At 33.9% G+C, this 72089-nt stretch overlaps 3 protein-coding genes across 3 annotated transcripts; 1 reads left to right on the top strand and 2 right to left on the bottom strand.

The window, feature by feature from the left end:
* Positions 1-44334: 44334 nt before the first annotated feature.
* LOC145571241 (uncharacterized) lies at positions 44335-45698 on the bottom strand. The gene is made up of 2 exons (XM_081630307.1): positions 45246-45698; positions 44335-45126 (listed from the first exon to the last, which is right to left on the bottom strand). Exons 1-2 carry the CDS (start codon positions 45696-45698, stop codon positions 44335-44337), a joined length of 1245 nt encoding a protein of 414 aa, XP_081486433.1.
* An 843-nt stretch (positions 45699-46541) lies between these two features.
* LOC145571240 (uncharacterized) lies at positions 46542-49195 on the bottom strand. The gene is made up of 3 exons (XM_081630306.1): positions 48970-49195; positions 47898-48785; positions 46542-47263 (listed from the first exon to the last, which is right to left on the bottom strand). The coding sequence occupies exons 1-3, from the start codon at positions 49193-49195 to the stop codon at positions 46542-46544; spliced, it is 1836 nt and encodes a 611-aa protein (XP_081486432.1).
* Positions 49196-61761: 12566 nt separating this feature from the next.
* Positions 61762-70959, top strand: LOC145570559 (F-box protein PP2-A15-like). Its single transcript, XM_081629684.1, has 3 exons — positions 61762-62552; positions 62985-63103; positions 70180-70959. The coding sequence occupies exons 1-3, from the start codon at positions 62235-62237 to the stop codon at positions 70637-70639; spliced, it is 897 nt and encodes a 298-aa protein (XP_081485810.1). The 5' UTR covers positions 61762-62234; the 3' UTR covers positions 70640-70959.
* The last annotated feature ends 1130 nt before the right edge of the window (positions 70960-72089 follow it).

The raw sequence follows: 72089 nt of genomic DNA, 5'->3' as shown, positions 1-72089 counted from the left end.
ATCTTTGAAGGAGTTATGTCTTCGATAAGTGCAATTACTAGATATATCAAGGATCACTATTAAGGAGATAATAAGTTCGTTCTTTTGGGTCGTCATTATCTGTTGCTAGACTATGATCAATGATCTTTGGGCTAGTCAAATAGTCCAAAGCCCGCTAGAATGGATCCTATGAGGTCACACAACAAGGGTATTGGGTTAAGCAAGTAAGAGGCCCATTTATGGGCCTCATGAGCAAGTAACTAATCATGAATTGGATTGGGCTAGCATAGTAAGATTAGAGTTAGGATTTTGGGCTTAACATGGACTCTTATTTAGAGATGTGATCTATAAATAAGATCCATGCTTAGGGTTGAATTAAGTCATAATCAACTTAGAGTAGATTATGAAACAAGGCAACTGTAGGGAATATTTCAAGCCATTAGCCCCAAGCTTGAACCCCACTGTGATCATACACTTAAGCATGGTGGCGTCCAAAGGGAAGGAAGCTAGAGCAAAAGAGTCGCCAACAAGTTTTAGGAACTTGTAAACCTTTCATAAGGTGAAGGTTACACCCCTTAACGATCCATGAGATCGTCAACTCCAAAAGGTCTTGAACCAAATAGGGTCTGAGGCTGCTCCAACCGAGGACTCGGTTTCTTCTCCTGAGGATGTCTTTGCTGGGCCGGCGGGCCAAGGAGGCGTGACATCGGCTCCTTCGATGGGTGGTGGGACGTACGAGGTTGGCTCGTCATCGCAGCACCCCTTACAGCCTCAGCCGTTGTCGATTGGTGAGCCTGGGTGGACTGGCCCTAAGCTGAGGTTTCCGCCGACTGGCGGGTCAGGAGATGGTGAGGGGCATACACCCCGGACTATAGCGTTCTTTGATATGATGGGCGTGCCTTATCATCTACGGCCTCCGGCACCATAGTTTGTACCTGTGTTTATTTATTTGACTTCATAGGACTTTGTCTTTTGTAGATTAGACATATTGTATATACAAACTTTTTATATTAAGTCTATTTTATCTTTGCATTTTATTTTTCATGTGCATGTGAGTGTGTGCAGTTGTGACTTAATTTTTGCGCAAAAATTTCTGTCATTTTTATTATCAATGGAGGGTATCCGACTTTCTCCCCCAAAAGAAAAAAATGAAAAATAAAATGATTTCGACTAAAAATAAGCCTAAGCCCAATTTAATCAAAAGTAAAAAAAACAATATAGATTGGAATTGTATATAGGGGTATTGAATAACGGGGTGTAACGTGCAAAATCAAAGTCGAATCGAAGTCAGAAAAACGCGGTTTGTATGACGCGTAATTGTCGCTGGCTCAGACATGTTGTCACCACGCGTTTTCTTTGTCGCCACGCGACAAACTTTGTCGCCAGGCGAAAGACGTTGTCGCCACGAGACAAGCTTGTCATTTGGCAACAGACTTGTTTTTCCAAATCCTTTCAGAATTCGAAATCTGCCAAAAATTATTTATAAATAGCCCCCAAATCTGACGATTTATGTATAATTCGAACATATTAACTCAAAAATTAGTCATGGCTTTAATTAAGAAGAGTTTTTGTGATTTCACTCGTGAGTCGTGTCGTTCTTTAACTGCTAAGGAGAGAAAAGAATTTGACTTTTACCAAATGGGGGGTATTTATGGCATAAAGGGGGTAGATCTTGATATAGACTTCATTCATACCGCCTTAGAATATTGGGATCCTAATACTCATTGCTTTAGATTAGGCTATGATGAAATTTGCCCTTTACCGGAAGAGTTTGGTGCCATTCTAGGCTTTCCTTTATTGAATCTTGTGGTAATGCCTACGGTGAGTGAGTATTATTACAAAGATTATGAGAGTTTCCTTGACCTTAGGGGTAAAGATCTAAAAAACATAGTGCATGGTAATAATGTTGATTTAAAAGAATTTGCACGTTTTTATTTTGATAGACCACGCTTTGAATCTTTTCATGTTTATAGGAGAAGAGCTTTCCTCTTTTGCATGCTTAGCCAATATCTTCTTACTAGTGGAAAAAATAATGATGGTCAAGCAATTATAATATCTGTGCTAGAACAAATTGAATCTGGGAGAAATCTAATGCCATTAATCGTTGGAGAGACTATGCTTAGTCTTGATGAATTGAAAAAGAACCCAGAAGCACCTCTTCGAGGCTCTCCAATTTTATTACAGGTAGAAAAATAATAATCTTAATTACAGAAATTAAAAACATATTTTTGTATAGCAATACTGATTATGTGCATTGATTTTTACAGATGTGGCTCATGGAGAGACTAGAATTGATTAGTCCTCCTGATAATATTGACAAATATACCCCCAATTGCTTTGTTCGATGAAAGAAACGTTTCTCCTTGAAGATGGGTCGCCGTGAGTGGGGCAAAGTTTTTGCCTGTTGTGACTTCTCCATTAAATGGGTCGTTCCTTGGTGGAAGCTTGAAAAGATGATTGGTTGTAATACCCAACCCTTTTGCCGTCTTCCTAGTTTGTCAAAATTGACCTTTTATTATCCCTGTAGAGTAAAGAGGCAATATGGGATTGCGCAAACCATTCCTACGGGAGATCTTCGTCAGCCTTATGAATTCCCCGTTTCACAAGAAGTTAAACGATTTGACAAGTATTGGTGTGCTAGGCCTTTATGGGAAGTGATTACCCAAAAGGTTCCACCTTCTTTGTCCAATGATGTGAAGCAATGGCTGACTGGTAGTTCTCAAAAGGACCGAACCAAAGTAGAGAAGACCAATGTGAAGACTCGCCTTGGTGACAAGAAATTTCCTGCTAAGGAACGCCTAGGTGAAAGAGTTGAGTTTAAGACTCCTGTGATGCCTAAGAAGAAGAGTGCTAATAAAGACAAAGGGAAAAGAAAGGTGGACTCTACAGAAAAGAAGGTTTGGGTAGAGAAAAAGCATGGAGTTTTAGCTGTGGGAGAGACTATCCATACTAAAATCGAATGTAGATCCTCTAATGGATGTCTCTTAGCAAAAGTGATGGATGAAGAGGAAGGTTCTGACAAGAATTGGAAAAGGATTAAGAAAGAAAAGAAAGATTAGAGCATTGCTTTTCCTTTAATTTATTAGACAATTTAAGTTAATTTTAATTTTTTAAGCTTTATTTAAATTTCATCAATAATGTAATGCAATTTCAGCTTTTTAATTAAATTAACTTTACATTTGATTATTTAAATCAATGAAAACAACTTAAAATATTTTTTCCGAAAAAATTTCTCCAAGTACGGAAGTTGAAAAATTTTCAGAATGCACCAAAGTTGTCCAAATGTCTGCAGAAAATTGGCGCTATTCATACGAGTTTGTCGCCAGACTTTTCATCTTGCCGCCTGGCGACAAGGTCTTTTTTTTTTCTTTTTTTTTCTTTTTAGTTTATGCTTTTGTCGATGCTGGGACACGAAATTCTTAATAATTAAAGTGGTCGCACCCTTTGAAGGGTTGCCTACGTATCCTTTTCTCAAGGAATCAGGCCAAATGTAGCTCTCTTGAGTGTCCTACTCAAGTAATTATGGGTAGTACTTCTTAAGTTGGTCAAGATTGGTCATGTTTGAGAATTCATTGCCGTCCATGTCAGTTAATTGAGCTGTACCTCCTGACAAGATTTTCAGGCCAATCCATAGACTAGGTATTTCTATTTCTACAAGGTGTACGACATCCATTCCATAGACTAGGGCGAATGGCGTGTTTCATGTTGACGTTCGAATTGACGTGCGATAACCCCAAAGTGCAAAATGGAGTTTGTCAGGCCAATCCTTGTAATTTTCTGTCATTTTCTCGATGATAGTCTTTAAATTTTTATTAGCCGCCTCAATTGCTCCATTTTCTTGAGGTCTATAAGGTGAAGAATGGTGATGTTGAATACCATACTTCTGTAACAATTCTTCGCATTCGGCTTGAAAGTGAGTTCCATTGTCACTTATCATCTCATGTGGGACTCCGTATCAACAAATTATGTTTCTTTCGATAAAGAGTGCTACATGTTTTGCAGTGAGTTTAGCATACGATTGTGCTTCGACCCACTTTGTGAAGTATTCGATTGCTATCAAGATGTACTCGTGACCTCCTGTTCCAGGAGGCGTTATTATCCGATTATATCGATTCCCCATGTTGAGAATAGTCATGGTGAGGTGTAGGTGTAGAAAAGAGATGGAGGAATATTTTGCAAATTTGCATAAATTTGGCACTTAGGGCATCTTTTTACGTATTAATGACAAACCCTATTCATGGTAGTCCAATAATATCCTTCTCGCATTATCTTTTGGACTAGCATTTTGCCATTAACATGTGTTCCACATACTCCTTCGTGGACTATTCTCATAGTTCTTTGGGCGTCCTTCTTGCCTACACATAATAGGGCTCGACCTTTAGGTACCCTTTTGTGTAACTCATCATTTATGAGTACGTATTGGGAAGCCAAAAGTCTTAAAGCTCGTTTTGCTCTTTTGTCAACATGAGGAGGGTATTCTCCTTTGGTGACATAATTGAGTATATCAGTATACCATGGTTCTTCTTCTTCTTCTTCTTGGATTGTTTCATCATCCTCTATAGCTTGAATGTATGCTGGTTTGTGTCTTTTCTCTATAGTTAGAGGCATTTGCTCAATTTCCTTAGGGATCCTAACCATTAAGGCTAGTCTTGCCAAGGCATCGGCAAATTGGTTTTCTTCTCTAGGTAGATATGTGTATTCTACCTTTTCCAGTTGATCGGTGAGAGTTTCCAAATAGGTTTGGTAAGGGGCTAAGCTTTCACTCCTTACTTTCCATCTTTTGGAGATTTGGTTGACACTACTAAAATTCGGTTAAATTGCGACCGTATTTCTACGACCGTCTAAAATTTGCGACCGTTTTTTATGCGGTCGCAATATTACGACTGCTTTGACAACGGTCGCAAATTTACGACCGTTTTGCGACCATTATTAGCCTTTTAGACGGTCGCTAGGATGTTTGAACAATTAAAATAATTCTAAATTAAATTTGTGACCGTCAAAGACGGTCGTAAATGTCTTAATCTGCGACCGTCAAAGAGACGGTCGTAAATGTCATAACCTGCGACCGTCAAAGACGGTCGTAAATGTCTTAATCTGCGACCGTCAAAGAGACGGTCGTAAATGTCATAATCTGCGACCGTCAAAGAGACGGTCGTAAATGTCATAATCTGCGACCGTCAAAGAGACGGTCGTAAATGTCAGAATCTACGACCGCCTCTAAAACGGTCGCAGATTTCTAATTTTGCGACCGTTTTAGCGATCGTAATTGTTTTTTTTTTATTTTTTTTATTTTTTAAAAAAAGGGTATAAAAGAGATTGAAACTCACCCTAACCCTAATATTTTCACAGCCGCTACTCCTTCATTTTCGTATCTCCTCTCTTTCCTTCTCACGTTCTTCCTCTCTCTAATTCTCTTTCTCTTTCTCTAAATTTCCTCCCGTACTATTTCCTCTTCTCCTTCTCGTTCTCTTTCCTCACCTTCCTCCATCTTTGTTTCTTCTTCATTTTATCTTTTTCTTAGTATTTATGTCAACTAATGAATTGTAGTGTTGTATTTTCGTCAAAGTTTGGTATTAATGGTCAAATTCGACCATAAAAATTCCAGATCTGGAGTTTTTATGGTCGAATTTGACCATATAAACCTAAAGAGGAAGAAATTTTGTGAAAGGTATGTATTTCTTCTCTGAATTTTTATTATATTTTTGTTGTTTTATTTTATTCTCTAATTTCCATGATTGTTCAAATTTTTTTCGATTTTTGTTTGTGTTTTTGTTTGAGTTTTGGTTCGATTTTTGTGTGTTTTTGTTTGAGTTTTGGTTCGAATTTTTGTTGATTTTGTTCAAATAGTGGTTCGATTTTTGTCGAATTTGTGTGATTGTTCGAATTTTTGTGGGTTTTTTTGAGTTGAATTTTTGTTCAAATTTTGCTTAGTGTTTGTGGGTTTGATTTGTGTTCGTATTTTTTTGCTGATTTTTATTTAATTTTTGTGCATTTTATTTCGATTTTTTGTTTGATTTTTGTAAATTTGTTCGAAATTATATGGGTTGTTTTTGTTGGTTTAATTGGATGTTTTTGTTGGTTCAATTTCTGGGTTGATTTTTTTGATAAATTTATGTTTTTTTGGGTTAAGGGTGGGTGGGTGGTGGTGGGTATTCATGGTTGAAGGTGGGCGAAGGTGGTGGTGGGTAGAGGGCGCGGATAGTGGTTGTTTAAGGTGGGCAGTGGTGGTGGCTTGGGTAGGAGGGATCTAGTTTCGGTGGATCTGGGTCAAGGGTGAGTGGGTGGTGGGTCTGTTTTCCTTTTTTTTTTGTTTTTTTAAAAACTTTTAGCGACCGCTTATGACGGTCGCTAATTTCAAGATTTGCGACTGTTTCATAAAGCGGTCGCAATTATTAATATTTGCGACTGTTTTCTTAACGGTCGTTGAAAATAGTAAAAACGGTCGCAAAAAATCTGCGACCGTCAAACGGTCGTAATTTTGTTTTTTTGCGACCAAGAGAATAACGACCGCCATGTTACGACCGTTGACGGTCGTAATTATGTTTTGCGACCGTTTTTGCTATTTTCTGCGACCGTTTGAGGTGGTCGCAATTTGGCTGAATTTTAGTAGTGTGATGATCAAGGAAGACTCTCCGAATATTCGAATTCTTTACACCCAATGCTAAAGCTGTTTCGAGGCCTACCACGCATGCTTCATATTCTGCAGCGTTGTTGGTAACGTCGAAATCTAACTTTATCGAAATTGGAACATGCTCCTCTTTAGGTGATACTAATAGGACTCCTACACCACATCCCTTTTGGTTCGAGGCTCCATCGAAGTATAAAGCCCAAGTATCATCTTCCGTGACCATCAAGTCTTCATCTGGAAATTCATTGTCATGTATTGGTGTCGAATCTTCTATTGGAAAGTCCGCTAAGAATTCCGAGACTACAGATCCTTTAATAGCCTTTTGAGGCATGAATCTTACATCAAACTAGGATAGGTTGACTATCCACCTTGAGATGCGTCCGTTAAGCGTGGATTTCTCGAATAAGTACTTGAGAGGATCCATTCGTGACACTACAAAGACTGTGTGAACAAGTATGTAATGTCTTAACTTGGTTGTGGCCCATACCAATGCGAGGCACAATTTCTCAAGTGGTGTATAGCGTGCTTCATATTCGGGCATCTTTTTGTTTAGGTAGTAGATAGCATTTTCTTTTCCTTCTACCTCTTGTGCGAGCATAGCTCCCATTGTTTCTTTGGTGACTGTTAAGTACAACCTTAGAGGGATTCCTGGAAGCACTGGGGCTAATACGGGAGGATTGGCGAGATAGGCTTTGATCTTCTCAAAGGCTTTTTGACACTCGTCGTCTCATATTACTGGCACGTTTTTCTTAAGCTTCTTGAATATTGGTTCACATATTGTTGTTAGCTTAGATATGAACCTACTTGTATATTGCAACCGGCCAATAAATCCTCGAATTTGCTTCTCGGTTCGGGGCGGTGGCATTGACATGATTGCTTTGATCTTGGTTGGGTCTATCTCTATTCCTCTAGAGCTTATGACATATCCCAAGAGTTTGCCTGAGGTTACTCCAAAAGCACACTTGGATGGATTCAACCTCATGTTGTATTTTATTAGCCTCTCGAAGAATTTTCTTAAGGCCACTTGATGTCCTGGACGGTCTTTAGATTTCACAATCATGTCGTCCACATATACTTCGACTTCTTTATGCATCATGTCATGGAGTAGGGCAGTTGTTGCTCGTTGGTAAGTGGCACCCGCGTTTTTCAACCCAAATGGCATTACCATGTAACAGTAGGTACCCCAAGGTGTTATGAATGTTATTTTCTCCATGTCTTCTTTGGCCATGAGAATCTGGTTGTACCCTGCGTATCCATCCTTAAATGAGAGAAGTGCGTGATTCGCTGTATTATCTACCAAAATATCGATGTGTGGTAAAGGGAAGTCGTCCTTTGGACTTGCCTCATTTAGATCTTGATAGTCGATACACATTCGAACCCTACCATCCTTTTTTGGAACTGGGACTACATTTATAAACCATTCGGGGTATTTGGATACCCTGATAAAACCTGCATTTATTTGTTTTTGTACTTCTTCTTTTATTTTAAGAGCTACGTCGGGTTTCATTCGACGCAACTTTTGTTTTACAGGTTTCATTCATGGGATTAGTGGTATAGTGTGCTGAGCTATTTCTCTATTATTGCCTGGCATATCTTCATATGACCATGCGAATACATCGATGAATTCTTTAAGTAGATTAATTAAATCGGTTCTTTCATCTTTGTTTAGCGTGAGTCCGATTTTAACTTCTCTTTTAATGGTTGGATCTTTTGAGATGTCAACCGTTTCAGTATCCTCAATTATTGGTGTCTTATTTTCAAGTGTTTCCATTGCTTTAATAATTTCTTTGTCATTTTCATCGTTAGTTAAGCAATACTCGTCATCTTCAGTTAAAGAGAAACACGAGGAATAAGGGGAAGAAGACATATTATTGAACTCCGAAATCATTACATCGAATAAACAAAATGTCCGTTGGGACTTGATTGCTAACTATCCTAGGAGTAGATGCTGAAATAGAAGAGCTAGAGGGAGGTGCTACAACTAGAGACTTAGAGGACTCGATAGGGGAAGACTCTGACTCAGACGATTCTTCGAACATTAGCCCATGTCCTGTAGTTATTGAGATCTTTTTTCCGCTTGCAGTAGTTACCTTCACTGTCTTGCGCCATCCTCGCACTAAATCCTCTGCTGGAGTGATGAGTTTGGAAGGATCAAAGTTCTCGCTTTGTAGGACTGTTTGAATGAGTGAGGAGTTATCCTCGATATATCTTGGCTCATTCTTTTCTCGCCCAAAGAGAAGTCCCATGACGTTAAATTCAAAGCATGGGGGTGCTTTTTCTTTATGGATAGGAGTTGGGATCTCATCTAGAAAGCAGCAATCCAGAAATATTTCGAACCCCGGTTGTCTTATGTCGTTTACAACAAAGGGTTCTGGAAATTCGTAACATGGATAATCTTCTCCCTCTCTTATGAACTGTCCATTTAAAGTAAGGGGGTATTGATCCATTGAGATTGCTTTCTTTTGTGCGCGAGCATTTCTACATGCTTTTGATCTTTCCTGGGCTCGCTTTAGATCTTCGAGAGTCGGTTCGAAACCAAGTCCGAAAGTATCTAATTTAGGGAGGCCAGGTAGTCCCATCTGTTTGCTATCCCTTTCTTCTTTCCTAGAGTCATTCCAGGGAAGTGTCCTTGTTTTCTTAGGATAGCATTGGTTATCATGTTGGAGTGGAGGTCATAGCGAAGAGGGGTCCTTTCATCTTCCTCGATTAAAGAGACCTCTTCATTAAAGCCCCACAGAACTTCGTCATTTTCATCGTGCTCCACATTGATTAGTGGATTTTCTACTGTTTTGATCCTCATGGGTGAAGCATCGATTGTAATTGGTACTCCTCCAACTATGGCTTTCACTTGTTGGTGAAGAGATGAAGGGATGACCTTTAGGTCATGAAGCCAAGGGCGTCCCAACAGTATGTTGAACGAGGCCTTAATATCTACCACTTGGAATGTAGTGGCATGTTCAATTACTCTCGCCGTTATGTTCATAGTAATTGTGCCTAATGCTTGGCGACGTGAGTTATCGTAGCCTCTTATTCCTTGTGTTGATGGAGATAAATCTTCATCTCTCATCCTCGCAGTTCTAAGTGGGAAAACGTTAATTGCCGATCCATTATCTACAAGAGTCATAGGGACGTTCATTCTCTTGCAAATTACTGTGAGGTTGAGAGCTTTGTTGTGCTTGTCACCTTCCGGCGGTAGATCTTTGTCGGAAAAAGTGATCAAATTAATAGGACTTGGGAGATCACTCGTGAGGAAGTTAGCCAACCCCTCAGGAGTGGTGTACGAATCTATCCCTACTTTAGCTAAGGCATCCATGACCGCAACTCTTTGTTCTCGGGATGTAGCTAGAAGTTTCCATACGTTCATTTTGACCTTAGTCTTTCTTAATTGTTTGACAATATCGTTGTCTTCTATGATTGGTATGGAAATTTGCTGAGTAGCGGGAATAGGTTGTGTAGTAATGGGAGGTTGCATTCTCCCGGATCTTGTGAGGACGTCTATGGGTGAATCCTCTTCATCCCAAATGTCACCTACTGGATATATTGTTGAAAGTGGAGTTTCTTCGACGTCCTTAAGGTAGACATCCTCGTCATCACTATCCCAAACCCCATTAATGGTGGCATCTCGTTCTTGTGGGATTTGAACTAGTTTCTTGTTATCAATCAATCTTTGGACCAAGTCTTTGAACTTGAAACAATTTTCTATAGTATGTCCTCCCGATTGATGATACGGACAGTAGTACCTATCTGTCCTTTTTAGTGATCAAATGGTCTCGGTTCGAGAGGTTGAATTTTACCATTCTCAGAGAGCATTTTGAACATATTTGCATAAGAAGTCCCAATTGGAGTGTATGACCTATTGCCCCTTTTAGGTGTGTCAATTACTTGGAGGGAGAACGATTTCTTCTCTTTAGGTAGAGGTCTACTTTTGAGTAGTTCGTTTCTTTCTTTTATAACCTCCATGGTCTCGCGTAATAATTCTCTTGCTTCCAACACAACCTGAATAAGGTACACACTTCTTTCTTAGTCGCAGGTTCTTGTCCACAAGGAAAATGATCCTCGGCCTCCTCAAAGACTTCCTCCTCTTCTTCAATAGCTTCGACAGGATTAATGAGATTCGAGGGGTCAACCTGATTTTCCTCATCGGAAATAGCCAAGGAATCCGACAGTGGTGCATTATTGATACTTGGCTTCTTGCTTGCAGGGGGCAATGGAAGTTTGTTGTTATCAATTAAATCTTGGATTGCTTCCTTTAACTTCCAACAATTTTCTATGAGATGGCCCCTACCCTGATGATACTTGCAATGTGCATTGGGGTTCCAGCTAGCCGTCCTCTTTTCGACAGGTGGGTCCCCAAACGGTCCTATGGGAGTTATAAAACCTTTTGCATGTAAGCGATCGAATGCGGTGTCATAACTCATACCAATAGGAGTAAAGTTCCTCCTAAATGGTTTCTTTTGTCCTTGATTATTCATGGCGAGGACTTCATTCAAATTAAAGGTGCTAACATTATTTGAGTGGGTGGTTTTGGAAGAAGAAGGATTGTCGTTCTTCTTGCCTTTCCAGCCACTATTAGAGTTACTATTGTTAGCAGCTTTCTGTTTAGCTAGGTCGTCTTCAATATTGATACCAATGTCATAGACGGCCTTGAAAGTGTGCAAGTTATTTTGGTATTTGAGATGCTTGGAATATTTTTCTTAAGGTTCTTGATGAACATCCTCACAGATTCTTTCTCACTAGGCACCTCAACCAGCTTTGCAGAAGTTTCCCTCCATTTATTAAAAAAGGAAGTAAAGCCTTCATTCTCTTTCTGCTTAAGTATTTCAAGTTCCCTATGATCAGTTTCAACTTGAATATTGCATTTATATCTATCAATGAAAGCGTTTACAATTGACTCCCAACTAGAGGTTTTCTCTTTATCAAGAGAAAAGTACCATTGTTGACAAACGGTTTCTAAAGATAGAGAAAACACATAATGAAAAGCTTTCTTGTCTATTCCCTTAATATTCATTACAGTTTCAAAGGCTCTTAAATGAAAATAAGGGTTATTACTTTGAATTTCGGGATGTCGTTGGCATTGAACTTCTGCGGAAGAAGATCCTTGTCCACTAAGACCCCTTGTGAGCTAATGCCCTGGAATCTATAGTCATTGGATAATCTGCTCAAACTTTCCTGGATGAGCTCCATTTGCTGTTGTCTCACAGGGTTATTGATTTGAAGAGTCAGATTCTTCAACATTTCAGCCATGTTAGCCACTTGTCCCTTGAGTTCGTTGACTTCTTCTTGACTTGCCGTTATCTTCTTAGCTTTCCTTTTTCGACCGATTAGCTTATCAAAAAGTGAGATTTGAACGAAAGTGTTGTCCTTGATTAAACGCCCTTCCTTTCTTAACCACGCGCTGTAGATTAAACCATATTTGTTTTAATGACTCGACTCAAGCTGACTTTGATTTTATGGTTTTAAAAAAAAAAAAGAAAAATGGGGTGCATATTTTTGGGAATGGGTTCAAACAAGTGGTTTAATTGGAGGATTAATATCCGACTTACCCCCCTAAAAAAATGACGGAAAACACGCATTCAAGATTCTCTAGTCATGGTCAAGGCGTGACATATATGTTAAGTGTGTGCTTTATAAGTGAAAGCAAGTGACATGCTTTGACTCTTATGTATGACCATGGGACTAAGTGCCTAGACTCAATTAAGGACTTAAACATGGCTAAAGCCATTAACAAATTGGTTAAACTGATTAGCAGACTATTTCATTAGACTCGTCGTGATGACTCGAGTAAGAATCTGGACTGTTGCCGGAACAACAGAACTGTTGCCACAGTTTGAAGCTTGTCGCCAAACGACAAATTTGTCACCAGGCGACAAGCAGTAAGCTGCGGCGCCACAGCCCAAACTCCTGCGTCATTGCTGGAACATTAATCTAGGACTGTTTCCAGTAAGCTTACTTTAAGGGGACATGCCTACAGTCGTACTAAGTCAGATTAATTACTTTATTAGTCTTTGATTAGTCAAATTAATTAATTAATTAGACAAAATCCTTTTTAATCATTAATTGGTTTATTTAGAATTAAACACAAGTCAAACAAACGGTTAGCACGCATAGAGTATGCACAAGCAAAGAATGCACAAATAGTTCAAATAGTCACAATATGATGCAATGAGTTTGCAACCTAACCATGGCTCTAGTTCTCTAAAGTTCAAGGATATGGGTTAGTGAAAGAGGGTCCATGGTTATGAGTCCGAATGCATCGCGCGGAAGCCTTACCTTTGGAAGGGTTGGCGCGTATGGATGGGACCCCGCAAGTTAAAAACTTGCTTCCACGGTTTGGTGGATTCACAAACTCGGATGTACCCGTCGTTGCCAGGAGCGTTCGATTGGGTAGATGGAGCGTGAACCCCCAGAGGGTTATGTCCATATGTAGAACACATATGGGTTTCAGAAAAAAGAGAAAAACTCAATCAGGAAGTAGAATCGAGCCAACAGTGCTAGAAATGGTCAAAACAAGAAGGCAGAGTTCTGGCTCGGTATTGGAAGAACTTGGCGCCAGACTACAGGGACTGTCGCCGCAAAAGTACCCCTATCGCCAAGCGACAGAAGCACTTTACAGGCGACAAGCCCTGTTTTCTAGACGCTAGTTCCTACATGCCTCAGCAGGTATCTACGTTCTTAGAATTTTCCAGATTTCGCAGTATTATTTCAATTCTAGTTGTGAAAGATATTTCTCAAGTTTCCTACGTGTAAAAATCCTATGTTTTTTACTCATTTCAGATGGTCTATCCAATGAGGACCCTTTTTATGCATATGACAATAATGTTAATCAAAATTACGCACATGAAATACTTAGAACTTTTCGAGTCTCATCCACTCATTCTAAATCATTGCCGAAACAAATTTCAGGAATTAAAATAGAAATCCTCCCCGTTGGAGTCGCCAAAAACTGTAGGGAATATTTCAAGCCATTGACCCCAAGCTTGAACCCCACTATGATCATAGACTTAAGCATGGTGGCGTCCAAAGGGAAGGACGCTAGAGCAAAAGAGTCGCCAACAAGTTTTAGGAACTTGTAAACCGTTCATAAGGTGAAGGTTACACCCCTTAACAATCCATGAGATCGTCAACTCCAAAAGGTCTAGAACTAATTAGGGTTCGGGGATGAAGGTACAAATCCAACCTAAAAGAGATTGAACCTGCCCTAAAAAAGGCCTTTACTTTATTCTTCTCGTATTCATGTGCGCTTTCTGACTAACATGCAATCAATAGGTTAACCCTAAACCTGTTTATCTATGTTGGTTGAATTTAATGCACAGATAAAACTATTATTGGCGATCACTTGAATTATAATCAAATTAACCTAAACAAGATTATTAATTATCTTATTAAGCGTGATTACAAGTACTAATTCCCTTTAAACATGCATAAAAGGCGTGATCAAGCAATAACAATAAATATCAAGCAACATAATAATCATAATCATAATTATAATCATAATAACAATCATAATTAAAATAATCACGTTAAAGCATAATAATAGCAAGACCGAAGGCATGATACTAACAAGATTAATAACAAACCCTAGCATGTCACTAAGCAATAAAAATCAAAGCTTTAGCCCTAACATGATACTAACATGATATTAGAAAAGAGTAAAAGGCACCCTAAACATGATACTAGAAAGCAATAGTAACATCCTAAGCATGATGCTAGGAATTAATAAATAATAAACATGATTTCTACAAGAATAGAGCAATAAGATTACATACTTTGATGCCTCGTACCTCTTTCTAATAACAAAATACACGCGTTAGTAACTTCAAGGAAAATAATAAAACAAACAATCAAATTAAATAATTGAAAGAGAGATTAGGGACCAAACCCTCAGAAATATTAAACCTTTCACGTCTAGGGCGAAGGCAACTTCAAACTCGGCTAGGTGTTTCTAGATCTCGTGTATGCGGAATTGTGTTTGAGAAAAGCTAGAGAGAGAGAGAAAGAGAAGATTGTTGATTGTAGATGATTATGATTGATGATTGAAAACGGAGGTTCAGGACCGCATTTATAAGAAAACAGTCCGGAAATAGGTAGAATTTGATAAGGAATAAAACTCCACGCTGTCACCGCAAAACCGACTTTGTCGCTTAGCGACAAGCTCTGTCGCGTGGCGACAGGCCTATCGTTTGGCGACAACCTGGATTCCTACGCGCTTTCAAACACAGATTCCACTTATCAATCAAAATTGACTTGTAAAGTCCGTATGAAAATTGAAATAGTATTTTTCATAAAATAATATTTTATTCCAAATAAAAACTTATCAAAATATAATTATTAATTCTAATTTTATTAGGATTTAAAAGAACCTTCTAGAGAATCCTAGAAGACTATAATTAATTCTAATAACTTTAGGAATAATAATTAACATTGGGCCCTCCCCTAGATCATCGGGCCGCATGTAAAGATCAAACCGGGCCTAGTTTAGTATTTTAGCCATAACTTCCTCATTATTCATCGGAATTGGGCTTATAATATATCGTTGGAAAGCTCTTTGCAAGCCCCATCCAACTACACTATTATTGGACCCTTTTCGTGTACCAAACTAAACTGGATTGGCTATTTTCATAAAATAGAGTTGTTTTTCGAAAACAGAAAGAAAGGATTTTAATAAAAACTAACCGCAACACCTGACCGTTCACACTTTCATCTCGTTCGATTATCATTCGACGCAAAAGGTATTCATCATTGGGTTTGGTTTTGGGGAGACACATTTGGGTGTCTACAGCAACCAATCCCAAAACCCTCACACTCTCTCTCTAACTCACGGCTCTCTCACTCCTCCCCTAGACCGTACGGCCGGCCACCCTTGGTGGAGCGTATGGTGGTTCGTGGTGGTTTGTGGTGGTTAGTTGCTCTCTCTTCTCCACAGAAGATCAATTGAAGGGTTCAATTGCAACTAACTAGCATTAATGGAGGTCTTAATCCGTGCCCGTGGACCAAGTAGAGGAATCACGTTTGAGGTTCTTTGTCTCCCTTGTTCTTGCTCGATCATACGTGGAATCACGCTACAAAGGTATTAATTCTTATTCTTTATGTGTTATGCATGATCTTGGGATTAGGTGCTTTATGAATATGATTCATGTTTTCCGCAATTAGTACCTATAAACTCCTGCAATCTAAAACAAGTTAGTGGGATTTGTGGGCTTTTTCTTATAAATAGGAGTAGTAGTTCGTAGTATAGAGGAAGTTAGATTATTTTCTTTAAGCTTAGCTTTAGTTTTAGTTTTAATTATGATCCTCGTACTTCGTAATGTTTAGTTTTTAGTTTTAAGTGATTTTAATTGTCAAGTTTAATGCTTTCTTTGCTTTAACTTTAGTTGATTTTAATTGTTTTCATAGTTAGTTTATTATTATTGTTTTTATTATTCTTTATTTTATTGCTTCTTTCTTTTAATCATACTTTCTTTAATTGCTTTGCTTTTGATCAAGTCTACTTCTTTATTTGCTTCGGTTAGTTTAGATTTTAATTATGTGTGAGTAGTTTATTTTCTAGGGTTGTGGGGATCCATAAATAATATGAAGAGGTAATTTATCATTATTGATTATCAATGCTTGATTAATTTCCTATTGATTGATTTAATGCTATACAATTAGATTAGGCCTGATTTAATTGTATGAGTTATGCAATATTGATTTGAAATTCGAGAGATGAGAATTGATGTTTAGGCTTAGTTTAAATAGGCAGGTTAATTTATAAATGGTTAAGTCAAGATTCGAGAGATGTGATTTAATACCATTGGATTAATTCTGTGATTATAATACGCAGAAAGCCCTTTATGCTCCGATTAATTATTGCATTGGTGATTAATTAGTATGTTTTACCCTAGAATATTGTTTATTGGTAAACCTATACTCTACGCTTTTATTTATTGATTTCTCCCTATTTTATTTCTCCTTAGTTTAGTTTGTCATATCTATAATTTAGTTACTTGATAATTTAGATTATAGTAATTTATTAGGAATAATCCCTGTGGATTCGACCCTACTTCCCTATCTATTTTAGTTAGTGGTTTTAGGAATTACTTTTGATTAGGTGATACGACTTTAGCCTGTCACTTCGTAAGTTCGTATTACTTAAGTCTTGTCTCAAATTCAATAAAGCTATTGGCAGTTCGTTTAACTTTTGTGTTTGCAGTAAGGGTTTCTAGTCTAAAATTCAAGTAGTATACAAGGATGTAGGACTTGAACCTATCTATTCTATTTAGACTCTGTAGCCAAGAGGAGAAATAGTTGAGATGAAGTATGATGTATATTAATTTGAAGATAAAAGTGAAACATCCTTTATAGGACTTTGTTTCTGGTGATTTATTCTCTCTGGGGATAGACCTAATATCTGTGGAATAAACTTGTGGCATTGTGTTTGTGCTTGATACAATGCATTCTCCCACATCTTTTTGATATTTAATGGCATTTCTTTGATGGATTTTCCGGTTACAGTATAACTGACATTCATGCTTTCCCCCCCCCCCGTCTCCTTACCCTCTTGGTTCATGTATCGTGTCTTATTGTACCGGTTCCCTTTATTTTGTGTTTGACTCATGCATGTGATGACAAAGTCTACTAATTCCCTTATAGTTATTAGTTTTATCATCCTCCTTGTATATCTATGAATTTAAGGTAATGTAAGCTTGTTGGTTGATACAATTCTTTTATTACTGGGTTTGTAGGTACTATTCCTTTTTGGTGTGACTGCTGTTGAAAAGGTTGCTGGCCTTTGATTCATTGGATATTTAGAAAAACAGGTCGACATCTTTTCTTGACTGATGGGGATGTTGAAGGGAAGCCTCCATTGCTTAAATTTTAACTAAAACACTCATTTATTTTGTGAACTTGGAAAACTGGTTTTATTTCAAGAATTTGGACAGTTTTTTTATGAATTGTTGGCAGAATTATCATGGGTTTTACTGTTTTAGGAAACAATTATATAAGCTTATGATTTGTGGGTTTTTCAAATCCATTAAATTTAGAGAAATTTCTTGATTTGTGTTTGTTTTTAATCCATTAAATTTGGAGAAATAAAGAGTGACAAGGGTTTTCATCTTGTTGAAGGTAAATAGAGATTATGTGAAAGCAAATTTGACAGTAATCTGTGATAGATCCGGGTCCTCAACACCCAATTCGGGTCTACACCCGAAAAAGGCACAACAATACTCAGGCAAAAGAGAAATCAGCTGGAAAAGTAACACCAGAAGGAAAGGAAGTCAACTTAATCTCCACCAATGAAGAAGACAGTTTATTAAGGAAGTTTAGGGAGAAGAAAAGCAACATTGGGGAAACAAGTCTTTTCATGCTTAGGACTAGGAAACAACAATTCCTAATTAGCAGTATACTTTTTGGCAACATTGGGGAAAGAAGAGTCTTTTAGTAAAATCTATCCAAAAAATTGAGTGAACTCTTGTGAGATTAGTATCCTCAAGGTACCATGAGACTTGTAGCCTAAAGCTATATTTATCTTCTTAAATCTGTAATCTGAATGATCTCCAATCAATATTCAAGTATATGCCTTAAAGTAGTGTGAATTAGTTTAATTATTATTGAGTGAAATTTAATCCATTACATAATCTTGATTCATGTATTTTCTTAAATAAAATATAACAACTAAGTGTTGTATAGTAATAGTTAAGAGTACAATTTTAATTTTGACTATGATTTATATTGGTCTAAAATGAACATTTTTTGAAAAGAAATATTCATCCTTTGTTATATTTCATTTTTCAGTCAACCGAAGCAAGTTGTGGTGCTTAGAATTGAACGGAAATCTTAGCAATGCAAAGAGATAGATCATTTCGGAAGGACCACCTTTTTTTTTTTTGAAGAAAAGCGGTTAGTGCATTAATTCATAGTAAGAGTATCCAAAAGTACATACGGGGCAATCTCGTTAGGCACGTGATTTATTTGGGAAGGATCGAGAAATTAGCTTAGGTTAAATATTTACGAATTAAATACTAGAAAGATAGAATAAAACCACTCAAGAAAAATCAATTAAGAAGAAAGACCACTCAAGTAGAAAGATCACTCATGTAAGATAAGAAAGATTACTTAAGAAGAAAAGTCACTTAAGAAAAGAAAGATCACTTAAGAAAATCAAGAGACCACTTAAGAAAAGAGTAATTAGGAAAGTTAGCTTGAGAAAGAAAATTTAGGCAATTATCTTATTTGGATAGGGAGAGAATGATACAGAGATCGCATAATCTTTTATACTAAGATGTTCAGGTACTAAATATTGTGTCATGAAAATTACTAACTTAACAAATAAAATGTGTTACTGCTATAAAATTCTAACAATAATTAAATGAGTCAAATTTCTGCTAAAAGAACAAGAAATTCATATGAGATCACCTAAGGCCGCAAGATCATAATCAATTAAGTTTATTAAAAATTAAAAGGCCCTATCTTTTGATTGCATTTAAAATTCAATCGGGCTTATGTATTTGGACTTACATGGAAATTGAAGACCAACTCTAAACACCTATACTTAGCACAAAAATAACATAACTAAAGTGATCAATTTTTTACACTTTCTTAATAGAATACACTTCATTTTTTTCCCTTACAAAAAATATTATTATTAATTTTTTTAAAAAATACCCATGATCAACAATACTTTAGACACATATGTAACAAGCACCCGAACATAAATTTTTTTTCAAATTCATTACCTCCTTGAAAAAAAAGGATAAAAACCCACATTGCCACACCTCAAGACAAGGATTACACCCTAAAATTCCAACTAGCAACGCGCGCGAAGCACGCGCAAAACACCCTAGTAACAAATAAAAGGGGATAGTTATGCATTTGGGTAGATTTCACAATTTAAATAAATCATGTCAAAAAGACATCATGATTAATGCCACCACTTGGAGCAATTACTTTGTCTATATGACTGAACAACTAGATACAATAAAACTCATACAGTGCCAAAATATTAATAGGTCACTTCATGTCATACTCCAAATTGGATATTTTACTACAAAATCATGCCATTTGGTTCAAAATCATGTTATCTTTTATAAGTGTGCTATAATATGTTATAATTCATACGCGTGTGCTATAATATGTTATAATTCATACGCGTGTGTGCGTGCGTGAGCAACGCACTTGATGGTTGTATGAACAATACAGTGGCAAATCAATCTTAACTTTTTTTTAGGGAAAATTAAAATCCTAACTCGTGTATGAAAAACATATTGGTAAATCAATCCTAACTTGAATACATTTTTTTAAAATCATCCTAACACGAACACATAGTTCAACTTAAATACAGTATATAATAACACTAAATTTTATAGAATAAAAAGGAAACTACTTTAATTGGGAAAGAATAATATTTGATTAGGAATTAACTATCTTAGAATTCTTTGTTAGACAAATATATTTAAATCAAATAAAGTATTATACATGAAGCTATTTATTGGTTGTGTTAATTTTAAGTTTTATGAACTTTAAGTTGTTAATTGGTTGTGTTAATTTTTAAGTTTTAGGAACTTTAAGTTGTTAATACTCATACTTCGTATTATTTTTTGGATATTACATAATTATGGTTGTACATGTATTAATATTCTATTATGATAAGGATTTTAAATTTACATGTATTATTATCTCTACATGTGTAGGATTAAAAAATTATTATAGATTTAGGTATGTGTGTAGTTAAAAAACTAATATCAATCTTGGAAATTCAAATTAGAAAAATTATTATCTTATAATTTTTTTTACATCATAAATAGATGTTATTTTAAGTCATTGTTAAAAATGAATTTATGATGCAAAAATTAAATTTTTATGGGATATGTATTTAATATTACACATTATATTTTGAATGTAAAAGACCAAAATTTTATTGTAAATAAAACTCTAGAATAATTTTTTATCCTAAATAATATATTCGACATCGTTTACATATAACGTGACATGTTTACCCATAGTTGTCGCCTATATAATGCGACACTCGGCGAAAAATTGAAATGACAAGTGTCTTTGTGCTCGGGCGATGCCCGAGTTTTTGATAAAATTAGAATAAACATTTTGGGTTCAATATTTTTATCATACTAAGTACACTATAAAGGGCATATAATCCCTTTTGTCAATATTCTACCCCGTATTATGTTTAGGACAGAATTTAAAGTTTTAAAGATACATGTGTTGGTTTCTTATTATGCTTAGTCATTTTAAATTTAGGTATGTATATTTTTTTAAAATATTAATATTGGTAATTTAGAAAAAATTTACTTTTTTTTTATATATTTATTAAATTGGAATGAAGTACTCATAATTTTTTAAAATATATCACAACGGATCTCATTTTCAAGCATTTTTAAAAAAAAAAAATTATGATGCATAAAAGGTTACACTTTTATAAAATATGTATCCAAAATTCATAAGATATTTACTTTTGTGAAGGATTAAAAGTTTGTTAAAAATAAAATTCTAAAATAATATATTATCCTAATAAATCTATCCAATATCACTTACATGGTATCTAACATGGCATGTTTATGCTTTGTTGTTGCCTGTATTGTGTGACACTTGTTGAAATACTATAATGTCAAGTGTTGTTGTCTCGATGCCTAGCTACATGATCGACTTTATTAATTAGTGATATACTAGTTTAGAACCCGTGCTATGCATGGTTTTAAAGTACAATAATACTTTCATTATTCGTTTATTTAAAAACATGTAAAACGAAATCATTGTCTATAAGAAAAACATAAAAAATTTATAATAAACATTATATTGTGATATACAAGTAATGTGAAAAGGAAGAAATATGGAGTAATAAGATTTTTAGTATTCGTAATATTAAAGCTTAATCTTATTCTCAATTAAGTAGTATTATATAGTATAACATAATATTTTTTATATACTTTACTACTACACTTTCATATTTTAATTTAAATTATTATGGTTGTATATCATTCCCTTCCCTAAATATAAAGCTAAACTTAACAAACTTCTTTAAAAAAAAAAAAAAGTAACAAACTTTTTTGCGGAAAAATTTTTAATGACGTGATGCCAAGTGTACTTTAGGGATACTTATGGGGATTAGTTTAGTATATAGTATAGATGGGGCAAAATCATGTACTTTTCCCATTTTAATTAATTTAGCCATCCAAATGAAATATCCAAAATAATTATAAAAAAAAAATTAAAAAAAAAAAATTGAAAGTTTTGACTTTTACCACCAAAAAAAATCAAAAAATTGTTTTTTACCACCAAAACTTCTAAAACTTTTATTTTACCACCAAAAAAACTTCTAAATTTTTTTTTTACCACCTAACGTCAAGAAAACCGTTAAATCTAACAGTTTTTAAAAAATTTCTTCGAATTTCGTGCGCAAAATATGTTCTTCATAGGTTTAGAGGGGCATTTTGGCCCTATGTGTCCAATTCGAGGTCCGAGTTGATAAAAAAAATGACCGAAAATGCCACGTTTTGCGTGTTTCACGCAAATTGAGCTATTTTTAAACACGCAAAACGAGACATTTTCAATCATTTTGTCAATTTTGACCTCAAATTGGATTCTTAGGGACAAAATGCCCCCCAAAACCCCTAAAAACCATGTGTTTGACATGAAAATCGAAGATTTTAAAAAATTTTGTTAGGTTTTTGACGGTATGTGGTAAAAAAACAATTTTTAATAGCTAATAGATGCACGGAATTTGTGTGTGTAAATATATACTATTTGTTTGTAATAAGATTCATTTTATTGTTTTTGGAATTTTTTGTAAAATTTTTGAAGAATTTTTTTTTTAAAAAAAAATTGTTCCGTTTTTTTTTAAATAAGGGAAACAGACATGCTGGGGGTATTTTGGAAAATTTTAATTTTAAATTCAAATTTACTTTTGCTTTATACATAATGTATAAATTTTTTATTTAAAAAAAATGCTGAATTAATTGTGTATTTTTTTGTTTTTGTAAAATTTGTGTTTTTTTTATTTAGGTAAAATGTTATAGTTGATTACATTGAAATAAACGGTATAATTTTATGAAGTAAAATTGTTGCCCCTTGTTTTAATCAATATTGTAAGTTAGTTGTTTTGTTTACTTTTTCCCATCTTTGTTTTACTCTGTTTGGGGGTTTTCTAATAGCCTAGGGTTTTGTTTTTTTTTTGGGTTAGCTATGGCTGATGAAATTACCGATTTGACAATTGAGGATAATAGTGTTTGGTCTCCGGCTGCTGGGGAGAATGCGTATCAGAGGTTGAAGAGCTACTGGTCATGGGTGCGGCGTCAGTTGAAGGTGTTTGCGAGAGAGCTGGAGGCGAAAGGTAAGGAAGCTTTAAAAGAACTGGAGGAAGAAGAAGCGGCGGCTATCAAAGGTTTGAAAAGGAAGGAGTGGCCTGGAATTTCTCCTATGTATGCTGGAACTTCCAATGCGAAGAAGCCAAGGTTTGGAGCTTAGTAGGTTGCTTAGTACTTTGATTTTAATTGTTTTTATTGTGTTAATTTCTGACTATTTAAGTTTGTAATATAAAATTTATGGAAGAAGATAATTTGACTAGATCAGAATGTATGGTTAAGCTATGAATATTAGTAGATAATTTGTGTGTGTTTGTGTTATTTATAATTTATGGTTATTTAATTTGTGTTTTAGTATGATAATTGAATTGATTTTTTAGCAGATTGAGTAATATAATATGTGTTTTAGCATCATGAATTATGCTGTTATTGTGCAAAATCTATTGAGGAATCTGAATTTCGGGACACAATAATTACCAAGTATGAAGGGTGGTTAATAATTGATTTGTTACAGTACCTCAGAGTGTACAAATGTTATGGGAATCTTCAATAGTGTAAGGTTTTTATTTGCTGGTAGAGATATTTTAAAGATGTGGTGCAATTTTTTCTGAGCTAGGCCTACATTGATCTTCTAAGGGATTCTATGTCTGGAATCTATGGGAGCATGCTTAAATTTAACTTTAGGTAAAGTGTTATGTAGTTAGAGTTGAAGTTGCCTGTGTGTACCATGGATTATAAATGGTGTGTTAGTAATATGGTCAGGAATGGGAGGTACATAAAAGGATGCATGTGTGATTATGCTTAAAAGTGGTATATATATATACTCGTTGTGTTTGGGGTTGTAATATGTTTCTGTAGTTTTTGGATAAAAGTGTGGTAATGTTGAGTGAGATCTTATTTCTGTTTGATTAGAAAGTATGATTCTTCTATCAGATAATCCTGAATATTTAGCCTGAAGGACCTTCTTATCTTGTTAATGGAGTGATTTAAGTATATGTTGCTTTGTTACTTTTCAAAATTATTATCATTAATTGTATATATGATATTTTGTATAGTAATATGTGAATGGGAGGGATTTGTTATTACTTAAGTAATTTGTGAATGGGAGTAATCTGTGTATGATCTGTCCTTTGTTCATATTTTACTCATCACTTGCAAAATTGTGAGGGTGCTCAGCATGTCTAGATTAGTGAATAATTTTGATCTTTCATTGATTATAGAGTCATTTCACTATTCCTTTCATGTTGAGCAACTTTTCTCTTTTTAAAGGGTGAGGTAACAGAAATATAATCCACCAGGAAATTACACACTAAACCAGCCACTGTAACCGATGATATATCCTCTTGATGCTTAATCAAGAACTTAACCATTTCTAACCTCTACTAATTGTAAATTAAATTAACCAAGCACTAATTAACAACATGGGAATCAGTCACTAAACCAACCATCACAAAAGCACAATCAGATAAGTGTAGAATACATGTAATACTGAATTCTTCACTGTTTCTATGAATGAACAAAATTTGATGATATTACAGAAATAAAAGTGATGCGTATTTTTTATGGTTTTTATTTGATGGAAGGAATTGAGTGATTTTAATGGTGAAAATTTGAAGGATAGCCTTAGAAGGCAACGACTTCTAAGTTTGATCTTAGGAGCAACGATCCCAAAACCCTAGTTAACAACTAGTTTGAACCTTAACAAAGTTCTCTTCAAGCAAAAGCTCAATAAACTCAAATTTTTATTAAAAAATATCCTACCAAAATAATTGACATACAACTAGTATATATAGGAAAAATAAATCTATCCTACTTGCTCCGCAAGCAAACTAGATAAAATTCCTAATAATTAATTTTTGAACAAAGATAGCCCACTAACTAATTAACACAAATTTGGAAGCCCAAGGCCCTATAACTACTACTAAGAAAATAATAAAAATATTATTAAAAACTCACTTGTAAAACCCCCACTTTAAGAATAAGGTAAAACCAAGAGTGTACCTAAGTAAAGCAATAAAGATAGTTATAAGAAAGGGGACTTGATTCACATCATTCCCTCCCTCTTAAAAAAAACTTGTCCTCAAGTTTCGTTCGGAAGACAAGGCACCAAGTTACTAGCCCTCATAGTAGCACAAATTCCTGCTCCAAGAAGTACTTGAAAAGTATCATAATTCTCCCTATGCACAATCTTGAAAGGTCCTTCCTCTAATGGTTCATTCTTACCTCTAGAATTATTAAAGATTTTTTGAGCATTCAAAGATAAGAAAACATAGTCACCAATCTCAAAAGGATGCTGGTTTCTCAATGACAACATATTAGCCCTTCTTTCCTTTTTGTTAAGTTTAGGCATAATCAACAACTCTCTAGCAGGAGCTTGAATAGGTGGCGCCTTAGGGAGTAAAGGATGTAATTGGACTCTCTTGTCCCCAACCTTCACTGAATAAACATTAGTAACACCATTAAATAACACCCCTCGATCATATTGCCAAGGACGACCCAAAAGTATAGAACAAGCAGTCATAGGTAAAATATCACACCACACACTATCAGAATATGAACCCATGGAAAAGTTCACCAAAGCTTGCCTTTTAACTTGTAGTCCATCTCCATCATGTAACCAATTAAGCTTGTAAGGAGTATGGTATACATTTTTTGACTAATTAAAATTAGAAGTCAAAATCCCACGTAAGTCGATAATTTGACTAAAAAAAAAATTAGAGTCGCCACTCTATTTTTGCCCGAATAGAGACGGTCTTTTTGTTTATGATCGTTTTCAAATAGAAAACGACATTGACTCCATTAAGTGAGGCACTATATAAGTATGGTTTTAGGAAAATTAGAAATCTAGGTACGGGGTATAAGTTAGGAAGATCGAACGTTTGAAACTCGTCTCTTCCTCTGTTCTAACGAACAGGCTCTTACTAGTACGTTGTTAATTAGTTATGGTTATTCACATACTTTTCCTTAATGCATAAAAACACAAAAGTTTCCACATTGTCAATCACACTCAAAAATTTAAAATAAAAGTGAAATAAACCTTACGATATATGGTGGGTTTGAGCATTAAACTTGCCCTACGTACCGTTCATTGTGGGATTTGAATCCACTCCCGGATCAAAACCCTACGTAGTTCTTACGAACATCCATTTATACATGGTTAAAAATTTCATACGAGGTTTCAAGAAGGTTTACTTTTTTTTTTTGGGGGAGAGGTGGTCGATCCGTATAGGGTCATTTGAATGAGGCTGAGCAATCTTGCTTTCAGGATGGAGGTCAATTTATCAAGGTTAAGGAACTCACTAGAATCAGCAACACCATAGGAGTTTCTTTGGGGAGAATGATTTTTGTTTGTAAAATGCGTCTCAATTAACGACTTTATTTAGGGTTGACCAACTTCCAAAAAAAGATTGTATGGGCTTATTTGAGTGTGCTAAAAAGGGCATTTTATTTGGTATGAATCGAGAAGAATACGAAGGAAATGTATTTGGATTGTATGAAATTGACTTATGCAAAATGGATATTCCATATGGCTTAAATCTAAATGATAGGTAGTGAATTGGAAACCTTAATCATGTTATATTACGTAAGCGATCTATCAGAGATAATAAAACTTTAAAAGTATAATTCTCTATGGCAAATAGATCATCTTGTAACCTATCATGATTGAATATTCAATTTTACCCTCTTATTTATACGTAAGCCATAAACCACAACTCGAAAGATTTATTTTATTAATAAAATGATACAAGTATGCAAAGCCATATTTTACTTAATTAAAAGTTAGTTGTCTCTTTATTAAGAAATGCATAAGGAAATTTTGCTCTTCCGAACGGTGATGGATTAAAACTTAAACAAAATTTCTTTAAAAAGTATAAGGCATTCTATTCCAAAATAAATAAATTATTTATAATGCTCCTTTCACATGGCCATAGGATATGAAGAAGGAAAAAAAAAGTTAGTCTTAAAGTGATACATATGTGTCTCTTTATTATATGAGATTAATGAGTAATTCATAGCTTTCTCAAATGACTTAATTTAAAATATTTTAAGAAAAAAATTACCAGAGGTATATATAATAGGGTGACACAAATTATATAATAATGTTCATTCTTTTCTTCCTTAATGTTCTTAAGGGTTTAAAGTTTCCCTAATCTTTAGGACGCCATAAATTATGTTATAACGGTTGGATTTGATCATATGATAGGTCTTTGGAAAGGTCTACAAATCTTTTATAACATATAAAAATTGGGATTCATCCAACGGTTGAATTAAAAGATAATGAATTTTCTTTAAAATCACTCTAGTTTAGAACGTTCATGGGGAATTGGGTGATAATGGTCAAAGTACTTCGAAATTGGCATGATCCTTTTAATGGTATGTTAAGGAAAAATATTTAGATTCTCTGTAGGAAATTCTCCCTTTTTAGAAATCATTTGATGTGCCAAATAAAAAAGGTATTCTTGGTTGGGAAAAAACAGCCTCAAAACAGTTTAATATTTTAATACCTTGTTTTGTAAAAATCATAGAAAATAGAGTATTCATCCTATGAGAACGTGTGACCCCAATTCAGAAAGCTTAAGGAATCTAATTTCTAAGTAGTCAATTCAAATTTTATTATTAAAAAAAGATATTGGTCGAAATTGGAAAATGGACAGACCTGTAGTAAGAAATTTGTGGTGTTACTAAGCCCTTAATGTCTGATTTTTTATGGATTAGTTAAAATATATTTTTAGAAAATTCCAAATCTCATACACTCCTAAATACATAAGCTTACTTTGAAAGTTTTATTTCTTAATTTTATTATGAAAAACGATTTTTTTACATAATAAAAAATAAAGTGGTCGAGAATGGTATTTTGATAGAATTCCATCATTCATTCTTTAGAGCTTCCTTATGCATTTTGTACAATTATCATTGCTTCCATTTCGTACTCTACATAATGATCATACATACAAGGGGAAAAAAATCAAACAAACCATGTATACTCACTCTCAAACTCGCTCGCGGTCGGTCAAATTCTATTTGGTTTCCAAATTAGGAAACCGGCACGTATAGTGCCCTAGGAGGTTATGGAACACACAAAAGTAGAAAAGTTAGTAAGTGTATGTAAAAATAATATGAAATCACAAATAAAAAGAAAGAAAATATTACCTTTGAATTTGGGTAGTTATCTTGAGGAATTAGTAAAAGTAGTGTCAAAATTATCGATTTAATTTGAGGCCAAGTCCTTCTACTATATTTTTTTTTTACTAAAAATAAATATTTTTGATTACTTTTTTTTTATATAACTAATTATAGTGCCGAAATAACTTGGACTTCTTTTATGAGTTTTCTTTTTTAGCAGTTCTCTTCGATCCACCCCTTTTTGTGAAGAGTGGGTGGTGTATATATAGGAGCAAATGGGAGCTAAAATACAAAATACAAATAATATACAGCTTATACGAAATAAATACGTACGAATACAAGAGTTAGGTAGAAATTGTAACCAAAATTCGTCTTAATGAGGTAGAGGACAAATGGAATTAGCCTACTATTTCATGCAAAACTTAATTACTAATTTGACTGAACAAATGACAATATTATTAATGACTAAAAATAATTAAAAGTACTAATAAAATTTTAATACAATTGTTAATTGGTACTACCTTCCTTTGAAGAGTGTATTTCCTTGTACTTACTCTTCGTATTTCAGACTTACCATTAGCAAAATCACACTATTACAAAACCCACTTATCAGAAAATAACAAGGAGAAAAAAAATGGTGTTTGCCATTGATTATGGATGGTCATATCACCTTACCGTTTGGGAAGAAACACAGCTCAGTGATACAACGTATTGTCATATCACACCCTTTTCTGATTTTCGTTGCTAAATTACAACCATGGCTTACCATTTTCTTTTTTCTGTAGGGATTTGACATAGCAAGTGAGTGGTAATGGCAGAGGTATCTTTGCTTAAAGCCACTCTTTCAATGTCAAATATTGTCATCATTGCAATAACCAGGAAGAGAAATAGCATGCATACTTACACTTGTTATTTCTGAGTGTTATAAAACAGAGAGAAAAAAAAAAGGCGAGTCATGAAGGTATAGTGGTAATGGTGTTTTGGTGGGAAGTTGAAAGGAAAGAAGAAGATGTAATATGATGAAGTATCCGTTGATAACAAAGGACCTCAACACAAAACTAAAGCAAAAATAACAAAAACAAAAAAAAAATAAAAAAGAAGAAGTTGAACCGTGACTATGAGGGAATGGTTGCATGCATGGTGCATGCATTTACAATTCCCATGCATGCAACTTGTCCTTTGTTGTTGTTGCCATATTATTTATTTATTTATTTATTTATACTTCTTTTTTTTTTAAAAAAAAAAATAAAAAAAAAAAAAACTATTGTCATGCATAAAATGATGATAAAGTACATTAGTAATAATAATAGGATAGTAGTACATGAAATTTATAGTAGTGTTTTAGTTATCAAGAAAAAACAAGGTGTATCAACGCAAACTTATTTGAGGTTAAAAGTTGCGGCAATATAGAAAGGGTCGCGGTTTTAAAATTATACTGATTAGAGGGTCAATATTTAATACTTCTGACCATAATATGTCAAACGAAATAATTGTTACATATGTCAGTAGTAACAATATTGGTTTTATTTTATTTTTAAAAGATAAACTTACTTATTGTTATTAGACTAAACGATTACACGATTGGGACATGATAAAAATACGGATAAGATTTACTCCCTATAAAAGAGAGATTTCCCTTATCTGAAATCACCCTTTTACCCAAAAAAACACACCCCTTGCCTTTTCCTCTTCGGTTTCCATGGCTCCCGACAACCAAAATCGTCAAGCTTCATCTCCGTTCGACGAGCATTTTCGAGTGCTAAATTTATATTTAGCTTTGATTATGGCGTTAGTGGTGCTACTAATGGCGTTAATGATTTTCATAATCATGAATAAATGACGACTTGAAGTTTCCGGCACGGAGTGTACAAGGTTCGAGTTGTGCTTCAAATTAACCTCGTGTTTTGTACGTAAATTAGGAGTACAAATTGTAAGGGTTTTGTATACTCTAAAATTATAAATAAACATTTCTTGGATTTGTCTCTTATGTCCAATTATTGCGGTTGTTGTTTAGTCAAATTAAACCTGTTATTATAATTATGAAATTACGCAAAATTTATTTCTTAATTGAAAGTAAAAAGAAAAGTATGGAAATTAGGGGATCAAAATTTGGTGTCTACAAGGAGTAGGATGGTCCCTCGTAGAAAGATTCATTGTGTCAACCAACTTAGTAGATGCAACATTGGTGCACGATCCTGTATCTATGATAAACAAGCAACTTCTATCACCTACTTTGCATATGGTATGGAACAAATTTTCCCTTTGCTCATGTGTAGTAGGAGGAACAAAATTAGTATGCAAAACTCTCCTTAAGATACCAATATGGTGATGTTCAGCTTCAGGAGTAATCTTTTCTTGACCCTCAAACTCTTCAAAATCAAACTCTTCCTCTGTATTGAGCAGACATGCACTCTCCTTCTCTTTCTCTTCTTGGTCAAGATAAGCCAATAACATTCTATGTTCCTTCTTGGATACCGTCACTTTGTTGCCACAATCTCTAGCAATGTGTCCTACACCTTGGCACTTGAAACAAACTTTTTTCGCCAATGCAGCTTGTTCGGGAGTAACAACAATCATCTTTCCTTCATTGTTCGAATTGTTAGAGTTAGGAGCACTGTTGTGATTCGAACCCTCACCATTAAAGAATGACTTCCTCTCCTTGAAATAAGAAGTTTTTTTTTCTTTCTCCTGCTTCTCAAATCTCTCTGCCAACCTTAAGACATCATCAAAGAACACATAATTTGATGTTTCCACCTTGTGAGATATCAAAGGTGTCAACCCTTTTATGTATCGTCCGATCTTCATCTCCTCTTTTTCCTGCAAATCACAAAGCATGCACAATTTCTCAAACTCTTTAGTGTATTCGGCAACACTAAGACTTTTTTTTTCAAGATGATTCAACTTCAAGAATTGATCTTGGATAAATTCCCGTGGTAGGAACCGTTTCCTTAATTGTCTCTTCAACTCACTCCAAGTATTAATTCGTGGCTCATCTTCTCTCAATCTCTTGGCACGTAAATTCTCAAACCATAGAGAAGCATATTTCGTCAGTTTTAGGTTTGCAACCTTGTAGGCTTTTTGCTCATCAAACCCTTTGTAGTCAAAGACCTTTTCCATCTGACGAACCCAATCTAAAAAGTCTTCAGCATCTCCATCACCTATAAATTCCGGAAGTTCCAACAACTTTAAATCTCGATCATTGTCAATGGAAATATTTCTCATGACTTCCCTAGGTTGTTCATTGTTGATTATTCTTCCTTCCCCAACCACTTGAGTTGATAAAGTTTCGACCCTTTGATTGGTTTGAGCAATTTCTTGCGTACTTTTCTCAATTTTCTCATTCATTCATTCAAGACTCGCATTAAAAATTTTCATCATATCAACAAACATATTTCCTTTGTTAAAGTACTCATGATGTCGAAATAATATCCAGAAAATTAACAAGTCCCAAGTTCTCACGTTAACGATTAAAACCAGTGTCCACAAATATTATGCTACCAAATAATCCAACCACACGTCAACAAGTAACAACAATTTTAGCAATTGTACGATATCAATTAATTGAATTCCCAAAGAGTACTTCTCGCTTCACAAACTTGAAGACACGTATATAGCAATGTAGTGTAATCTTTGGCAGCAAGGTAAATCAATGGTGACACAACTTTAAATAAAATTAATTCAATAGTTTGGCAACAATTCCACTAACTCACCATGCAAATTAAGAACACAAACCAACAAATAAAATATGAGTTACGAGTACCTTTTGTACAGATACCAAGCGATTTCTGCAATTTATCTGAACGATTTTTTTTCTTGTCGATCGTGTAAGTCGGGAGGAATTACAAACCTGGCTCTTGATACCAATTTGATGCGTATTTTTGATGGCTTTTATTTGATGGAAGGAATTGAGTGATTTTAATGGTGAAAATTTGAAGGATAGCCGTAGAAGGCAACGACTTCTAAGTTTAATCTTAGGAGCAACGATCCCAAAACCCTAGTTAACAACTAGTTTGAACCTTAACAAAGTTCTCTTCAAGCAAAATCTCAATAAACTCAACTTTTTGTTAAAAAATATCCTACCAAAATAATTGACATACAACTAGTATATATAGGAAAGATAAATCTATCCTACTTGCTCCGCAAGCAAACTAGATAAAATTCCTAATAATTAATTTTTGAACCAAGATAGCCCACTAACTAATTAACACAAATTTGGAAGCCAAAGGCCCTATAACTACTACTAAGAAAATAATAAAAATATTATTAAACACTCACTTGAATTGTAAAACCCTCACTTTAAGAGTAAGGTAAAACCAAGAGAGTACCTAAGTAAAGCAATAAAGATAGTTATAAGAAAGAAGACTTGATTCACATCAAAAAGAAGGTATTGATACAGTAGGATTTAAATTGTTTGAAATAATTGAAGTGTAGCAACTGATAAATATAAATGTATAAAACTTGATAACATTATAGAGATTACTTGTTTATTCCTTCAAAATAATTATTTTTGCCTTCATTCTTCCCTAAAAGGCACTTCTATCTCCTTAGATCTTTTTCTCAATTTTTTCTCCCTTTTTTTCCCCTCATATGTTTACAGAAATCAAGTAGCATAGTATTAATTTTAGGATTTTTCATTCTTTTTGTGTCATCTCTTTTCTTGATTTCAAGCTAATCCATTTATTCATGGATGATTCCAAAAAAAAAAAATTGTTATCTCTTTCCTCTTGCTTATTTGGTGGATAATTTGCACCTGCTATTTCATCCGCCACGGGCTACATTACCTTGGAAAGTGTAGCTGGTGACTAATTGCCATCGGCAATTTCATCTTCCATGGGTTTAAGTCCTTTGGCAGACAAAGCTGGTGAGTAACTGCCACCAGCGATTTCATCTGCCATGGGCTTAAGTCCCCTGACAGGGAGGACTTTTTCTAATTTTCCCAAGTCCTTTGGTGGAGTGCGGTATTATTTGTAGAGGATGGCCATTTCTTTCATGTAGATACCGACTCTGCTGCGTTGATTATTGAACTTGGGTGTTATTTAGGTGTATAAATGTCAACAATTATATTTTAATTTTAGTTGACATTGCACCTAATTTTTGGAAGTTAGGTAATGAGAAGGAGATGTGTGTGTGAATTTACTATATTTAGAGAGGTTTTTTTTCTGATTGGTTATGGTTAGTGCATAGTTGAGACATGAGGTGGTGTATTTATAGCAAGGATATGGTTACAATTATTGATCGTAAAAAAGTAAAAATAATGTTGTTGATTTCCCCTTTTTTTAATACTGTCAATAATAGTGTATTTTTGATGAAGCAGGGCTGTGACATATGGCCATAGTAGGTCTGTGGGATTTTAAGTTTTTGGCTTGCAGTTTTTGTTCAGCATATATATTGCAGATCAGTCTGAGTACCACCGTGAATATAAATTTTTTTTTTTTTATTTTGCTGGGGAGTTTAAAATTGTGAGGAGTTTCAATTTGTCATGAGTTTCAATTTTGCTAATCTGGTTATTAGTGTGTCTTAATCTGGTTTACTTGGGGAGTATAGATAATTGGGTTTACTTGGGGAGTATAGATAAAATGTAGACTCATTAAAAATTCATTAAAGATGCTTTGATCTATTTTGAGTTCATTAAAGTTCTTTTCAGAGTAATGATTGTTTAGTTTTGCTCACTTTATTAGTAATTAAAGATGCATAGTAATTATTAATAAACTAAAGATTTTATAATTGAAGATCTTATTAAGTTGCAGAAATTAATTATAATGATATCAATTAATTATCAATGAGTGATGATTATTTAATGATTTTATTGATTAAGTAATGACGTTCACTTAATTAATAATGATATTATTAATTCATTAAGTCAATCATTGATAATATGCAGATAATCAATAAATGGTTATTACTATCTTAATTAATAATAATGATTATTATCTTAATTAATAAGATTATCATTAATAATTTATTATCTGCGGTGATTGACTTAATTTATTATCATCTTAATTTATAATTTATTATCTGTAGTGATTGACTTAATTTATTATTATCATTATTATTATTAAGATAGTTAATAATTGATAATATGCATACGAATTAATAAATTATTAATTATCTGCATTGACTCAATTAATATCAATAGATTGACTTAATAAATTATTGATTATTAGTAACAGCAGATAAATTGATATTATCAATGTTATTTGCATCACATGTTCAATGATTTTCAACCAAATAAATTGATAATTTCCAACTTAAATGCATAATACTCTTTTGTTCAGTTTATCAGGTGTTTAGATCTTCAAAATTGATGCATAAACTAAAATAATTAAAGTAATGATCAAAGATCCATAGTCACTTGGGTAGATCAAATAATAATAATGCAAAGTAACAGAACAAGAGGCTGAAACAGCAATAATCTATTTTGAATTCATAAAACTACTTTTAACAGTTGTCCCTTAATTTGAGTTGGAAGCGATCAAAGAGAATTTATGAGAGGAAAAGAAGACATTAAGATTAAAACATTTAACAATAATAAACTAAAACATGTCTCTAGCACAGGGTAGTTATGTTACATCAAAAGATTTTTAAATTCCTTACAAATACTTAGGATAAGTTTGTTAGGTTTAGCAAAAGTTGTAAGGTGTAATGTTCTCTATCATGCATTATACTTAAGCTAGTAAATCGATTGTGGCATAATGATCTTAGAGTAGTTTGCTTCTGTTTAATGTTGGCAAGTGTCATTTCCAATTAGGCTGCTGCTACATACAAACCATTCAAAAGGACTGGTGCATTTCATGGGACTTGCTGATTTCACAAAAGCGGAAGCATAAATATTGCTGGGTACTTAAGTCCAGCTGACATCCTTGAGAACCCATGACTGAAGTTGCTTCTTTGTCAACATGTACGACAGACCAACTACAACATAAAAGTTATTTGAGCTGAGGTCTCGAGAAATAGAGCCAAAGTCAAGTGTTCCCTATAGGTGATAACATGAAATGTTAAGTATTCATTGGCTTAAATTATTTTAAATTATAGAATTGGTTTAGCAATGCTAACTTTATTTGTTTGCTCAAATATTTCTATTATTGGTAACTTAAATAACTTTTCACAGTCCTCTGCAAACGATGTTAGACTTAGTATTCCTGTCTCATCTACTGCATCAAACTTGAATGTAGCTCTGGGAATTAGGCAATATATGTAGATTTCGTATAAGGCTTTTTAAAAATAAATCTAGCAATTGATTATGTAACAGTATGTGAAAGAGTATATTTACCTAGGAACACTTGTGCAATCTAGTTTAAAGCATTTTGGACAAGTCATTGATGTATTCAGTGGTAGATTAACCCTTTTGCCACATTTGTTACATCCTTCGTACGCAATCAGCCTAGTCTGGTCTGGCTCAGGGATTTTGACCTTGATCCAATGGATTTCTTGCTAAATTGTTTGGGAAGACTAATAATATATAGAAATCCCAATGATTACTATTATAAAAGCAGATTGAAATTACTAATGTAAAAGAAATAAGCAGAGTATAGGTTATATGACCTTTTTATCCAGAACTTGTTTAATTGTTAGAATGCTTTTCTCTGCAGCTGGATTTTTGGTATCTAGCAACTGTGTCATCTTGTTTGCAAGCTCACCTTTATTTGCCATCACCCTTCAAACCATTATTATGTATAGAAAATTAGTAGTAGTGTATGGCCAATTGAATAAGTATGTATATAGAAGTATATTGTTGTCTTCTAGAAATAATTTACCAGTCATGGAAAGCTACAAATTCTTCTCCAGTAGGGTTAGTATCAATAGTTGTGGAGAGGCTGCTTGAGAGAATGAATCTTGTATAATTTTAAAGTTATATTGTTGCTGAGTGTAAGTGCATAGTAGTATGATTAGGTATACCTCTGTTTGTTGTCACTCTTAATCCTAGAAAGGCAGCTATAACTGGTTCAGTGTCCCATGAAAGCAGTCTAGGATCTTTAATATCTGTGAGATCATCCCATATAGAGATAGTCATTGGCACAATAGTACTGCAAAAGTAAATGAAGAATTGTTAGCTGAAAATGTTAGTCAAGTACTTGATATAACATTAGAAATTATACTTTGCTTATAGGAGAATTTGCACTGACCTGTGGTCTATCACGCTGATGTCTCGAATAGGATGTTCAATACCTGCATCAGTTGTTATTGTTCTTACCACTGATGAAGAGCACAAGACCTAGGATATCTGTGTTTATCATGGTTATTTGTTTGATTATTAAGACATTTTACAAACTTATTATAGAAATCAAAGACTGAGTAGTGTATTGAATACCATAACTATCATCTGGGCCACTGTCATATGAGACTGAGGCAAGAGGGACATATTGCACTTTGTTTGGGGTAACTTCAGTGGAAATAGGTTGGACCATTGTTTGTCCACCAAATCTAAGTGAGCAGTCACCATCCTGGTCTTTATATTTTGGGTGTACATGTTCCAATGGTGTATTAGAAATCTGATAAACATTGTCTTTCTGAAAGATGTCTCCATACTCAAATAGAGTTCCTTTCATTTTGGTTCCTTAGTAGAGATAACATTAAGTCATATTTTAGCTATTTAGTGAGAATCATCTATAACATGTATTATATATATATATATATATATATATATATATATATATATATATATATATATATATATATATATATATATATATATATATATATATATATATATATATATATATTTTTAAAAGCTAAGATCAGAGGATACCTCATCATCTTTGAATGTGACAACTACAAATTTGGTTTTTTTTCGGAGAAATAAGAACCCGAGATTTTTCAACAACTTGCACCTTAACTTTGTAGTTTCTTAAATTAGGCTTGAGATCTTTTAAGAAAGCCTGATTAGACGATTGACCTTTTTCCTGTTTCATAGTGTTTTCCTGGAGTATGTAAGTAGAAATAGGTTTAGTATCATGTAAAAGTCAAGGTAAGTGAGATTAGTACAAGTATTTATAAAACTCAAAGTTAAGCTTAAGTAATCATTGGCATAGGAGAAAACCTTGACCAGTTAAGTGACTCTAACTAATTCGTATCGAGGTCGAAATACATATAGTTACACGTGATTCTAAGGAGATAATCATAGGTATATAGTTACAGAGGTTTAATTAGCAAGATCTTAACAGTACACTGTAATCTAGAATAATTATGAGTTATGTAAGAAAGTGATTATACTATTTTTTCATGATTATTATGAGTTATGAAAGTTAAGTAACTTCATTACATATGCATATTATGAGTGAAGTCAGAAAGTGATTATGCATATTATGATTTAAGTAAGTCAAAGATTATGCATATTATGAGTTAAGTAAGTTAATTATTATGAGTTATGTAAGAAAGTGATCTGATTATACTATTTTTTAATGATTATTATACAAGGAAACAGAACTAATATTGCTGGATTTATAAATTTTATGTAAATATACATCATCTATACATTGCATGATAGATGTTATGTAAGATCTTGTTTTCATTAATTGCATACAACAAAAGAGCAGATGTAGAATGTTTTATTCTCTTATTAATGGCAACTAACATGAAAAGTTCTCATTGAATGCAATAGCTGATGGTGTAGTATTCCTTTCCTTGATATTAATGAGGAATAATCTGTTGTGTATTAATGGTAAGTATAATGCATACAAATCAAGAACAATGAATGGAGAATAATTAACTTTAAATTATATTGCAGGGAAGAATGACTTACCTTATGCACAGCAAATTGAATCAGAGTATGTCGTTTCCTATGAGAGTGGTTAGTGTGAGTTCTAGAAATGGGAGTTGATGATGAGAAGTCTATTTATAAGCTTTGTCCAACTGCACTTATCAGAGTTAAGAGTGTAACAGTTGGTTTGATAAATAAGGCCACTCTCTGAATAGATTTGGTTTGTAAATTGGATAAACAATTGTTTTATTGCACAAGAAAAGATTTTGTCCTTGTCAATTAGATATGGTTTGAGAAACAATAATGTTTTCATTAAATGCAAAGTTTAAAAGTTGGTATGTATTTTTAGGCTTCCTTTTTTTAAGGGAGGATGTGATATAAGCTTCCTTTATAAGATAAGTTTGTTTTTTTATAAGATAAGAAGTTGTTCAGCATACTTATTTTTCATTTTTTTCGTTTTTTGTTATATCATTAATTTCATAGGGAGTACTTTATACATGGCTATTAGGATAAATTTGTAGTTTTTTTCGTTTAATAATGATAAATGCTTATATATTCTTTTTTTTTTAAGTCTATATTAGATTAAAAGAAATTATAACTGAGTAAATGTTTAAGTTATATATCAAATTATCTTATACGCAAGGAAATCTTATATATACAAATAATATATATCTTAGGATTTTAGTGTATATATGAAAAAAAAATCTTATATAACTAAGAAAATTTTACAAATAATATAACCAAAAGCAAAAAAATGTAGAATTAAAGATGTATATATTTTATTTAGTATATATGATAGAATAATAAGATTGAGTTATCAATAGCATAACTAAAGAGAAAGCGAATATTAATTGTGTATACGTTAGTTACATAGGAATTAAATTGATTGCTTTATTTCTAGAATAATTAGGCTATGCAAATATTATAATATTTAAGTGATTTAAAAATTACAAATGAGTAGATGAAAGAATGTGAAAATATTATTAAGGTCATATGTCCAAATTTATATTTGATAAACATTAAAAATTACATTATTTCTACACAATTGGTTCATATTAATATTTGTCCAATGTATTTATACTTAAAATTATATATTTATAATATGTGTGTAAATTTTAGTATCTAATTTCGTTTACTAATTTGTTATTATACCAAGTTTAATAAGCCTAATCTAATTTATAAATTTTAATTCTTAAAATTTACAATAAACAATAGTGTCTAAAATGCATAGCATAAGCATTTAATGCAAATGATGAAATCTTGTTTTTTATAGACTCATAAGAATGTACTATTCTAATTGTAGAATGTGCTTTCTCCAAATCTCCTTTTTATGAGGATTCTTGTTCATTGATCATGTATTTAAAGTAATTCAATACTTTTTACAAAAAAAAAAAAAAAAAAAAAAAAATCATTTTATGTAAAGGTCTAGATAATGGATAGATTTATCTAATATAATTTAGTTGTTCATTATGCATGGTTTATGATGGGTAATGGATAGATTTATCTAATATAATTTAGTTGTTCATTATGCATGGTTTATGATGTGAATTCCAACGTGTTGCTTATATTGCAATTAATAATTTATTAGATATTAAATAATATATTAAATAATAATTGAGATATTTAAAATCTAAACTTGCAACTTAGGATTATAACACAAGTTTAATTTTATATGCTTACCATCCATGGTACATAGTAGAATGTTATAAGCTTTTAGGTCAAAAAATATGATAGGATTGTATAGGACAAACATTTAATGCAAAGTGAGTGCATAATTCTACAATGTTAGAATCCCCCTATTTTAAGGATATTTGTTTTTTCATATGTTTATGCATGGCTATTATGATAGATTTCTTTTTGTGCTATTTTATATGAGTAAGAGGTTAAGATTGAATTGTAATCATTTTAATGACTCAATTTTATTACTTCAATACTCCAATAATCAAATATTCAAAAAATTTGCTATAATGTTCAATAATCAAATATTCAATACTATCGCGCGCAAATTTTATGATTCAAATCTCCAATAATCAAATATTCAAAAAATACTATCTCCAATACTTCAATAATCAAATATTCAAAAATTACTCCAATAATCAAATACTATCGCGCGCAAATTTTATGATTCAAATCTCCAACACTATCGCGCGCAAATATCAAATACTATCGCGTGCAAATTTTATGATTCAAATCTCCAATACTCTAATAATAAATTATTCAAAAAATACTCCAATAATCAAATATTCAATACTATCGCGCGCAAATTTTATGATTCAAATCTCATCTACATTAAAATTTGCTATATTCAAAAAAATTGCTACAATGTAAATAACTCCTAGTCACTTTAATTTTATGATTCAAATCTCATCTATATGCATTTTTAACCTGTGTGATTCACAAAATCTCGATTAATATAATTAAGATGATACAATGAACATTCAGGTTCACTTAAAGAAACCTTAACAAAATCCATACTAGCATCCAAAATTGTAGTCTACTTGAACATGTAGCACGACCACATGCAACTGATGACTTCTAGAAGCTAAGCTAAATAAATTAACTTTTAATTTAGTCCAAAATACAAATATATGAATATGATAAGATTATCAAAATATTTATTTTTGTGCTAGTCTATATGAGTAAGAGGTTAAGATTGAATTCTAATCATTTTAATGAGTCAATTTTAAATCATTGTCTAGGATTATAACATATGAGTTTTATATTCATGGTACATATAATGCTATATTCTTTGATATAGGAATACAATAATAGGTTAAGATTGTGTACTACAAGCATTAAATGCAAAGTGAGTAGGTTATATTCACTATGTTTAAATTCCCCTATTTTAAGGATTTTTGTTTTTTCTTATGATTTATCTTTGTATGAAGATTGTCATACTTTTTTCCTTGTGCTATTTTATTTGAGTAAATGGTTGAGATTGAATTAGTGGTATAAACAAAGCTCTTTTGTCACATATATACTTTAATATATGTTACATTTTAATGTCCTATATTCATGTTAGAAATGATGTTATAATGTTTTATGTCAAAGAATAGTAAAATAAATTTAGATTGTGTAGTACAAGCATTTAATGCAAAGTGAGGAAGTTACATTTACAATGTTAAAATCACCCTACTTCAAGGATACTTGTTTTCTTATATTATGTATGCACATGAAAGAATCAATTTCAATGATTTTAATAATTCACGTGATACCATGTAATAATATATACATACCTATTGGTACAAAAAAAAATATATACATACCTATAAATTAGGGTTATCTAATTGGTCTTGTTGTGTCGGATTGGAATCATATTCTTGTGAATGTTAAAAGGGTTGGAAAATATTTCTAGGAATGAAGATCGTTAGGCCAAATAAGTGTGTCAAAAATCCTTAAACCAACTGATCGGTTCGAAATTCCTAAGGCCAAAACAACCGGATGAAAATCCTTAAGTCTAATCCGTTTAACATATCAAATATCATAAACAGAATAATAAATGCGCATTTATATGATTGGGTTATGTGTGTCAATTTCAATTGGGAAATTTCAACCTAAATATAACATGTTTACTTTTTGGTTATACTCGTGTCAACTGAAGTTATAAACGGATCACAAAATCTTAATTTTGACACGTATATTTTGTGTAGGGATTGTATCAAGTTATTTTGTCTTGCCAACTTTAGACACCTCTATTTGAAAAAATCAAGTGCAATTCTCGATAGAATCAATTTTAATTATTAAAATGTGAGACTTTAATGAGTATTATTTAGTAAGATACCAATAAGTATATTCTTGTTTCTCAAAATTATGGATGATTTTACCTTAAGATGAATAAATTTTCATACGATACTTAAAATTTTTTAAAAATTTATATTTCCAATTATAGAAGCACAAGTTATTTTTATCCCTATAAATCTAAATTAGTGATGAGAAAAATTACCAATTGATTTAAAAAAAAAATTAGTAAGTAATTGTCTTAAAAAATTATTAAGCGTAAAAAAAATATCGAGCGTACTATTTCTATATTTTATATTTTTAAATTTAAATATACTTGTAATTCTTATGACTATTACATAGACTATAATATTCAAAGGTGCATGATAAAATTGCTCTGCTACAGTAGACGTATAATATGAAGAGTAGTTGCTTTTCAATTTTTTTCCTAATTTGTATAAAATCTATTTCTCTGTAACTCTTCACATTTTGCAAGGTTATTCATCATTAGCTAGAAAACCTAGGTTTATCAATTCAAACTCACTTGTTTTTTCTTCTGAAAAAGAAACAATGGCAGAAGCTTCATCTCGCAATGGCAAAGAGTATTGTGGAGATAATCGTAGACTAAAAGAGATAGTCAAATTTCGGGCCCATTTAATTGATGTTGATGTATTGCAGCTGAAATCAGAAGATGGGTATGAAAAAAGGTTATAGAATTGCAATGACATTAGGAAGAGGATGCAAGAATTGAAGGGTGATAAGGAAGGGAAGAAAAAATTGTTGGGGGAGTGTGAATGGTACATTCTCTATCTACAGGAAGTGCGGTATGGGATGCAAGAAATGTTGAATGAGCTTTTGAGTAAGAAAGATAAGCTTGATGAAATATTGAGAGAGGAAGAGTTAAAGGAGGAGATGGCACGAAGAGTAAAACAAAGGGAAGAAGAGCAAAAAAAGAGGAAGCAGAGGGCAAGGAAGAAGATCATCTTAGAGAAGAGGAAAGCAAAAGCTAGGAAAATCGAACAATGATATGAACACGACTCTCCAATTCAATTCTATGAAGAATCAAACTACGATTCTGACAATGATAACCACTCTATCGATCATTTAGAGAGAATTTATGATGCTAATATATAGGTTTAATTATGTTTCAAGTTAATTTTGTACATGGTGGATGGCTTGTTTTGAATGTTATGCATTTTACCCATCTTTAGAACATATAATAGCTTCTCTTTTATGTGGAATACAGCTTTTGTAATATGTATAGTACATGTATTCCATATACTATGTAATCATCATACCTTCGGTACCGTTTAAGGCTTCTCTGTATGCTGATTTTGAAGTGGAATGACATTGTAATTGACAGCTAATTGAATTATATTAGTGTTTTATATGTATACATTGATATTTTAATAGCATATCGTGTCAAAATTTTGGTGCATATACATTTCTAACAATTAGTATAGTATCATTAAATTTACTACTATATTCAAAATGAATAAGAAATACAGTACTCTTTTCCATTAATTCCATTCGAAATATTATAAGAAAGAGTTTACATCAGTTGTTGTATCAAAAGATGATTGCTATAAATATATTAACACTTCATTTGTAGAGAATGTGTTATGTTATAAATAGGCTACTCCATAATAAGGCATTATGAAATGTCTATTATTTTAACACAGGAGCTTGATATAGTCTTGTTATACAAAGTGATTTTCTGTTTTGTATGGAATCTAAATGCCCTGTGCTGCCAATTCTTGTTGTTAGTCATAGTCTTTACGAGAATCTTACTCCAAGAAAACCTTGGGAGAATTTGCAGCATGATGATGCATTAATAGCTCCATTCAAAAGACTCTAAGAAAGATACAAACATAAAGCACATAATTATCTGCAAATAGTATAGTTCGATACATATATTAAACTCAGCAAGGATATATCACAGTTTGAGCTATTAATAGTAATAGTATTGACAAATATCTGCTTACCAAATGGACAGACTTTATTTAGTAAAGACTTTCTTCAATTTGATTCAGCAATTAAAAGTCTTCCAAATAACAAAACTATGTGATATTTTGATATTTGCACAGCATTCTGAACCTGCAAACAAAATGTGTATAGCTATTTAGCTTCAAAATTTTAATAGTAATCATGTATAAGCCTTAATTTAAGGAATGAGCAAGCATTAGGGGACGTCCTGTGCTGCTAATCAGTTAGGAATGAGCAAAATGCTTAGAAATTAGAGGTTATACACAATTTTAAGAAGTATAATAGCTGAGTTGATAATGAAATGAAGCAGACTGTTGATCATTCATCATTTTTATCCCACACTATCCTTGGAATATTGCTAATGGCTTGGCTTCTAATAGACTTTTGATCACTAAGTCATTTTACTGCAGACATGTCTTAAAGCCAAGTCATACTTGGTAACCATCGTGTGCCGAAATTCAGATTTCACTTGAGGAACATGTGATAAGGATAATATTCACTGCATCATTAGCTGTAAATAGTATAGTTTGATAAATATGTTAAATTCATTAAGAAAATAATATAGTTTAGGCTATGAATAGTAGGAGCATTCACAGGTACATGCTTACCAACATGGATAAGGTATATGTAGGAAACATTTTGTTTTATCTGTGCTAAAAAATTCAAGCCAAAATTCAGAATCTTCCAAAATATCCAAGCCAAAATTCAGAATCTTCCAAAATATCCAAGTCAAATTTCAGAATCTTCAAAATATGCAGCCAAACATTTCTTTTTTATCAACCATCTTTTGCAACCTGCCCCAAAATTTAAAGAATCGGGTCATTAGATCTGAAATTTGAATATCAACCAACATGGTCAAACAAGTGTGAAGGAGGAAGTGAGGGTATAATATGCTTTTATGCAGGTTGTCCCTAGATGATGCCTGCCTTTTCAAGAATGCTGAATGCTACAACATTTCTGACCGTTGTTGTTGAAACCTGATCTGTTGTAGGCTTAGATAAAACTTTAAGTTGAGCCGATGTCTTAGCCCTGGATAGACCTACATAGAGCTGCCCATGTGAGAAACAAGGGTTGTTTAGATAGAGGCCAACTTGTGATAAATTTTGTCCTTGAGCCTTGTTGATGGTCATAGCAAAACTAAGCTTAATAGGAAACTGTTTTCTTTGAAACTTGAATGGATAGTGAAGTGTCTCAGATGGCCGTAGGTTTATTCGTGGAATGAAAACATGCTCTCCTGCATGATGGCCAGTTATTATGGCACACTCAATTATATTAGGGTAAAAATGCTTACATAGCATACGAGTGCCATTACAGAGACCTAATACAGGAGCAAGGTTTCTTAGTAAAGTAACAGGATAATTTTGCTTTAGCACTAATTCGTGTGGACTCATACCACCAGGAGAAAGAATATTTAAGAACTCTGTTGGATAAATACTTCCTGTATCATCAAGCAATAAATCGTAGCTTTTATAAGTAATAGATTCTCCAGGGAACTGATCAATTAGGTTGGAGTTTATGTCATCTACAGCAGCGCTGAGAGGAGTCAAGATTGCTCTATCAACAAACATGCCTTCATTGCAGTTTGCCATTTTTATTTCTGGGAAAACAAAATCAATAAGATCATCTACAGCATCCTTAGACTCATCAAAGGGCACTATTATATGCCTAGGCACCTGAATTTGTTCAATTTCTGCAGTCTGCAACTAACCATTGCCCATTGCAAGCAAAAAATCAGCAAATTGTCCATTTTTCCTTGCTCTCATATTGTCAGTGACCTGAATCTCTAAAACTGGTTCCGAAGAGAGGAAGAAACTAAACTTGCTTCGGTGGCCTCACTTTGTGATTTCTTTGGCACAACAGGCAATACTTGCCTAAAATCTCCTCCGAAAACAATAACTTTCCCACTAAAAGGTATAGACGGTGAACACAGATCACGCAAAAGAACATCCACAGCTTCAATATTCTCCTTATTTGCCATTGAAGCTTCATCCCAAATTATTAAAGACGTTTCTTTTAGCAAAGCAGCTAAACTACTTTGCTTAGGAACATAACAAGAGACTGAAATAGCAAGATTGATTGGAATCTTAAATCGGGAATGTGTTGTTCTACCAGTGACTATGTTGGATGCTGCTATGCCTGATGTAGCAATAGGCAACACAATTTTACCCATTGCCCTTGTGGCTGCATAAAGTGCACAATATAGGTAAGTTTTTCCTGTCCCCCCAGGCCCGTCAACAAAAAATGCACCTGGTTGTCCTGTCGTAACATGTTCCATAATAGAGTCAAAAGCATCTTATTGTTTTGGATTGAGGCTTAAGCATGCTTCCTTATACATATCAGGTATTGGTGCATCTAAGGCGTTAACAATATCTCGAGTCCTTCTAATTTCATCATCTGTCTCATGGATTAGACAATCAAGCCCAAATTCAACCAAAGTTTTTCCCATTTCTTCTAAAAACTGCTCAACAAAGCGGATTGTTAACTGCTGAACTTTACCAGCATGGCTTGAAGAATTACTTGCAAAATCTTCAGAAAGCTGAGGATAGAATTTGTTCCAAAGAGCAAGTGGATTGCAAGGATTGCAAAAAATGAGTATAGTTTCAAATAGACGTCTTAAAGCCCTAGGCATATGAGTTTCAGAAGCCTCTGACATACATTTGTCCACAACGTCATCTTCAACTATAAGACCAAGCTTGACAGCAGCTTCTTGGTAAGTTGCATGAATGTAACCATCAGCAGTCCTAAGATCTTCAAAAGACTTAGGCCCACAAACATTTGCAAGCAAAAGGCGTAGATAATAGCGCTCACCTTCAGATGGGGATACAAATGCCATCCTACCAATGACCTTTTTTTTAGTCTCGCGCCTAGTCCAAGTTTTTGCAGATGTTGTCCAAACAAAATGCTTTGAGTATTCTGAATACAAATATTGCTGTCCATTTGGATTTGCAGCATTCATTGTAAAGAATTCTGTCAGAGCAGTTTTATTCCTCTTATTATCATTTACAACAGAACCTAGACTTTCACTTGGCCTGAATTGGACAGTTTGCAAATTAGGAAGATGGACTTGAAGAGGCAACACTGGTGGTAACATTTCGAATAGTCCAAAACTGAATAGACGTCAGGCAGCTTCACAAGGAGAAACCCAACGTCCTGATTGGAATTGTTCTATTTCATCTCTAGGTTTCGGATTATCTACAGAAGAAACATTGAAAGAAATACGATCATGCCCCTTGTAGACATACTTGTAGAGATATTTTACAGCCCGAATTGTATAACACACTTTAACATTCACGTGGCAATCAAAGAGTGTTAACAAATGGGGATTATATGGAATGACCCATCTGTTATCCATAGGTTTCTTCCGAATCATTACTGTTTCTCCAGTATCGCGCCTTCTATACATAGGATACCCATCCTCATGGCTAGTTCTCTCGGCTATATATGGTTTTGGATATCCATACTTACAGACACCCATTCGACCCTTATGTTTCATACAAGAGCATTCAAGATTTTCGTTCCCACGAGGGCCATGCATCATGTGAGAGAGCACAGCTTGCCTTAAGTGAGGATTTTGTGTTGAAGGGAACTCTGCAGTTACAAACTTATCAAAAGTTGCTGCATCTTTAATTTTATAACCGGGAGCCAATATTAATAAAATATGAGCATGAGGAAGCCCACGTGTTTGAAACTCAACAACATATATCACTGCAGCAACTTCTCCAAAAAAAATTTCCTCCATGATTTGTTTCTTAAGAGCAATTAGCTTTGCATGGAAAACCCTTGCAATTAAATCTAGCCTATTTTGAGCAAGCTCTCCAGGAGCGAGTTCTTGTTTGATCTCTAGCCAGTTAGGATTACATGTAATAGTTATGAACAAATCTGGTTTTCCAAACCGCTACACCAAAGTTATTGCATTCAAGTATATGCTCCGTAAATCTCTAGGACCACCCAAAAAAGAAGGGGGCAGTATGACATAATGACCCATATTTGTAGATTTATTTTCTCCGCTTTTAAAACAATTAAGAATTCCTTGATAAAGATCAGCACGATAAGCAGCCTGATTTCGACAGAAAAAATCTTGTCTTGTATTTTCTAGTTTTACATACATGTCAACTATATATTGCTGCAGCAATCGTGCAGAGAGCAGTAAATAGTTTCCCTGCCTTATTTGCAACTTAAATGCATAATACTCTCTACAGGAAATCTTCTACACTCTTTTGCTCTTGCCATTAGATACACCTGTATTATATACACAAAATATAAAATTAACAATCAAAACAGAATAAGCTTATTAACTAATAATCTCATGAATGAGAATTACATAAAAAGATGGTATAGCATAACACATAGCTATTTATAATGGAATCCTCGGTAGTTGGCTGCAAAGAATATATATTCTTCATATAGTAGCATGAACGAACAAACATTGATAAGGTAAAAAATGTAGTCCAAAAAAGAAAAAAAGATGACTCACTTGCTTCTTCCTCAACCAATAAATCCTCCACACTGTCAATTGACTCTAGAGGGCAAACTTCTTGCTGCAAGTGTTTGCTACTATTAGCTGTATTTATTTTTTCTAGACCTTCGTGCCATCCACTGTCTCCATGTGGATACAAAAGAGGATATTGAAGTGGATCATAGCACCCATAGTAATGCATAATTCGATGAGGTTTATTTGTATCATTTTTACCATAAGCAACAATATGAGGAGTGTTATATTCACTGGACGATGTTTCTTCTGACCATATCACAGCCACCTCATTTGCAGTTGGTGCATTGTAGACTCTATGGTCAAGAACTGGATTCCGGTTCAAATGAATTTGAGTGTTTTCCACAACAGGAATATCTCTTAGTGAACGAAAAAACTGAGCATATGGATTGCACTCCATTATCTGCATAAGGAGCTCAACTATTTCTTGTCGCACCTCTGGAAAGGTATATGTACGATTCCTGATCTCGTGCTCTGCATCATATAAATACATTTGCAGATACTTGGGGTGTGTATCATGAGGTAATAAGTCAGGAAGATTATGATATATCTGACCGTGCAACTTGAATACATATATTCCCTTTTCAGTATCAGCTTTAACGGATCCCCCCAATGAAGTAAATGCAAACAGATTATTATACATGCGACTGTATTTTCTAAAATGAGTACTTAATTCATCCTGAGAAGTAAAAAGCCTAATCAACTGTGGTGGCCATGAATTCTCAGGCAGTTGGACACCACCATTCCGACAGCAAAAGAACAATGGCTCATAGGAAAATTTTTTTGTATAACATTTGGAACAGAATGTAGGAGCAGGCAGCTTAAGAGGTTCAGTAGGAACCTCTCTATCACATATCAAGGCAACAGCTTCAACTGATACATAAATACAATATATGAACAACAATAGTTTTAATAATTGAAACTAACCATGACTGTTAAAGGAAAGTAAAAATTATGTGAATACCTTCATTTTTCTATTTTGCTCTTTGGCCATGTGTTTTAGGGTCTTTTACAATCCTAGAAATGTTAGTCGTGGCACGGTCAAGGTCAGTCAAACTAATTTCAGCTCTTAAAGCCTTTAAACGCTTGGTATTATACTGTGTAGAACTTGATACAACAGAAGAAGTACCAGCATCAATAAAGGCCACAGAACGTTTTGATTTACGTGTTGCTACTGGAGGCAAACTTGGAAGGCATTGCACCACAGTTACAGATACCTTTGCAATAACATGAGATTCTGCATCCTTGGCTTTACGCTTTACTAATTTGCGTGACTTACTCATTGATTCTGCATTAAGTAATTTGGCATTACAAACCAAAACTATAAGGATTGATCTTCATATCTGTATGTAATGGAATATTAATATTTTTAGCTATCCAAATGAACATATATTTTTCTTCAAATGTTTCTTTACTAATTGTAAACTAACACATACATATAAAGACATAAAATGCATCCATAAGCTGATTATAAAAAAGCAAGTGTAGAGGTTAGAACCCATGTTTTAGACTTGGCATTAAAGCATCTTTCTATTCATTCCCTTTGACATATAGTATCTAATGAAATCCTGTATAAGCCCACGACTTTGATGCATTATAATATGCAGTATCTGATGAAACCCTGTAAAAGCCCATAACCTAAAGGATTACAATTACAGTCTTAGTACGCTAATACAGGAATGGGAAATGTAAGATAACACCTTTTACTCAGCAAAATAAAGAAACATATTCATTGATTAATTTAATAATCAGACGTTGTCATTCCAATCACAATGGCATTACAAAAGGTAGAGTTCAGCATTATATTAGAATATCCATACTGCAAAATCTAAGCATAGATTTACAGCACACATACTCATAATGCATAATTATACACTACAACACAAAATAGTCCTATTTTGGCTAAGAAATTGAAAAGTCCTAAAAGAAATACACTGGTGCAGCTAATATTCTTCAGTGGTCACCATTTAGCACTAGAAGCTGGCCAAGACACATGAGACAGACGCCATCCAAAGCAAAGGTCAAAATAAAGATCCATAACCAAGTAGAATTTGCTAAGAAAGGTAAAACCACACTACGTGCCCAAAAAGTGCTTAGATATTCAACATCCACCCATCTACCCGGTTTTCCTGCGCTTGAACACAGTCTCCAGTTCCCCAGGGACACTCCGTATAACCTTTCCAGACCCAGCAGCAGAAGTGGAAGGAGCTCCAAATGACGGTCGTGCCATATGCTTCTTAGGAGGGCGTGGAACAACAATTTGAGAAAGGATGCTTGCCTCTTTACCATTAGGAGTAACACACTGATCCTTAGTAACAGTAGATAACACTTCACCCTGATCTGCAGTTTGTTGTTTGCACACCTCCTCAGTCAATGTTTTCTCTTTTTCAAGCATGGAAAGGGCACATTTTATAGAATGGTGACCAGAGTTTGCATCAACAATATTGAAATTGTAGTTGTACAACAGCAAATAAGACACTTTCTTAGCCATAATCTACCCTGCAGCATCAGGCTCAGGTCGTACGTCACCAAATATGCATTCAGGTAAATCCTCACTTGGGTAGAAAGTCACCACAATCCAAGCAAAGTACTGCTCGCCACTAAATTCAACAGTTATAATTGGAGTCATAGCAGCACCGGTGCGCGCCAATACGATTTTTGAATATGCTTTGTAATCAATGGCAACAGTATACACAGGCAAGTGAGATCCAAAGTCAGGGATAGACTCATTGCCAGCCGCAGTTCCATGTCCAGTTGTAACTCGTAGCTGGCGTCTCTTCATTCTGAACAAAGTGGCACATCTCCTGTAAGTTCGAATTCGATCAGCAGTGAAATCATCAACAGCTACATTATACAAATCCATCAGGCCATGGATTGCCTTTTCTGCAGCCTTTTCAGATGATTTTTTTAAGCTCCCTGCTCCCCCACCATTGAAAACACAGGTCTGCTGACCATTTTTCAACTTAATCTTAACAGAAACCTTGTTCGAGGTAAAATCATCAATCACATAAACTGGTTTTTCAAGCCCTGTGCAATCAGTAATCTGTTCCAGCAATGGCTGAAAAGGAATGCCAATTGTTAGAGTCATTGTCGCCTTAACCTGTGTAACGCAGTAAGCCATAGGCATTTGTTTATGATGATTTTTTAGTATTTAGTATGCACAGCAACAACACTCTTTTTACCTTTACTTACTCAGTATTCAAGACACAAACACCTTATATAAAGATGCTACAACCTCTCACAATACTGGTAATGCAGCATGTAAAACTTCCTAATTATGTTACTAAGAGTCTAAGACCATATTCTCTATCAATATCACAATCACAAACTCAATCAACTCTAATCCAATTTATTCCTATACTAATAAATATGTCCCAGAGATCATAAAAAATATTTACCCACACATGCTGCAAAGATATTCAGCATACTATAATTATCATGCCTTAAAAAATAATTCTATGTAATAGCATACAATTGCAGAACAAAGCAAGTTCAGCAAAATGAAGAGCATACTATAATCATTTCAGCAACCAATATCACACTTTACTCATATATAATATAAAATATAATAACAATGAATCTTAAGATAATGGCATACCAGCAGGCTCAAAACACATTTGATCAGCCTAATTGCGCTCAACTATACCTTATCACAAAGCTACATGTACATAGAAAAACAAGAATTAGAAGTTAGGAAAATGACAGAATCAAGCAACCAAGCGCTGATCATTATAATAATATATAAGTTTAAACACACACAACACAATTGAATTGAGAGACATCATGGTATTATAAGAAACAGATTCTCCAAGGAATTGGAAAAACAATAAATCAGATACGAGGGACATCACTCATATCATTATTCCTTTCATGTTGAAGAACTTTCCTCTTTTAAAAGGGCTAGGAATATTTGATCGGGTAAAAAAAACACACCTTACCAAATAAATCCTAACACTGATCTATGGAAAAAGCCAACACAACAATACAACCATGAAACTACTGTTCCAGTGAAACCCAAAACTTATTACTTCACAACAAAATGAAAGTATGAACAATGACCACCAGCATTTTAAGCAGATTATTATTGTTAGAGTATAATTCAAGAGAAAGTCCGGTCTATGTAGCACATCAAATGCTGTCCAGAATGGCCAGGTGAAGTCTTATTCAAGTTCAATAATCAAGTTCGTTTTTTGGAGCTGCATTACATAATAATGAACCAAAACTGACACTACTAATCAACTTTATCACCATACAACCCACCACAATCATGTTCACTGACTAGTAAATATTCTATGTGCTCTAATTATTAATCTAAAAGCTTAGAGCAGAACCATACCAAACGAAGCCAAGAACATAAAGAAAGAACAATATAATGCTTCTTAATAAAACCAAGGTATATATAGAAGAAGATGGCAAGGTACACTGCAAGGAGGTCTTTATAAAAAATTGTATTAAACCTGTACACAAACGCACTAAGGTAAGACAGGCTCGCACCAAACAAGGGAAGCCTCTCACTGTTCAGTGAACAATTGAGGTATGGGCAAGCCACCCTAGCATAAAGCAGCCACCCTAAATGTGTACCCTTCGCCATATGCTATAATTTAATACCCATTTTACCCACACAAATAAAATATAATCCACTAGGAAATTACACTCTAAACCAGCCATTGTAATCGATGATATATCCCCTTAATGCCTAATCAAGCACTTAACCATTTCTAAACTCTACTAATTGTAAATTAAATTAGCCAAGCACTAATTAACAAAATTGGAATCAGTCACTAAACCAACCATCACAGAAGCACAATCAGATAAGTGCAGAATACATGTAATCTGTAAATTAAGAAATAATCAATCAGCCTACTTGTTTAATCAAGCACTCCCACTAATTATAAAATAAAATAAAATTATTTATCTAATCAACAAAGAAATTCCTTAATAACCATAGGTAAAACAACTCAAACTAATTATCACAAATTGATCACTCCAAATTTATGCGTAATGAATTGATCACTCCAAATTTATGCGTAATGAATTAATCACTCCTAAGTGAAAATGAAATTGATCATTCTAAATTTGATCACAATATCGTAAACAACTAACAATCTAATGCAATGCGTTTAAATTCTGTATTAAACTTGATCACTCTTGATTTATGTATAACGATAACGATTGATCAGTCCAAAGTCAAAATTAAATTGATCATTCCAAATTTGAAGTTTAATTAATCAACCCTAATTATCACAAAATATAAAGCAATGCCTTAAATTATTGTATAAATGTAAATCCTTGATCACAATATCGTAAACAAATGCGTTTAATTTATGTATTAAACTTAAGCAATAAATAAATTACTAATAACTAACCATTGTTGTCCACATAAACAAAGAATATTCATTGCTAAGCAAACAAACCAGGAAAACCGAATCCCTCAACTTGCTAGCTCAACAAGAATTTGCCAAGTCACTAAATATCACTAAATGAGAATGGAATGACACTGAAATGCAAGTTGGTCAAACTCTTGCAATTTTGCAAGTTAGGAATAGTGAATTTCATTGACTTGTGACTCATATCACTATTCCTTTCATTTGGAGAACTTCCCTCTTTTTAAAGGGTTAGGGATATAGTCAAGTGGTCTTGCAAAATTCTTCTCAATTTTCATTATTCAAATATACAATTTCTATAATTTTTAATAACAAGCATGAAGAGATATTGTTATTATAATATTGCATTGAAAATTATGCAAAATTCCCCCAAAAATTAAAGACATATATGAGTGCATTTGGGCGCATAAATCCTATGTGTTTTGTCATTCTACGCTGAAATTGTCATGACACGACAAAAATTTGTGTGCCGAGACAATTTGCCAATTTTTACGATTTATTTGCCAATTTTTACGGTTTTTATTATTTTTATTATGACTTTTGATCCCAAACTTGGAATAAAGAAAATAGTATACCATTAGAAAAATCTTACTCAAAATCTACATTCTCACCAATTAGAACTAGGTCAATATAAAATCTAGATTTTAAGATATGGTCGAAATAGTGCAAGGGTGTTCGTTTTGAACTGAGTTTAGTATTTTGTTATATCTCTTTTATTTCGAATTGGAATGAGACTTATGATATATCATTTGAAAGCTTATTTCAAGGGTTATTCGTGAATATAAGTTTTTCATAAAAATTATGACGCTTGGAAATCATATTATCTGAGTTTTGGCTGCATTTATGATAAAAATTAGGCTAAGGTTTATGCATTTTCGGTTAATAAAATGGTTTGGACTATTGAAAAGGCTAAATGTCTTAGAAAATGATAGAGTAATAGGGTAAAAAGAATAATCAAGTAAATTTTGGATCCATTACGCAAATCGGACACATTACGCGGTGAAAGTTATTTCGTTATTAGGCTCTATTTTGGGAAGACACATTTAGGTGAGTACAAGTATCAACATTTTATACAAATAAGAAGACAAGATCATAATAATCCTACAAAAATCTCAAAGAAATGCAAAAGAAAAAAAAATTAAAATGCAAGTACAAACTCATAATTAAAAATGATTATAGATCAATATTTCATAAGAAACCAGCAAAAGCCAAATAAGCAATTAAGTAAATTTTATTCAATAGTTTATGATACAAATAGAAACGGAAACACAAACACAAAAACTATTTTAATTTTTTGGACAAAGTCACAATAAACAAATAAAAAATACATATATATTAAGTTACCATGCAACAAACTAACATAGCTAAAACGAACTAGGACATAAATATATATAAAGTAAAAATAAAAATAAAATGACATAATTGCATTTGAAAACAGGAGAAAAAAGGGAGATTACCTTCATAAGAGAGCTGAGTAAGATTAACGAGTTAGAATTTACCTTGAATCATCAATATGAAGTGTATATAAAATAGAAGAGGGGAGGGAGAACAGTAGAGAAAGACAAGAACGGGAGAAGGAAAACGGTTATGAAGGATTAGGAAGATGAATAGATGGTTAGGGTTTGAAGAATTAGGGTTAAGAAATTAAATGTAACTGGTTATAGCTTATAGGCTTGGTCAATATTAAATAAAAAGGTCAGTGCTCATTTTAATTAATTGGGTTAAACGGGTTGGTTTCAGGTACCCAACTAGTCATACTAGTTAAGGCAGGTTATCTTCGAGATGGGATTTCCAACCTCAACTTAAGGTAGAATTCGTGTCGGGTCGCCGCGAGCCATGCCTCGCCGGGCCAGGGGGCGGGGCGGGTCGTGCCATGCCAGGCCTAGGTGTTGGCGGATTGTGCCATGTCGGGCCATCAAATGGCACAACCCAACCCACGGCATGACACAACCCACATGCATCCCGTGCTGTGCCGGGCCGAACCCCAGGTAGCTTAGCCCAACTCGTTTATTTTTTAATATATTTTATTTAAATAATTTAATTATTTATATTTAAATAATTTATTATTATATATTTAAATAATAATATTATTTTATTATATATTTATTTTTTTTATATTTATTATTATAAATCCCTAGAACTCTACACATGCATACAGTAATAAGGGTCGTGCCCGTGCCGTGTTGCCGGGCCAAACCCTCATGCTGCCCGTAGGCTCGTGCCACTTTCTACAAATTATGTTCCCGGCACGGCCCACGGCCCACACTTCAATCTTCGTGTTGTGTTGGGCCGCTTGTAGGCTCGTGCCGTGCTGGGCTGTTTTCATGTCGTGTCTGTGCCGCCCACTGGCCAACCTGACCCATGCTCAACTTTACCTGAACTTAACCTATTTAATTTCAGATCGGGATCAAGTTGACTCAATTACACAAACGGGTGGAAAATCTCACTTAAAACCATTTTTTCATGTTGGGTTTGAGTCAGGTTGTAAGGCCGGGTTAGCTTTTGCTATCCTTATTTCCAAGCACATTCACACATGCGAAGGTAGATTGCTTGACTCCTATGATTCCTACAAATGGCTATCATAAATAACCATCAGTAAAAGACCCATTTTTTGGAATGAATCTTTCTTGCAATCATTATAGCATATTTGTTGTTCATAATTCTAGGTAAATTTAAGAAACAGACAATGAAGGGCGATATAAATACTCCATATAGGATAATGTATTGTCGAGCAAAATAAAACTCAATTAGTAAAAATTAAATCTTGGCGTAGAACCTATAGGCTTAAGGTTCGAATCCTACTGCGTGAGTGTGCTTGGAGGAAGGGATGTTAGTGGGTCTAGGACTCTACCTATACTCTATTAGACTCTACCCTAAAATAGGTTACGATTCTTATTAATCTAGACCATATGAGTCTAGGTAGTTAATGGTTTAGGTAATACTGGTTAGGGTAAGAGTCTTTATAATGTTTTCCGACCCAATCCCTACCTACAAACCTATAAGACCTAGACCCTACTTAGAATTGTACATAGAGCCACATAAATTGAAGTGAAAAAAAATAAAAAAAAAGCGAGGTAAAACACCCTAATTAGACCTTGGACCTACCCAGATGTAACACCCTAGAAATTCCTTTCTTTTAAAATACCTGTTTTGCTCTGTTTAAAACTCAAAATAGGAAAATCTTAGACATTACCACCACCGTGAAAACGGCTAAGGCAACTATCAAAGACACACAGTGGAAGACTACTTTTAAAAACATTCATAACAACTCAACTTAAAAAGTCAACCAACGAAAGTAAAGTCAAAGCAAAGTAAAACAAAGTCAACCTACAACTTGAAACCATTGTAGGCCCTTAACAAAACCGAACCAATGCAAAACCTTTGCTTTAGTCTCACAAACATAATATAATAAAATAATGAAAGCAATAAACATACCATAAACCTATGGAAACTAGCATGATTCGCTCTTCACTCATGCCCATCATGAATATGCTTCATCACCTGAAAAGCTTCTCTCTACTTGTTTCCACTACTCTCCACTAAAAATGGGTCATCATAGGTCTAAGATAAAGACAAGGCCAACAAACAGACAAACACACAATCAGCAAAGCTGAGTACATAAGCATATTTAAACACACTAACATGCTTTCACCTATCAACACACAACTTACCTCGTTGCACCTGTTTACATGCACACAACATACAACAAGACTTCTCAACTAAGTGACTAAATAACTTATTTAGTATTGATTACGCATCGAACGGGTTTCCCCCTAACCTGCCCCAATAAAGGGGTACTAACACGGGAGCTAACCGTGCCAGTATAAAAGAACCACTCGTAAGTGGCGAAATTCCTGCGCATAATAAAAAGGAATATACAACGTCCTATACTCCCAATAGAAGTTATGGTCAAATATAAAGTCACATAACTCCCCCCATATGTTCATACTCAAGGTATATACGTTCCAAGAGTTTTGGTGCGTAATCTCTTTCACTTTACGTTATTTATATATTATTAGACTAGGTAAGGACTCTCAAACCATAATCATTCAATTAAAATAATTATTTAAACAATCAAACATACCAATTTAATTCTTGAATAACATACCAATATTTAATGTTGAACCCTTTTTAAATCTACCTCAGTGTCAAAGACACCTTAAATGCGTAATGCGCCACAATTCTTATCCCTCGGTGTTAGAAACACCTTAAGTGCACTAAGGCACCAACATATAATTTATTCCTCGTGTACATAGATACTTACATAGCTCCTTTCTCATGCTTATAGTATCAATAAAAATTAACTGAACCATAATAAAATTCCCTTTTAATATTTCAAACCAAATTAAACATTCAATTTAATTAAACACGCTCTCTATCATGCCAATAATAAAAGTGTAGTTCATACTTAACATGCCAATATAATTATTTCCAATCACTAATCTATCACAAATAATCCATGCTTCATAATTCAATCACCAACATCAACCAAGTAACAAATTCCAATCAAAACCTATCATGATACTACTTGGAAACAATTATTCAAAGCCTAGCATGATCCTACATCAAGGTTTTCAAAATTCTCCAAATGCCATTGAGTTTTTAAAAAAATCACCAAATGCCACCGAGTTTTTAAAAAATTCACCGAGTGCCATTAATGACTAACGCCCGTTAACTCTGTTAGTCATTAGGATTTAATCATGACACATGTCATCATATGATTGGTTCTTTTTTTAAAAAAAATAACATTGGTTCTCGATTTTCGGGACAAAAATTATTTGGGTAAAGTTTTGGGGGTTATTTTGACCATTTATGGATTCAAATTAAGCTCAAAATTGGCAAAAAAAATAACGAAAATGCCCCGTTTTGTATGTCGAAAAATATCTCGATTAGCGTATCATTATTTTTTAACCATGAAAAATAATCGGGTAAGAATAAGGAGGTTATTTTGACCATTTATGGGTCCAAATTAAGCTCGAAATTAGCAAAATAAAAAAAATTAAAAAAAAAACGTAAAGGACCAAAATAAAGCATTTATATACTTCGTATATTTTTTTGGCCAATTTCGAGCTTAATTTGGACCCATAAAGGATCAAAATGACCTCCTAAATCTTATTACATGATCATTTTTCATGGTTAAAAAATAATGATATGCTAATCGAAATATTTTTTGACATACAAACGGGGCATTTTCGTTTTTTTTTTTTTTTTTTTTGCCAATTTCGAGCTTAATTTGTTCCATAAAGGGTCAAAATAACCCCCAAAACTTTACTCGAACAATTTTTGTCACGAAAATCGAGAAACAATGTTATTTTTTTTTAAAAGAACCAATCATATCATGACATGTGTCATGATTAAACCATAATGACTGACGGAGTTAACGATCGTTAGTCATTAATGGCAATCAGTGAATTTTTTAAAAACTCGGTGGTATTTAGTGAATTTTGAAAACCTTGATGGCATTTGGTGAATTATTAAAGTACTCAGTGGCATTTGGTGAAATAGCCGAAAAAAAAGTCTATTTTCTGTAACACTAATAATTTACTTTTAAGGACATATAAGATGGAGGGACTGTCCCTCCACCCCCCAAGGGGCTAGGGGTTCGATCATCATCCCCCTAATCTTGTGATAGGGTGGGGGGAACCCCGTATCATCATTTAATTTTTCTATGAGCTCTAAATTTTATTTTATTTTAATATTTGATGTATTATTTGTTTTGGGATTTTTAAAATTTTTAATTTTGGTATGGAAAAATAAACAAAATTAAAAATTTTATTTGTTCAATTCATGGATCGCACGAATTCTAGTGTATAATAAATTTAGGGTCAGAGTTTGAGTATAACTAGACCCTATACATTGTTGTCCCTAATTGGATTACTTCTCGTGAGAGTTGAAAATTGATTAGAATAATTTTGTTAACCTTAAAAAAAAGTTAAATGGAATATTCTTCCTACTTTATTTTATTACTAGATGTAAGCCCGTGCGATGCACGATTCTAGTAAATAATTTTATTAAATTTAAAATTTTGTATATTTATGAAAATCATTCATTAGATATATGGATAAAATTCCTAATTTCATAAGATAATTTTTTTATTTAAAACTGAAGTTATATCTTTGGTTGTTTTATTTATTTTACATGACGCTTGAATTTAAAATCCCAAATCTTATTTACTAATTTTGCTTATGTGACAATTTAAATTTTTAATTCAAAAAAGAAAGGACAAATCTCGTTTTTTTATTGATCAAAGTCTTTTGCCTATGCGTTTATTTAATATAAGCGTTCTGTTTAAAATGTTAGTCTCATTTATAATTGTTTAACTATTAAAAATTATGGGGAATTAGTTATATGAGATTTAGTTTTATTCGTCTCGATGAATACATTATTAGAACCAAACTTTTATAATATTTGCTAGGGAGAGATTAAAATATTTGCGTTCAAAATTTTGCATCCATATATGTAAAAAAGATAATTATTACTTAGGTTTTTTTTTTTTTTTTTTTTAAGAGAGAAGATAATTATTGGTTTTTTAAAATTATTTAAATTTTAATTATTCTCTATTCGTTGTTTTTACCTATGTGTCAAAATTCTTAAAACTTATTCGTCACTTTTGTTTAGGTGGCGAGTAAAATTTTTAATTCTAAAATAAATTATTAATCTAATTTTTCATTGGACAAAATAATACCTTTTCTTATGTGGCGCGCCGAATGCTCCCAAAAAATGCCTACTTTATTTATATATTAGATTTAGATACATCATTTAACACATCACTTCCTCTTTATTTTATCTCCTTTTATCTCTACATCAATAATATATCTACTATTACCTCCGTTTTAAATTATTTACATAATTTAAACAATGGGTATAGACCATCTCCAATGGTGAGACTTGAGGGAGTTTCCTTAGGAGTGAGAGAGTATTTTTTGCAAAGGATACCAATAAGTTGGAATCTAAACTTAGCAACTCCAAAAGAAAGTTGCTAAGTTTAGATATCTAACTTTGACTCTCATTTGACAAAAAGTGTTGGCCCCTTATCAATATTATAATATATTTTGTAGTTGATTTAAGTTTTAATTTTTTTTTTTTAAAAAAAAAACTTAAATATGGATTTGGTGGGGCATAAATAGAAAGTGACATTAGTATATTTTAGAGAGTCTCACCATTGAGAAATTAGATTTCACATGAGTTGCTAAATTAAGAAGTGGATTGAGTATCACCATTGGAAGTAAAAAACAACTCATCTTGAATTTCAATACTCAAAGTTGAGTCTCACCAATAAGAAAAGAGAAAATATATTATCCTTAACGGATTTTTCACCAAATACCCCTGAGTTATTTTTTTTTATTCACTATATATCCACAAAAAATTTCAAATTCACCATATGCCCCTGAATTTATAAAAAAAAAAGTTACAAAATGGCCAAATGACTAACGGACGTTAACTCTGTTAGTCATTTAGGCTTAATTTGCCACGTGGCTACCTATGATTGGCTGCCATTTATATTATTTAAATTTTAAAATAAATATTTAATTAATAATCAAAAAATAAAAAATAAAAAACTCACCCACCACCATAGCCCAGCCCAAGTTGCTATAGAATACGCCTGAACCCTCGCGCCAGCGTTTGAAACGCCAGAATCCTCGCGCCGGCGCCACCACAAACCCAACACCCCACCAGCTGGCACCCCCTTTGCTTCCCTTAAACCACCCATTTCCCAATCCCAAAAACACCTTCCTTTCTCCCTCGAAAACCGCTCCCCTCCCCACCGCCGGCGTCCAAACTCTCATCCTCGCACCGACGAACCCAAACCGCCCATCCCTCTGCCATCTCCACCCCATGAACCACCACGCCAAAACCCCAAAACTAAAAACCCCTAAATCGCCTTAGACTTAGATTTTTAGGGTTTTGATTTTGGGGTTTAAGGGTTTCGGGTTGTGGTTTCGGCTAATGTGGGTGGTGGGTACGTGGAAGACGGTACCTGGGCTGCCAACGAAGGGTTTTGACCGGAGTAGTTCGCTGATATTGTGCTGAGCAAGGAAAGTCAAGGCTGCGCCAAAAGAGAGAGAATATTTTTTAAGGGTCTCAAGGAGGGGTGAGGATGTTAGAGTGAGTTCGCAGGCAGGGGGAAGGCCTAGTGCCAGCGGCAAGAAGCTGGTCGGTGCTGGCAAGGCTGGCAGTAAAAAGGGGAAGATGGCTGGTTGGTGGGGTTAGGGGTGGTGGGTTTGTTGTTGTTGTTGTTGTTTTTTTTTTTTTTTTTTTTTTTTAATTTTTCTAAAAAATGTTTTTTTTTTTTTTATTATAATTAATGAAATAATAAAAAAAAACCAATCAGGTGCTGTCACGTGGCATAATTAACCCTAATGACTAACGTAGTTAACCATCGTCAGCCATTAAATATATTTGGTGACATTTTTGTAAAACTCGTGGGTTTATGGTAAATTTGAAAATTTTCATAAATATTTAGTGAATTAAATAATAACGTATTTGGTGAAAAATCCATATCCAAATCAAAGATGTGGATGTGGATGTGGATGCAGATGCAGATGTAAAAAACTAAAACGTGTATAGTGTATTCCTCCCTAAAAAACATTCCTTATTGCCATTTGAGAGGCACTTCTTACAAAGAAGATATACTTTACTTCTCTTTCTTTCCCAAATTCAAAGATCCCCAAAAACCCAAAACCAACAAACAAAACAATGCAATCACCACCACCAAAATCCTTTCTCCCCTTCTCATATTCCTCTCCTTCCTCTTCTCCTTCCTCTTCTCCTCTCTTTTTTTCCTAAACCCATTTTCCCCATTAATCTCCATTTTTAATCCTTCCCCTTTTCTTCAATTTCTCTCTCCTCCCCTTTAATGGCGACCCATCAAACCTAAAACACCCCATTTCAAATTCAGCCCTTTTCTTTGTTCTTTTGATCCAATTCTTACAATCAAATGGGAGCGTCGCTCTCGAATTCAGCCGAGGGCGGCGCTAATGGGGGAGAATATGGCCCTGGCCTCGGTGACATACCGGAGGCCTGTATAGCTTGTGTATTCATGTATCTTACTCCGCTGGAAATTTGTAACCTTGCTCGCCTTAATCGTGCCTTTCGTGGGGCTGCTTCGTCTGATAATGTTTGGGAATCGAAGCTTCCCCCTAATTATCAAGATCTGCTTGCTCTTCTCCTACCTCTTGATCGTTACCAGGATCTTCCTAAAAAAGACATTTTTGCCCTTTTTGCAAGATCTATCCCTTTTTATGAAAACACCAAGGTAATCTGGTTGTGAATTTTTTTGTTGAATTATATCAATTTGTGGAATTTTCATATTTGGGTTGATCAGGGTTTTCATTTTGGGTAAATTGGGTTTAATTGAGAAAATGATTTTTTTTTTTTTTTTAATTTTAATTTTACTTTTGGGATTCTGGGTTTTCAATTTTTTTTTATTATGGATTGAGAAAATTGTGTTTGATTCATGGGGTTATAGGGAATCGTAGTTTCTGTGATTCTGAGAATTTTGTGATCTCGGTTTAACGCTTATCTGTTGGGATTTTCATGTAATTGGGGATTTTTATCAATGATAATTATAATTATGTGTGTTAATTCTATAGGTCTTAGCAATTATGGTTAATTTTTTTATTGGTGGTGAAGAGTTGGGTTTATTTTTTAATTGGATTTATTTTGTTGTTTTGTCTTCATTGAGCAGCAAGCGTGGGTGGATAAAGTGACAGGGAGGGTGTGCTTATCCATATCGGCGAGATCAATGTCGATAACTGGGATTGAAGATAGGAGGTATTGGAGTTGGATTCCTACTGAAGAATCCAGGTAAACTAATGGGATTTTTTTTTTTTTTTTTTTTTTTTTTTTTTTTTTTTTGAAAAAGAAAAAAATTCATTTTTGAACTTCTTTTGGGATTGTAAATGAACCCATTTGGTGGAATTCTCTTGTGGATTTTCGGTTGAAACTCTTAAAAGTTAAGAATTTGGAAGAAAAACTTGTGGAAGTGGGATGAGCCATTGACATTCAAGGTGTATAAATATATATGTAAGAAGGTAGTATTGGGTTACTAGCCACCATTTTATGGAAATTTGATTTTGAGGTCAGGCCTTTTTTAGTTTCTGTTAAATCAATGAGAAGGCGTTGGTGGTGCTTAGGTATTTGTGGTTTGATGAAGTTTGGTAGACTTTGTAGTGGTGACTGGTGAACACTATATTGACTGTCTTTTGAATAAGTAAAAGATGACTTGAGTGTATAATGCTAAGAGGGTAGTTGGATAACTGTTTTTTTGTGGTGTTTGAGGGCAAAATATGATATGGATCTTGACGAGCCAAAGATGAACAGAGCTGTGAAATAAAGGCCTTATTGACAGATATGGATTAGAGCAATTGTATTTAGAAGGCCAAGGAATCCTAAATCTGGTCTGTGATATGGATTAGTTTTAAGTGAATTCTAGAAGAAAAATATCTACTCCAAATCTCTAATTAATGAGAAACTAAACTCAATCCAAATTCACTTGAATTTGAAACCCAAAATCTCGTCCCCTAAATTTGTGACCCTAGGTCTACATTGATAATTAAAGTGGTCTTGCTCCTTACTCCAACTGCCCTAACGAATAAATTAATGAAAACATTCCAATAATTATCGGAATCCATGAAAGACCAAACCAATCAAACTAAACAAAATAAATCAAAATCGAATATTAAATATTGGTAAAAATGAAACATAGGGTCTAGAATGGAAGATTGTTCTAGTGGAGCTGTATGTGCCTATAATGCATGATTTTGCAGCAATTAAACCCCATTGCAGCAAATTACAACTTTACAAGTTTTTAAAACTTTTAAAGCTGTATTTTGATGAAATATTAAGTTTATTAATTCACATTTTGTGCTGTATTCTATAACACCTTGTTTGGTTTTTTTTTTTTCTTTGATAAATTTAAATATTATTATTGAAGTGTAAAGAATTGGAAAGAAAGGGAAGGAAAGGAAAAAGAAGGGAGGGAATTAGTAACTTATTAATATCATCTAACAGCTTTCAAAAAAAAAAAAAAAAAAAATCATCCAACAATTAGAAAAATAGGAAGGTAAAGCTAAAGCTCCAACCAAGCCTAATTCGGTTGATTATTTTTAAACTTTCTGTTCTTTCGATATTCCTCCAATTTTTTTAGGAAAGGAAAGTGATATTTTTGGGTTTTGAGTGGGGAAGAAGCTGTTAGAGAGTAGAAGTGCTAGGCCATAGGCTCATGGTGGTAATTTTGAGCTAAAAAAAATTAGAGTCCCCAGGAGAGGGGGGGTGGGGGAACAAAATTCTTCCAATTTTTTTAGGAAAGGAAAGGGAATCTTTAACATTTTGTTTTGGAACTTTAAAACAAAGAAGAGTGGAAAGGGAAATATGTTTGTTTTTAAGCAAACGACTACCAATGAAAAGGAGGATTCTAATTGCCTTTCCCTTTCTTGATCCCCCCCGAACTTGTATGTCACTTGTTTAGCTTCAAATTATTGAAGTGATGATGAATAATATTATAGTATGATTCAAACATAGGAAGTAGGAGTTCCTAAGAAGTTGAAGAATGGAGAGTTGTTTGGTTGGCAGAACATAGGAAGTAGGAGTTCCTAAGAAGTTGAAGAATGGAGAGTTGTTTGGTTGGCAGAACATAGGAAGTAGGAGTTCCTAAGAAGTTGAAGAATGGAGAGTTGTTTGGTGGGCAGAACATTGGATGTTTTGCTTTACAGAATTGGAGGAGTTTACTGAGGACCCCTATGTAAGTGGAGTTTTCTATGGTTAACCAAACAACATTTTGCTTTTATTTTTTTTTTTATTTTTATTTTTTACCCAAGGGACCACTAATAGATATAAGGGTCTCTTTATAGAATACAACTTACAATGATTGTTAATAAACTTTTAATATTTGTATGGTTGATATCTCTGAAAAATTTAATTGCTACAATGGCCTTATTTTCACCTTTGTACTCATTTTTTTTTTCTTCTGCAATTTCCTTAGTTTATTTTGTCCTCCAATTTCATCATGCAAATTAGGATTCTTTAATATGTTTGGTCTTGAATTCTGTAATAATTCATTACCTATTCTTTTATAAATCATATAGATACACAATTAAGACTTTCCTATCAAATTATGAACATGTCTTATTCTATGAATCTTTTATTTTTTATTACTTTATCTTCTATTTTTATTAATTTTTTTTTTAAATGTAAATGGATTATAGCTCTACCTCTTATTCGTCTTATGTTTAGTTAATGGCTACTACTATATACTTAAGTGAGGTGCATAGTGATTCTATCAGCCATATGGATGACCTTTTGTGCTCAATTGACTGGTATTCACTATTTAGTAAAGATTGTACTATGGGACTATGGGAGTGAGTGTTTATTATCTTTGTTGATTGAGGCATCGATTTTTCTGGGTAGGACCATTTGTACTCCTTCCTTTCTTTTTCTTTTTTTGTTATACTCACATTGCTTTATTTTATTTTAGGCCTACCCTCTTTACTATCATATGCTTTTTATCCATGATAACTACACCTTTCCACACACCCTCTCTTTATTCATCTTTTTCTTACATCCACCCACCTTTTCACTTCTCTCTTTTAATTTATTTATGCCACTCACCTTTTTCATGATTTTCTTTATTGCATATATACATTGACTGAGTAGAACATAAAAGAACAGAGGAAGTACCTCTTAGTATATAAAAATTGTCACACCCATCCCTTACTATAACCTTGTTAAGTTGTTATTTTACCTATGCTATTTTTATTGTTATTTTGTTAATAACTTCTTTTCACCTATCATTCTTTTGTTCTATGAATCAATCCTATATTAATGACTTTGGCAATATTTGGAACCATGTCATAATTATATCTTTTTGGCTTACTCGTTGTGGGAAAGGGTGATTGAACAAAGGTTGAGGGCATGCACAAGCATTTCAGATAACCAATTTGGTTTTATGCCTGGGAGATCTACTATGGAGGCAATCCATTTGATAAGACAAATGATGGAGTTTTATAGGGTAAAGAAGAAAGATCTTCATATGGTCTTTATTGATTTAGAGAAGGCATATGACAAGGTGCCAAGAGAGATACTTTGGTGGGCAATGTTGAAGAAAGGTATCCCACGAAGGTATGTAGACCTAGTTAAGGATATGTATCGGGATGTGTCAACAAATGTGAGGACATGCGGAGGGTTGACAAAAGATTTCCCTATTACAATCGGATTGCATCAAGGGTCTGCATTAAGCCCTTTTCTTTTTGCAACGGTTCTAGACGAATTAACTAGACCAATTCAAGATGAGGTTCCATGGTGTATGCTGTTCGCAGATGATATCGTTTTGGTGGATGAGACTAAGGATGGGGTTAATGTCAAGTTGGAGCAATGGAGGCAAAGGTTGGAATCTAGAGGGTTTAAGCTAAGTCGGAGTAAGACTGAATATTTGGTATGTCGTTTTGGCACTCAGAGGGGGACAAGCAATGAAGTGGTGAGTTTGGATGGAAAGGATTTGACCATGAGTGAATGTTTTAAGTACCTAGGGTCGATCATCCAGAAGAATGGTGACATTGATCAAGACGTGACCCACAGGATTAAGTCAGGGTGGCTTAAATGGAGAGCGGCCACGGGAGTGCTATGCGACCGCAGCATTCCCTTAAAGTTGAAGGGAAAATTCTACAGGACTGCCATAAGACCAGTGTTGCTCTATGGTACAGAATGTTGGGCTTCTAAGAAAGAGCATATTAAAAAGATGGAGGTTACGGAAATGCGCATGTTAAGGTGGATGTGTGGAAACACTTTAAGAGATAGAATCAGAAATGAGGTTATTCGCAAGAAAGTAGGTGTGGCGGGCATTGTAGATAAATTAAGGGAAAATCGTCTGCGTTGGTTTGGACATGTAAGACGGAGACCCGAGGGTGCACCGGTGCGAAGAGTGGAAGAGTGGGACCATGGAGGGATTAAACGAGGAAGAGGGAGACCAAAGATGACTTGGTTGGAAGGAGTGAGGAAGGATATGAAGTGCATGGATTTACGTGAGGATGAAGTTTTGGATCGTAAGGGATGGAGGAGAAAGATTTATGTTGATGACTACACGGAATAATCAAATTTGGTTCATGTTAGCCGACCCCACTTTTGGGATTAAGGCTTTGATTGATTGATTGATTGATTGGCTTACTCGTTGTGTGTGTCACTTGCTTCTAATAACAATGAAAATCTATTATCTGGCTGCCTTCCACCATAGTGGGCTATGGGGAGTGTTAGATATGGATGGAGTAATATGACATGTTTGCAATTGTAAAGGCATGCTTTCATTAGGATTTGATTGGTAATTTGTCCCTAATGTTTATTGATTCCCTTGAAATCAGACCTTAATAGTGTAATAATGTTATCTACTCATCTCTCTATGTTGTAAATCCTTTTCCTTCCAAGAGATCTGCAGATGATAGAATGGGGTTTCTGCAATCATGTGGGAATTCTGACACTTGAGAACATGAAAAATGAGGTATGGGAACATAAATAGTGTAGTGTTCTCATTTTATGTCTTTCTTGGGGACTTGGGATCTAATTTTTTAGTCCAATAAGGGCAGGTGTCAACTTTTTGGGGGAACCAGAACTCTTGCAACATGTGGAAATGCTGCTGTTGAGAACATAAAATATAAGGTATTGTAACATATATAGCAGTTGCCCTGTTCTATGTCTTTGTTGGGGACTTGGGAGCTAATTTTTAGCTGCAAGAAGGGCAGATGTCTATCATCTAGGACATCCATGAATGAATGCCAGAGAAATATTGGACATGCCCTGTCAATTCAAATGGGCTTCTACATTCCTCAAGAAGAAACAGAGGTTATATTATTATCAATGTTTATAGGATGTCAGAATATTGTTAGCATTTTGAGATGGTGGTCTTCTGTGTACTTAAAAGTTTTTGTCTTTTAATAGGAATGCAATTGGATTTTTTAGGTAAACAGGAGTGAGACTGTGAATATAAAGGCCTTTATAAATTGTGTTACATTAATTTTAGATTATAAATGGACTGATGGGCTAGATGTACTTTTACTGGATTAACAGGCAAATTCCTTTCCTTTTTGGTTAGCCAAACAATAGGTAGGCTGAATATTCTGTTTTGGTTTATTGAAGGTATACAGGGTTGGATACTTGATTGTAGGATTAATCACAAAGCTATTAGATCTATGTATACTCAATTCCTTAATAATGACTAATGAAACTCCATTGTGTTTAGAATTTCTTGTAAGTGATGTAAACAAATACTAAAACTTGCTTTTTAGTTTCCATACTGTGATTCGATGTCATATTTTAGTGATGAAATGAGAAGTGTAGCATACTTTTAGTTTAATGAGGAAAATGGATGTATTAAGAAAGTGATCATGAGATAACAAACATTACTTTTAGTTTAAATGAGGAAAATGGATGTATTAAGGAAGTGATTATGAGATAACAAACATTGCAGCATCAGAATGTTGGATCCTAGGATCCTTTTTTCAGTTAAATGTAGAAGATTTCAAATTTTAAAACTTCTGCTAAAGATTGGGATTGACCACCTGTGTGGAACATGGAACATATCATCCTAAGCATTTGATTGGAAATTTAGCAATCTTGATAGCAAATTGAATTTGCCTTTTGAAAGTCTTTTTTGAGTTAAATTGTTGCCCCAAATTGTTTTGTAAAGCACATGGAGTTATCTGTAAGTTCATGAGTGAAGTGACTATTTAGTAATATTGCAAACCATGTTTCATTGCCTTGAACATGAGGCAGCTACGATTTCAGGGGATCTGAAAAGAATTTTTTTAGTTGGATCAGAAAGATAGAGCCTAGAGCCTTATTATATCAAGTATAATTGGTGTCTCATGATCTCGTCTCGTCTTTGGCGGGGAATAGAGAAACCCTGGGTATTATTTAGCTAATGAAAATTCTACTTCCTTTGTGCTTCATATTATTTAGTTATTGAAAATTTTACTTCTTACTCTTCTTAGTTCAAACCCCATTTTTCACCTCTCTTTTCTTCTGCCTACCTTACTTTAGAAGGCAATCTAACTATTGGACTCAAAACAGTTTCCTTTATTTTTCATTACAGAGAATTTCCCTGTTGGTTTTAAAATCAGGTGCCTGCTTAACCAACTTGTCTAAGTTAGCAGGTGCATGTCTTCCTGCTCATGATAAAAAGTTGACCTTTAAGATGCTGAATATGTTATCCCTCTACCTTGGTTATAAATTGGGGTAATTAAACTTAGCACGCAAGTATAAGCCAGTTTATGGTGGGTAAGCAAATTTTGGAGTGTCAAAGAAGATTAAAACCTCTTCTTAGGTGCATAGTATCTAGTTACCATCAGCATCAATATTTTCATTTAGGCATTTCTTTTCTTTTGGTTTTTATGATTGGGTTTATTCATTTGTCTGCTATCCTTAGGTTCTGGATTGCATATGTCAAGCTATATGGTATACAATCTAAACTCCTCTCTTCTACTGATCTAACCAATGAGACGAAGATTAAGGACACAAGTATGGTGTGCAATATTACTTAAGTATTGCAAAGATTGCCTTTTAATAAGTTTGCAAAGATTGTCTTTTAACAAGTATTGCAAAGATTGCCTTTTAAAAAGTTTTCACAAATATTGCAACACCTTTGTATAGGTAACCTATATGCAATGTTGTGCTAATATTATATTCCAGAAGTATATTCTTTTCACTCTTCCTTCCAATAATTGATACTGAACTAAATGGGGCTTTCAGTCAGCTCATTTTCATTTTGCCTCTTTCGAACGGTCTAATGTTGATACTTTAATTAGTATTTTTACTGTGGTCTTAAAGCAGTGACTTCTTTCAATCTTTCTTGTTGGTAGCTTCTTTATATTAATTATCATCTATGATTTCCTTTCCAGGTTCCAGGTGATAGCTTATCTTCAGCAAATATGGTGGTTTGAGGTTGATGGTGCTGTACAATTCCCTTTACCTCCTGATATCTACACTCTTTCCTTCAGGTTACATTTGGGGAAGTTTTCAAAGAGACTAGGACGTCGCACATCTAACTTTGAACACACACATGGTTGGGATATAAAGCCAGTCCGATTTGAGCTTACCACTTCGGATAATCAGCATGCTACTTCTGAGTGTTATTTGGATGATTCAGAATCGGATGAGATGAAGGAAAGCCTGAAGCGTGGGTGTTGGGTAGAGTACAAAGTTGGTGAATTTATTGTCACAGATACAGATCCTGTACCTGAAGTCAGGTTCTCCATGAAGCAAATTGATTGCACGCATTCCAAAGGTGGGCTTTGTGTAGATTCAGTATCTATCATTCCTAGTGATTTAAGAGAGAGAAGAAGATTGCTTTCAAATTAGCTATATCAAACAAATCAACATGCCTATTATAAAGTTAGCTGTCTGGAACTTGGTATCTATCATGCTCTGCTTACCTTATAATAATTTTGTTGCATGAGGAATATCGTATCTATATGGTTCTGTAATCTTCACTGAAATAGGTCGCCTTATTTTGCTTTATTTTACACACAAATTTACCGAGGAAGAATGTAGGGAATATATACTGCTTTTGTTTGCTCAGATGCTTGATGAGCTTGTGATTACCTGGGGTTTGCTCTGATGTGCATTTTGAGCATGTAAATTATTTGTTGCATTTTTTATCACCACATTCATTATACCGATGTCTTGAAAGGATTGTGACTTTGCAAAGTATCTTAGCTGACCATCATTTATTTGGTTTACTTCTATAAGCTCACCTTTCTGTACATTATTGCCAAAACCTTGAACTCGAATTTTACAAAGAGATGATAGATAGGTTTCATAGAGATATACATTCAATTCCAGGTTAGTGGGTAGAATGGCAACACCCATCTTCAGTCTGGCATGTTGGTGAACAAATGTTCTAGGATGTGCCGGTAATAGTTATTGATGCTTGACTGTCTTAGTAATTATGTCTAAGTTTCTGCAGCATTGGTAAGCATGATTATCTTTATTCTTGCACTAGTTTCCTGCCCTTGCATTGTATGAACCTAGAAAAAGATGGCAGTGAGCCATGTTGGCTTAGCTTGCTGCTAGCATGAACCCATTGGATGCAAAACCCGGCATGAGGCCTCCTGGTTGGTACAGCCCACAGCCGGTTTTTTTTTACTTATCACTCTTGAATGGTAAGAGTTAAAACTGTAGACAGTAACTTTTCAAGGGGAGGGTGGCCTATCACATAGAGCAACTTCCCCCAGTACAACTGTGCTGCAGCAATCAGCGCCATCAGTTGCTACTACTGATGCCATTTCCTTGCTGATATGATGCCAACCATCTGTTTTGTAGTTATGTAAACTTGGCTATTTATTATAGATTGTATATTTAAAGTTCTGAAAATGGTTATCTTGAAGAGAGATGTCATCATTCATTAAATTCGACCCTTTGTAAGATTTTATTAGTTTAAATTCAAACTAGAGGAGTGATTTGTTATTTTTTTTCAAACATAATAGGCGTATTTCATACATAAATTGTACTGTGTATTGTTAGTTATACTGTAGATGAATTTAGGTAAAATAAGCGGAAAAAGTACCTTGTACTTAGAAAACTAATTCTCTAATGAAAGAGACTAGTGCCATATAAAGAGCTGAAGTTAGGAGTTATCACAAGATGGTTAGACAAGTTTTTGAAACCCACGAAAAGATAAGTTGTTGAGGTTGAGGTTGAGGTAGTGGATCTGGTGGAGTAGTGACATCGTTCCTTATCTTATATCCATGACGCTTAAAGTTTAGGAATCAAATTTCATGGGATTGTTTAAGGGATTTTTTTAATCCCC

This window comes from Chenopodium album, chromosome 12, assembly GCF_948465745.1.
Source record: "Chenopodium album chromosome 12, dcCheAlbu1.1, whole genome shotgun sequence".
NCBI lineage: Eukaryota > Viridiplantae > Streptophyta > Magnoliopsida > Caryophyllales > Amaranthaceae > Chenopodium > Chenopodium album.
This window is presented reverse-complemented; position numbering and strand designations above follow the sequence as displayed.

Excerpts from the sequence above, each read along its gene's own strand:
- LOC145571241 (XM_081630307.1), bottom strand. The coding sequence starts at position 45,698 with ATGGAACATGTTACGACAGGACAACCAGGTGCATTTTTTGTTGACGGG. Across the intron at positions 45,127-45,245 it reads CACAAAGTGAGGCCACCGAA|TTGCAGACTGCAGAAATTGA; the intron begins GCAAGTTTAGTT and ends GGCAATGGTTAG.
- LOC145571240 (XM_081630306.1), bottom strand. The coding sequence starts at position 49,195 with ATGAGTAAGTCACGCAAATTAGTAAAGCGTAAAGCCAAGGATGCAGAA. Across the intron at positions 48,786-48,969 it reads GGCTTTAAGAGCTGAAATTA|TTGAAGCTGTTGCCTTGATA; the intron begins GTTTGACTGACC and ends TTTATGTATCAG. Across the intron at positions 47,264-47,897 it reads ATTGGTTGAGGAAGAAGCAA|AGATCAAACAAGAACTCGCT; the intron begins GTGAGTCATCTT and ends CTAACTGGCTAG.
- LOC145570559 (XM_081629684.1), top strand. The coding sequence starts at position 62,235 with ATGGGAGCGTCGCTCTCGAATTCAGCCGAGGGCGGCGCTAATGGGGGA. Across the intron at positions 62,553-62,984 it reads CTTTTTATGAAAACACCAAG|CAAGCGTGGGTGGATAAAGT; the intron begins GTAATCTGGTTG and ends TTCATTGAGCAG. Across the intron at positions 63,104-70,179 it reads ATTCCTACTGAAGAATCCAG|GTTCCAGGTGATAGCTTATC; the intron begins GTAAACTAATGG and ends TTTCCTTTCCAG.